Raw genomic sequence first — 72089 nt, forward strand, 5'->3', positions numbered from 1 at the left:
AGGTGAAAAACGAAGGGGGAATTTATTGAAAGGGGGCAAGGTATACCCCTCTTGACCCCCTAGGATTGTTGTTGGGGTTATTAAAGGGTCCCGTGGGGAAAATAAAAAAAAAATTATTTTTCACGGTAGAAGCGTTTCCCGGGCCGCGAACTGGGCCGCAAACTGGTAGCGAAACGGGAATTCGCCATTTTGTGCTTCGTTTTAATTGTTTAGAGACAAAAATTATCGCCGCACATCGGCCACAATGCATGAATATCGTTGAAAAGTCAGCGATATTCATGCATTATCCAGCAAATGCTCTTAGCCATGTTATCCACCTTCCATTGGATAACAGAAAGCTGATTGGCTCTCCGGTGTCTGTCAACATTCTAAATAGTCCGGAGCGGCCGCCATCTTATCTCTCGGTAGGATCGAGAGAGAAGAAGAGGTGAAAAACGAAGGGGGAATTTATTGAAAGGGGGCAAGGTATACCCCTCTTGACCCCCTAGGAATTTTGTTGGGGTTATTAAAGGGTCCCGTGGGGAAAATAAAAAAAATTGATTTTTCACGGTAGAAGCGCTTCACGGGCCGCGAACTGGGCCGCAAACTGGTAGCGAAACGGGAATTCGCCATTTTGTGCTTCGTTTTAATTGTTTAGAGACAAAAATTATCGCCGCACATCGGCCACAATGCATGAATATCGCTGAAAAGTCAGCGATATTCATGCATTATCCAGCAAATGCTCTTAGCCATGTTATCCACCTTCCATTGGATAACATGGCTAAAAACCGCTCTGTGCGTGAGCTTTTTTTTTTTTTTTTTTTGCTGCGTGACGTTTGTTAACGTTCGATTCGATGGAAATCAGGAAGTGTTGAACACCATTTTGTCACTGCGAGTAAATATTTTGTTATAAATGAATCCTTATTGATAAACATTGTCTGCGCCATCTTGCGTTTTTGTCCAATGCCACAATTTTGTCGTGCACGGCAGCCATTTTAGATGCCTTGACCAGGGCCACTCTCTGCACGCCGTCGATTCTCAGCATGGCTCCCCACCCTCGCACGCATCTCCCCCACGCAATGGTCACCCCCGCTCTCTCTCTCATGCATGGGCCATATACTTCCCCCATCTGCGCTGCTCTTCTCTGAGAATCACACCCTGTGCCCGTTCGACACCTCCCTTTCACCCTATTCACTACCGCACCCTCTGACACTTCTCTTCCTCTGTGTCCGATTGTCCAGGCCGGACCTAGGCTATCACCTAGCCCTGCGGATGTAGTTTATGGCTCCAGCTGTAGAGTATCCAGACATGCCAACCCTCCCGATTCAGGTGTGAGACTACTGATTTCAGTGCTAGTCTTTCGCTTCCCGATTCCTGCAAGGAAAAACCCGGGGGCATATTTCCAACAACTAGCGGTAATTTTTGTCTCTAATTTGTTTAGAGACAATAATTATCGCCGCACTTCGGCGAATTTTATCGCACATAAACCTTGCTATTAGCAAGGTTTATCGCAAATGCGATAAAAAACGGCCGCAATGCATGAATATCGCTGAAAAGTCAGCGATATTCATGCATTAGTCAGTAAATGCTCTTAGCCATGTTATCCACTTCCCATTGAACAAGCGCATGGTCTTTTAAAGATTTGTGAAGTACTCGGGGCGGCGGTGTGTGTGTGTCCTCTTTCAGGAGCGGGCGGGGGGGCACTGGCAGCAATTTGCAGGCCAGGCAGTGTTCAACACGTGCATCACCTTTTCTCTGCCTGCTATTGCGCTCCATGCTTCGGAAAGGTAAGAAAAAGAACGTGCATTTGAGTTTGAAATGTCCGATCTTGTAGCAGTACACTTGCAAAGCCCACACATGACAATAACCCGATTCAAGGCCCCATTCACCCGATTTTAAAAAAAAATATAGTACTCCAAGACAGTTACATTTTAAAACTTTATTAATATTTAAATATAATGAACGCAACAAAAACTGTAAATATATTTAACCATTTTTTGAAATTAACCAGAACTATAACGATAACAACAACAACAACAATAATATAACTTTTATGCCTAAATTACGCAAACATTTAGCTAATCTGCTAAAGGGGGGAGTCGCCATTTCTTTACAATAATCAATAATGAAAAATCCACATCAATAGGGTTGCCCGTTTTCTCGATGCAGCACTATAGTGCAATATACACAGCACCTGGGGTGTCAAGAGTGAACAGGTCTTTCTTTGTTCCTTAAGATGTTATCTCCGAGAATGCTGATGCATTGGTGTCTGTACACTTCTTTGTCAATTCTGTCAAGATGATAACTGCTTTATAAACAGACGATATCTTTGTTTCGTCATTAGTGTTAAGTGTGTCTGAAACTACAGTGCCCTTCTGTTTTTTTTTCTTCAGGCTCTACAGAGTTTTGTGTGTTGTTCTTTTGAGCGACAATTATTCCAGAGGTTTCAGGTTCACTTGTTTTGTTCTGCAGTGAGTTAACAGCTTTAGAGAGTTCATGTTTATTTGCTATGTCCTGCTGTTCGTGAACTGCTTCAGAGACGTCAGCCTCATTTTTTATGTTTCAGTAGATCCTGGAAAATGGCGCCGGTGTAAATGGGACTCGTAACTGCTTGTTCTGTACTGGTTGCCCAACCTTGATATCACGAGATACATATGCAGTTTTGAAGCACATGGCGGAGGCTTGTCTGCTGTAGTGGGGCGCCCCTTTATCGTTTCAGTCGCCATTCCGCCCGCTTTTGCTACACTGTGCCTCATCCGCCATTCAGCTGTTTACCGCCCGCTCTTACGGCTACAGCGTCTCGCTCACCATGTAGTTGAGTTGTTCCCACTCTTGCGGTGCAGCGGTAGGCGGCTGCCACAGGACTCTTAAAATGGCGGCCGGCTCTTCGGATTTGGGCCTGGTCCAGTAAAATGGCCCTGGGACACCTTGGAACTCGGACGCTTGTCTGCCAGGGCTTGGGTTCCATTCTCGAAAGCGTCCCCTCAGCCTTGAAGATTGTACAAAAGTCTTGGGGGCCCTCGACTCCCGCAGGCTTTCGGTGGGGAGCGGCTGCCATGATTGCTTGCGCAATGGCCACGACGGAGCTACGAGATGGTGGTGCTCTCATGGTGACACCAGCTTCAGTGTGAAACATCCAGAAACAAGGTGGGGCTTTCATCGTTTGGGAAAAAAATGTTTTAATCCAATGAAAAGTGTTATTTTTAGGTCACATGACCTAGTCTTACATAATTAGGAAAAGAAAAGTAAAATGAACCAATGAAAAGTTTTATTAACAAGTCACATGACCTGTTATGCTTACGTTACGCGCTGCGCGGCGCGCTCTGGATCGTTTCCGGGAAGCTGCGCCTTGCGCACCGGAGCACTTCCGGGTGCGCTAACGCGTCGCGTCATATGACGCATTACGCGACAATGCAGGTGCAGAATATAGTCAAAATGTCTCCACCAACCAGCGGTCGGAATTCCACCGCTTTCAGCAGTCCAAAAAGTTCGGTCAAATCTTAAGAGCGGGAGCAACTCAACTACATGGTGAGCGAGACGATGTAGTCGCAAGAGCGAGCGGTAAACAGCTGAATGGCGGAAGAGGCACAGAGTACCAAAAGCGGGCGGAATGGCAACTAAAACGGTAAAGGGGCGCCCTACGACAGCGTGTCTTCAGGTGAAACGGATTGTGGGACAAGGTCCAGAATGAAAGATTCTTCAAAAGGGAAAAAATTCCGCCGGACCCCGGGAGCCGGCCGCCTATGCCGGGGGCGATCTCAGGCCTCACCAGGGCAACACGACTTGGGGAGGGGGCAGGAGCCAAGCGCCCCCTCTCAGTCCGCGCCATCTCACCGCCCCTCGGGGGCCTCCGTCAAGCGGTTTAGGGAGGCACCGTATCACATTGTTTTCCAATGCAGTCAGGTCCACAAATGGATCCCACTTACTTTGAATAGTGAAGCTGCAGCAGGTGCAAATAAGGTTTAAACAGTGTTACAAGAACTGCTTAGAATTCTGAAGTATGGCACTCAATAACCAAGACTTATGCCATTTATGTAAGGCAGTGACATGGAAGCAACTCAGGGACAAAAAGCATGAACGAACATTCACGTATGAAAATCTTATTTGGAGAAGGGGTAGAATCCAAACGCCCCCTGCCAGTTCGCGCCACTACACCGTATGTGGAAAATCTGAAGCCATCATTCTACAAACTCTCAACGCTTGTTATCAGTGCATGAGTTTCATGCTCGATCGATTGAGCTAGCCAGATCGGGCAATAAAAAGTATAAAATAGTTATGTAAATAGTTATTTAATAAAATGTTTTATTCTGTTTCTTTGGTGGTGTGTTGTGTATATTTATAATATTTGCATAGGGTTTGCCGTTATTTTGGGCGGTGTGGGTGGCGGAGTCGAGCTGTTTTGCAGCCCTCATGGTGTGGAGCTCAATTCATTTCACTATTTTCGTATTTCTCATGAAGGGTTATTCCTAATGTTTGTATTTTACCGAGGTTAAAAAGAGATCGAATTAGTGGTCTACTGATTTTGCTCGATTACTTTTATTTTTTTACACGATTTTTCACTATCTGCAAAGACTAAACAGAGTATTGCGACTTTGTGCTTGTTTGTAAATAGAGAATGATCCAAAGAGAACCAATTGTAAAACAGTAAATGCTTGGATAATAATCAATCAAATGGAGAGACAAGCAGGTACGACGGATTACAACAGGGGTAAAGGTCTGCGTTAACTACCGTTCACTATCTGCAAAGAGAGAGTACTACTAAGAGAAACGTGGGGAGGGGGGGCAGCGTTCAAAGCACATCAGCGTGCATAAACACGAAAACGTTTTTACCTATCACGTACTTGACATTTGACAGCTTTTGATGTTTGCTATTAAAAAACCATTGAAATTCACAGAAAAAACCATAGGTTATACTCCATATATAGTTAGGAATTTGCATTTACAAAACCTTGAAAATTCAATGAAAAAACCATTGGTTTTAGGCCATATATAGTTAGGGATTTGCATTTAGAAAACCTTATTTTACTCGCATAAAACCATTGAAATTCCATATATAGTTATAAGCGCTAACTATATATCGCGCACCCGCAATCCACTGCTGATGATGTCACATATTACATCATTCATGACATGGTTAGTGACATCACTGATGACATCACTGATGACATCTCAAATGACATCACTGATGACATCACTGATAACATCTCATTTGACATGACTGATCACATCACTGATGATATCATTCATGTGATAATACCATGAACCTCTTCAGACTCTAATATAACCTTAGATACAATCAGTGTAAACAGACAGTCACTCATCCATGGAGTTACTCACACACCTAGTCAGTTATGCCAAAAATCAATCACACCTCCATTTTCTCAACTATACAGTTATACACACCTTACTTATTCAAACATATACTAACACATATTTACTTTACTCTCTTATACAATCTCTGATACATGTTCACAATGATCCATACAGCCACTCACACATTCACTAGCTCTTATGCACATTTATTTATAGATGTCAACTCTCACATGTACTGTGTTTTACATATGTACTTCATTTGACATGTAGCACTGAGATATCCATTCACTCACTAATACACTCATGCACAGTCAACCGCCCATACAGCTGTTTCCACATGCAGTTTTGAATCTATACATATAGTGAATCAACTACTCACACATCTATGTACAGAGTCACACACCTCCCAGCCACCCATACACACACACTCAGTTTCCCATACAAATACTTGGACAACCAATCAACAACCCATACAGTTACTCATATAGCTACTGATCAACATATGCAGCAGTTTGTAGAACAACAGATATAATGATGTACAAATTAAGACAGTTTAGTCACTAACTCATGCCCTCAGTGAGACACATTTAATCATTCACTCATACAGTCAGTCATGCACCTACTAAATCCTTCATCCAGACACTTATATATCCACTCATTCTTCAATATGTAAAACATATTTTAACTTTACAGAAACATACAGTCACTGGATGTTGTAATCAGTGATGTCATCAGTGATGTCATTTGAGATGTCATCAGTGATGTCATCAGTGATGTCACTAACCATGTCATGAATGATGTAATATGTGACATCATCAGCAGTGGATTGCGGGTGCGCGATATATAGTTAGCGCTTATAACTATATATGGAATTTCAATGGTTTTATGCGAGTAAAATAAGGTTTTCTAAATGCAAATCCCTAACTATATATGGCCTAAAACCAATGGTTTTTTCATTGAATTTTCAAGGTTTTGTAAATGCAAATTCCTAACTATATATGGAGTATAACCTATGGTTTTTTCTGTGAATATATATATATATATATATATATATATATATATATATATATATATATATATATATATATATATATATATATATATATATATATATATAGTTACATAAAAACATTTGTTTTATACTATATTATTTTTAATATTTTAAATGTATTAATATGATTACATATATATTTATTTTATTGTTTTATATATTATATAGTCTGAACTTGACCCCGTAGGGTATCAGAACGCTTCACATTAAAGCCAATTAAAGCTGTATATACTTAATTTCTATAGTACATTTCGCCTGAAAACATTTAACACTTATAACCAATGTAAAACCGTAACAGTAACTTCATTCAGCAACATAGACTTATGCACATTCACAGAATGTAAGTTTAGCGGATCCAATATTGCATGTTAGTTTGTTAGCACCATGAGATGTAAGCACATATAAATAATAGGTGAGATGGGACCTTGGTAAGAGATGCTCTTGGGTAGATTTAGTAAGAGTTTATAGGTGAGACTGCGAGTTTTAATGGAAAAGGTTACGAAAGGAATTTGCTCATTAGATAGATCTTGGTTTCTATTTTGAATCTTGCGGCGTTTGATCATCTTTGATGCATGGAAGTAGCGAGTCACAGATTCTTGGTGCCACTCCGGAGAATTCTCTGTCACATGTTTCTTTAACCTGGAACATCGGTGGCTTCAGTAGTAGATCTCTGGCGCTCCTAGAAGAACTGATTCACTGGAAATCAACCATTTCTGAGCTAGATACCTTGGTGTATTGAGGTATAGCGCTTTGTGTGTGATACATGCTATTTTGAGTTGAATTCTGGTTACGTATGGTAGCCAAGTCAGAGCCATCAGGTGAGGTTGAATTTTTTTGAACCTGTTATTAGCCTTGTTGCTGCATTGAGGCAAGCTTTTAGAGGAACTATAGTGATCTTGGAAAGCCATGAAAGTGTAGTTCATCAGTATTTAATCCTCGAGATTACTAATGCCTGGACTGCCATTTTGAGGTCTGCTATTCAATAAATGGTTTCAACGGTGAAAAGGTTCATTTTTACCTGACAAGATGATGTGTGCTTGCATGTTCAGGCTCTTATCAATTGTAATTCCTAGTTATTTGGTTGAATCCACAATGTTTGGGGTGCAGTTAAACGTGGTGATAGAGTTGGTCCATTCTTTTACAGTGGGCAAATATTTGGTGGGGGATATTTGGAGGAATTCAATTTTTTGTGTGTTTAGTTTGAGCTGATTACTAGTTAACCATAGAATTGTTGCCCTTAATGCCTCATTCATTGACTTGCTCTCCTCCAAAGAAGAAATTGTAATGTTAATCTGAGTGTCTTCAGCGTACATGTGGAAAGAGATGTTGGAAAGGCAGAGTATATCTGTTAGTAGTTCCATATATAGGTTAAATAGTGACAGGGAAGGGCTGAGCATTGTAGAACCCCGTCCTGAATGGGGAAGATGCTGATAGGTTTTGAATTACAAGAAATCTCTGTGTTCTGTTCCTCAAGAATAACTTGAACCATTCTAGAACTTTCACTGAAAAGCCCATCCTGTTTTCAAGACGTTCTAGCAACAGCTTGTGTTTGACTGTGTCGAATGCTGATGATAGGTCAAGAAGGATTAAGAGATATGTTTTCTTCTGGTCAAGGAAGAGTACTGTATGGTCTACTATGTGTAGTATTGCCGCTTCAGTACTGTGATTTGGTCTAAATCCAGATTGGCAGACGTCTAGTAGATTACATTTGGATATGTGTTGGCTTAGTTGTTGTTGCACACACTTTTCTATCACTTTTGCCTATAGGGGAATGTTTGATACAGGACAAAAATTGTTAGGGTCTGCAGGAGTCTCTGTTGTTTTTTTAATGATGGGAATGACTTGGCTCAACTTTAGGCATTCTGGAAAAGATCCTTGAGATAGGGAAGCATTGACTATCGATGTCCAGATGGGGATGATAAACTGGTCGATGGCCGACACACATTTTGCTGGGAGTGGATCATTGTAATGGTTGTTTGGTTTTATGGCTGACATGGCTTTGAAGATGTCATTGTGGTCATATAATTTGAAGGTGGACCAATGAGCTTTGTTTTTGGGTACTGACTGATTAATTATTGTTGAATCGACTTGATGCGATACCTCCAATGTAGCACCTGCTGTCCTGAGCTCACTTTCCATGGTATTTGCCTTTGTTGTGAAGAAAGCAGAGAATTCTTCAGAGCTGATGTGATTTAGTTGTTTTATATTGTGGTTTGGCCCATTTTGTTCGATTGATGTTTTACCAATTCAAAGAGTTTCCTAGGTCTGTTTTTAGCGTTGTCCAATTCCGTCGAGAAAAATTCTCTTTTTGATTTGAGAATATTTTTGTTGTAGGCTTTTCTGATTTTACTTAGCCGTTTTGGCTGTGGGGAAGGTGGTAATTCTCCATTTCCATTCTGCTAGTCTCAGCTTACGCCTTTCTTTGTTTAGTGCTCCCCTAAACCACTTTTCTTTTCTTCATTCGGAATTTGTTTTAGTTTTATCGAGCTATGGCGTCCATTTCTCTGACATCTTAGAATTGTAGTGCTCCATAAGCTCGCTAACGTTTGTCATATTTCTTGGAGGGGGAAGATCCTTCCTGCACAGTGATGCTAGCTTCTCATTGTCCACATCCCTTGTGACCCTTATCCATTGCTTGGGTTTAATTGATTGAGTGGGTTTTTTATTTAATATTCTTGGTATTTGGAAAGTTATTAGGGGATGGTCTGACCAGTCGCATGGCATGATTGAGGTTAGGTTCACTGCTTCTTTTTTGGAGATGATCCAGTCTGGATTGGAGCCTTCCTTGTGAGTTTGCAAAGTGCAGGCTTGGGCTAGGTTTTGATCTACTAGGAAATCTTTAATGATGTTGGCCTGGGAGTCGCTAGTGTCATTCTGTGGGGGTTGAAGTCCCCTAGGGATATGTCATTAGAGTGAGGGAAGGAGATTGTTGTGATGATCTCCATTAAGTGTTCGATAAAAGGTCTATTCTTGCCCGGTGGGTGATAAAATGCATCATTCTTGTATACTTTTTTCTCTGTGTTTTGTATGGAAATTGCAAGGTATTCACATGATTCAAGACGCTCAGCCAGTAATGGAGTAACCACAAGGTCAGAGCGATGAATGTATGCAATACCCTCCTGTTAGACCTGGCATCATTGGTGTGGGTCTCCCTTCCATTTTTTGCTGTTGCCTCAAGTGTTTTTGCCGGTTATAGATGCTTTGGGCACTGTGCCACTGCTATTCAGTGCCACATTGCAAGTGCTCCCTATGATAAATTGATGTATGGATTAGTGACTCCATGATTGGCTGGTTTGGTTTACTTGTCAGACCCTAGTACAGTGCGCTGAGTGTGCCCAGGACTTGTAAATCAAATGCTGCTGGTGGGCTTGCAGCACTGGTCTGGTTGTGCCACCCACAGACGCAGCCTGTAAAGTGTGACTCAGATCTGCCATTGCAGAGTCTTTGTGCAGTCTGGTACTGCCATGTTGACTGGGCAGGTTCACCTACTTGCCAGTCCCTAAACCTTCCCTTTTCTGCATATTACTAACCCCTATGGTAGGCCCAAGGGCAGGGTGCATTGTAGGTAAAAGGTAGGACATGCCCTGATGTGTGTAGCATGTCCTGATAGTTAATTACAACCATTTTTGTTTTTCACTATTGCAAGGCTACCTGTTCCCCATAGGCCAGAATGGGCAGTTTGGTCATAGCATTTTATATTCCTAACTGACTCAGGGAACTAGATGAAAATTCGAGGTTAGTATGCCGGAACTCAGAATGATAAAATACATCTTTTAGTGAAGTTTGTTTTGACATTCTGTGTTGAAAATACCTCATTTAGAAAGTAGGTATTTTCTTGCATAACTATCCAAGCCTGCCTCTGCTAGGTTGTGTATTCCTTGTCTGGAGTTTGATTGACAGGGGACAGGGTGAGTTAACACAGGGCTGAATAGAGCTATCTGCATATAGACTGGTGGAAGGAGTTGCACCTGGGACCTGAATAGGGCTGTGCATGCCTTACACAATGCTGGCTCCACCTCCTGTGGAGAGTCTCATGTCCCAGGCCCACACTGTCAAAGGAAAGAAGGCGTTTTGTCAACAAAGTGCTCCAGGGCTGACCAGAACTGGTTTGAACTGGGTACAGACACTCTTTGCCTTCAGAGAACAAAGAGAATAATAGTATAAATATTGGGGCCCAGACCCCAGGACTTTAGATCACTTTTGGGAAACAAGAAGTACCTGTCCTGAGGAGAGGAACCAGAGCGAAACTGAAGGAGGAGACTATCCCTGAACTGAGTGCTCTTTGGGGGAATGGCCTGCAGTCGTTGTCTGACTGCCAAAGAAAGGAGAAATGAACTTTGTGCTACTTTCATCAACTTGTAAAAGATCTCCAAGGGCTTGGAAATTGAGCTGGCCTCCTGCTGAAGTCTCAGGGATAACAGACTTCACCAACCAGCTCCCCTGAATCCCATTGCTGGGAATTTGAAGTGCCTACTGTTGTGCTGGGCCTTCTGAGAGACTGTTTGTCGTAGGGAGCTGGAAGCATGACTCACGGAGAACAAGTGTGATGCTGCTGCAGCCGCTGTCATCGCATTACTGAAGCGCTATCGCATTGCATCACCAAAGCGCATCGCATCACTGGAGAAGAGTTTTGCAGTCTCAGCAGATGCCTTCGCATAACTGGAGTAGCGAGTCGCCGCCACAGCCGCTGTTGTCTCATCACTGAAGAATGGTGTCGCTGCTGTCACATCACATCACCGAAGCACCTCGCATCATCGGAGAAGAGTGTCACAGGGCATGTTGAGTCACCGCAAGGCTGTCGAGTGTGCATGCATCGTCTCGTCGTTGTCGCATCAAGAAGGAGACACCATTTTGTTTCATTGCATTAGATCGTCATCGCATCACGGAGCTGCGGGTCGCATCGCCACAGAAGCGCAGTAAGAAAGCGGCGCATCACTCCCCAACGTGGAGAAGAACCGACGTATCACATTCCCCTACGCAGCAGTAGGGAACCGACGCATCACCGTTCTTGCGCGTAAGGAACCAACACATCACCTTCCCTGCAACACTTTCATTGTATAGTGTTACGCATCCAAAGGTACATTGAGTATAAAGTGTCGCATTTACCATTTAATGAAAACTAAGCTATTTCTACCATTATAAAGAACAATATTGTGGATTTTTGTCGTTTGTGGTCTTGTGTTAGGTCTATAAAATAGTACTTATTTTTATACTACAACTTGTGTGGTGTCCATCTGTAGTGTTGTCACTGGGTTACTGTATGTGTTCACAAATACTTTACACACTGCCTCTGAGATAAGCCTGCCTGCTCGTGCCAAGCTACCAAGGGTGTGAGCAGGGGTTATTTTAGGAGTGTAGCCCCTTACCCTGACTACACGCAAGGGTCCCTGTTTGGTCAACGGTACCTACCTCTGTCAACTAGAGACCCCCAAATTTATCAGCCCCCTAGTCTCACAATGTTATAGTTATAGTTTGGGGCACCAACAGATCCAGACATGGTGAGGATGATTCTGTGTGCCAAGTTTCTGTTAGGATCGCTACATCTATTTTCTGACTCAGGATAAGATTGGCATTGTCAGTCGCATGTTTCACTGCTGAGCGGCAGTTGATTAGTAGTCCTGTGATCGGTTTCTGAGTAACCGGATAGAGGCAAGATTCAGGGTGGATAGCGTAATACTCCTCAGGTTATACATGTTTAGTTTTCTATTACTGGGTTTGCGTTCTCTGAAGGTGTTGATTGGGACTGAGATGATTACATTTTAATTGCTCCTGATGGGTAGATTGGTTGCATTCTGAGTTGGATCGTAGGATTGAAGTAGGGCTTGCGTCTTCACATCTGATAGATAATTAGAGTGTTTGCGTGGCAGATATTGTCTCTTTGATATCGGCATTGGTGTCATCTTTGTTTTGTACTGTAATGAGAGAATTACCTCCTGAATAGTCTTGATTTTGGATAGTGAGTTTTCTGTGAGGCGTGCAATATTCTTCAGATCGAGCATAGCTGTGGTAATGCTATGGAGTGGGTTGTTGGAATGTGGAATCAGAGAGTCTGGAACCCCTGTTGATGCAGGAGGCATGAGGGATGAGCTCAGTTGACTTGAGGTTTGATTGTTTGGTAAGTCACTGTCTGTTATCTCAGTGATAGTTATCTTAGGAGCAGCCTTGTTTCTGCCTCTAGTGTTACTTCTGCCCTGTAAGGGTCCTATTGGGAGATTTATTAGATTAGGTGGAGAGCTCCAGCTGTCCGGGGAGTTAAATGTTAATGGAGCTGTGTGTGATGGTTGCGTGGATGTAGTAGAATAATCCCCTTTCTTTTGTGGTATAGCAGGCTGTCTTGTCTTTTCTCTGTCTACCGCCCAATTTTGTTGACTGACTGCACATTCAAGTTAATGGGCAGGGTTATATTGGATCACTTAGAATCTTGGGTAGCCGAAAGAGGGAAGCTCTCTGTCATAAGCATATTGCGACAACTCTGAGCTTCATTTGTGTCCTTGTAACTTTGCTCACATTAGAACATGGTTCATTTCCTTTTCTTTTGTCAATTATACTCCAAACCGCAGAGATATTTTATTATCCTATTAGTAAGGGCTCTGAAAATCAGGAAATGTCGACCGGTCCTCCATTACCTTCAGCTCTTGAAAACAGAATATATATGCCAAATGGTTTATAAATGTATTTCCTCTGCAGTTTGATTACGAAATCTAGTAGGGAAATGATTACATTCTCATAGTCTGGTGATGTAATTTTTACTGTCTTAGTCTGCACAATGCACTTTATCCCTAACTGTGGGTTAGCTGTGTCTTCACTGAATCAATATGATGTTTATCTACTATGGGCAATCGCCTGGTAGGTCTAATAAATTTTATATATATTGTATACTGCTCTTTTTTATGGATTTTATTGAGACAGAGACAGTCAAGCAAAGTCATAGTTGTTTATTTCCATTGACGTTGTTCTTGCAGTTCTCAAAGCAAACTTTCCAGCATGGTCATACTAATGTTTATTTTCCCAAGCACCTTCCGGTAGCTCATTGTGCCCGAACATTTATTATAATTTACTGTTTTTCATGTATCTAGTTTGTCCTGCCATCTCAGAATGACAGTGTTGAGTAGGCACAATCAATAATCATGTAGTGGGATAGTGCTTAGATGCTACAGCAATATGATGTTTCATTAAGTTGCCATCTGATTTTCAAAACACAGTCACTTATTCATTCACTGGTGAGTATGATGTGGAGGTTATATTTAAGGGTATAACATTTTAGGGGTTCCCTGTGCCCACAAAGAATGTGTTTGGACACAGCGGATGTTTGCGAGAATTTCTGTATCTTCTTTTTGGTTCAGGGATCTCTTTTTGTCCTGTCCTTAGTCTTTGTGGGTTTTCCTGGTGGATTATTTGCCGAATTCCTGATTTGCAGTGCTGATCCTGAGCAAAGAGCGTTATGAGAATGAATAGGGTAGAATGATTCATGTCTTTGAGAGTGTGCTGGTGTGTTATTGAAGGCCTCTGGTCTACGTTGTGTGAAGGATTGTTATGCTGCATGTGAAGTGTTTGGATACGAATTGTTGATTCATGGTTCAATTGATGGTTTTATCACTACAACATAGATGTACTTATCTTACATGTGATTTGTGTCAAAGATGTTTTGTTTTATTATTGATTGGTTTGGTAATTGGATTAGTCATAAGCCAAGATCTCTAGATACTGTTGTTGAATTTGTCTGTAGAAAAGGCAGTGTACTTTGTGAGGTTCTGTATCCACACAGATAGGGACTTTTCTGAAGTAGCAAGTTTCCTTCCTAGCGCTTGTGTGTCTCAGTAGGTTATTGTCATTTGCTTTTTAGTGCACAGGAGTAAGCCCACTAGCTGGACATGGTTTGCAGTTGCACAAGAGTCTGCTTTAGTATAAATTGAGTTTAACAAGTACCACGGAGGTACTAGTCTTGCTTCTATTGTTTGGGAAATTTATTTAGTTCTAATTGGCTGATCTTCTTCTTTGTAGGTTAAGCAGACACGATTTATTTTATTAGTATGATTCATTGAGAAAGGCTGTGCTATTGTTTTCCCTTTCATGCAGATAGCTGTGCTGTGGTTGGTTAGTCAGCCAAGGAATAGTACTGGGATTAGTGAGACATCACCATAGAGTCATGTTGTCATTGGTTGGTTGCTATCAAAGTTGTACTGTGGTTGGTTGACCTTTGTCATAGCCATGCTGCAATTGGTTACTATATGCTAGATTGTTTTCGTTTTTCTTTTATTATTTTGTTAGAAAATAATAGGGTTTGTTTTGAAAAAACCTAAAGCCCCTAGTGTATGTGCTATGGAGGGACAGAAAATACCGACAAGAGAGTTCACCTATGTAAAAGATGTTGATGAATGTTGGGCTTTATAGGTGTGCCTGGATTTACGATTGGCATGAATATACCTCCTGGATCAAGGCTTTGCCATTTACTATAGGGGTACATTTTACATTAGAAAGATAGAGTTCTTGAGACAGAGAATGAATAAAAGAAAGCCATTTGCCTAGACTTACACAGTTTGAGGCTCTGAATATTATTATTGTTATTATACAAAACTTTATTCTGCAGTGCCTCCGCCGTAAAAGCGATGGTACATTAAGAACAGCATCAAATTCATTAAAAAAGCATGTTAATTCATCGTGCAATAATCATTCAAAAGTCACTATAAATCACTTGGTAATCTAAACATTCTCAGTCTTTAAAAAAGCTCAATAGTACTTTGAAACAGCATTAAATAGTTACATAGATTCCTATTGCATAAATACAGTCATAAAATCTTAAAATTTACCTGTGCATTTACTTTAACCATCACTCTTACATAAATCCATCTAAGTCAAATCTGGATTTCCTAGATATTAACATTGCACTTAAAAATTGCATAACAACATAAACTGTACGATCAGTTTGCAATAGTTGCAAGTAGAAAAGGGCAACACGTGCTTGCCTGAAGCCCATTTCTATTAAATAGGGTTTAGGAAATTGTTGTCTAGGATGGGAAAAATATTTGCAGAAAAAGACAAAATGTAAAATATCCTGTGGAGACCTATTGTCGCAGTCACCGGACCCCCTGTCCTCAATGCCTGCTACAAAACCAGGAGGAGAGGCAACTAAGTGATGAAGCACATTAAATCTAAAACGGGTAAATAAAAAACGCTCTTGAGGATTGGTTAAAATTGAGAGGTAAGGCTCCATACGTGGCATTGATTTAACTAGCGCTTGAGCTCTTACCGTAGGCTTTTTCAGTTCATTACCTTCACGCTCAAAGCTGTTGTTCTAAAAATGCACCTTAAATTAACTTTTTATCCACCCTATTCACTTTCTCATAATTATTGAATATATCTTGTCTTCCAAAGGCACTAAATGAATCTTTAATATATTTTAGCCAATGGATTTTAATGCATGATTCATTGAAAGACAATCCACAATTACTGCATGATTAAAAGAAACCTCTTCGTTGTACCATACATTCACCCAGTAGGATATATTTTATTTTGGGTGCTTTGTATTACCCCAGATCTCACTTCCATATGTGGCTTTAGAAATACAAAATGCCTGATATAATTTTAAGATCGCCCGCAGAGTCCAGGTGCCTAGTCTATGTGCATAATTAGCAAAAACTCCAAGGGTTTTATTCATGTCTTTTACCTTTTCCTCCTTCAGACTATTCCAATGTAATTTATCGTCAAATAAAACACCCAAATAGCCAGGACTTTAGCTAAATCAGCAGTGCCTGCCTTATAGGTTTTTGTACTAGTCCCCCAGCACCCTATTTCCATAACAAGTAATTTAGTAACATTGGATGATAAATCCAACTTGTTCGTGAAGGAGACAAATCTATCAATTAAGACTTGCAGTGCTCTGGGTGTTCGAGCTATAAGCACTGCGTTGTCCACATATAACAGGACTGGAACTGCTCTAGTTCCTATTCTCGGGGTGTCCACGTATAATGAAATCAGATGGGATTCAAGCCCATTAATATACAGTGTGAATAAAAAGGAGCAAGAATGCACACTTGACACACACCTCTTGAACACCTCAAATTATCAGTAATCCCTCCCTCCTGAGTAAAACAAACTACAACTGTTGTGTTAGCATATAGTGACATTAAAACATTTATTATTGCATGCTCGACACCTATCTCAGCAAGTAGAGCATAATATTTACTACAGTTCACTCTATCAAAAGCAGCAGTAAGGTCCATAAACCCCAGATAAATGAAAACCTTCTTTGGCGATTGTATATTTTGATATCAACAGGTAAAGATTCAGGCATTGTCCCACTGTTATGTTATGTTATGTTAATAGGAATTTGTCAAGCGCACGGTCACCAAAGGTTTCATTGCTCTAATCGTATAAATGCTAATACGGGGAGCCAGGTTAACAGGGTTGCCCGAAGAGCCATGTTTTTAAGGCCCTTCTAAAGCCCAGTAAGTTGTCACAGTTCCTGATTCAAAGTGGGAATGAGTTCCAGACCCTAGGTGCCAGGTAGAAGAACCTGCATCCACCCTGTCTTTTCACTTTGATGGTAGGAGTAGTAAGAAGATGAAGGTGGGCTGAGTGAAGGTTGCGCTTAGGGACATGCTTGGTGATCAGATTATTAAGAAATTTAGGGCTATTACAGTGCAGCTCTTTAAAGACTATACAGCCTGTCTTAAAGGTGGTGCGATGCGCTATCGGCAGCCAATGAAGTTTTGACAGTAGGGGTCTTGCCGATTGCCATCTCGGCTGTTTGTGAATATTTCTCACCGCCTGATTCTGAATCATTTGGAGGCGGTTAAGCAGGCCCTGGATAAGGCCAGAGTAAAGGGAGTTAGAGAAATGTAGGCTTGACAGCACCAGCGCTATTACCACCTGGACCAAAGCTGAATGGGACAGCAGATGCACAATTTTCCTGTTGACTTACCTAGTCTAAAACCATATTGCGTGTCTGAAATAATCCGGTTGATATCTGTGATGGAGCAAGGACTCGTGAAAAAGAGACTTGCTTGAATACTATCCTCTCCTGTAACTGCTAACCCCGTATTAAAACTTGTTTGTGAAAATTCCATGCATTTACATGACATTTGAGTATAAAATTGAAGCTCGCCTGTGTGTTTCACTAACCAATAAATTGAGAGTGATGCTAAGATGGCCGCTAACTGAAATTCTTTAGTGCGCATGCGTCTACTGCTTCTACGTAGTATGATGTACCTATGCTTGGAGGGAAAGTTTCTGCGCTTGCGCAGTAGCTAACAAAATGGCAGCTTGAAACTCACATGCTTACCCTGCTTGCTAAAAAACGAAACCCAGCTAATCTACTAATGCTAATGCGGGAATAATAATAATAAGTAAATGGGATTAGTGTAGAGATAGGTGGTATACAGTGAAACCATTCATTTTTGATTTTAACATTTGTCTTTTTGACTCTTTCAATAGTGCTTGTTACGGGCTTAAAGTCCTGAACCACAGTCTATTCCCTCTCTTTCTACGCGCAGTGAACCCAAGCTGAAAGACTCAATGTCACCTTGAACATCGGCGAAGGCTACAAACTGTTACTTTCATGGGATTCGGAATGACAGTCCACTGAAAAGCATGAGAACTACTGTTTATTTTCTCTAATATATGACAGTTACATTGTGAATACCGGTGTGAATAAAGATTGATGTATAAAACTTAAGGGGTGGAAATGTAAACAAAGAGCTGAAAGAAAATATTGGGAAATAAGCATGGTGTGATGATCACCTCCCCTTGCCTGTCCAATCAGAGTTAGGAGTTTCATACTTTTGAAACATTAATGGGTGGTACAAGCATACAGAAAGGTATAATTGATGTTGCATTAGTTAGTCGAGAGACCGGAATGCTGTCCTTGAGCACAGAGAAGTCCTAGACTGAGATGCTGAAGAAGACCCGCATTATTGAACCAATTATCTTAAGAAAATTAATTTAGAAGAAGATTGCAGACGAATCCCGAAGAGGAAGAAAGTGTCAGAGAGGGGTGCTACGAAAGCGTTGGTGATAGAGAAGTCGTCTGTCCTGTCCTGATTCCTGTCCTATTTCCTGTCCTGAAGACTTTGTTCCTCAGATCTTTCCTGTGGAACCCTTTCCAATTCCTAGACATGGGAGTTGGTTTCCACACCATACTTGGTTAATATATCTATAACTGTATGTGCGCTTATGTGCTTTTCTCTCTATCTTCTCCCTTTCATGCAGTGTCATTGCAAAGTATAAATACATGTATTTTTGATTGATTATTTGAATCTTCCTTCCTGTGAGAGACAGAGTTTATTCTGTGCTGTGTAAGTGGTTCACATGACTTTAAGCTGAGATAAAGCTTTAAAATACATCCCGACTCTGTGATCATTTCTAATGTGTAAGTGAATCGAAATCTTATGTCATTTCACAATCAACTAGTTCCAACTAATGGTCCATTGACCAGAGGAAAGAACTTTTGATCAGTGAAATATTGGTTAGGGACTAGAGATAACTAATCTTGAGAATTACAAAACATGACCCCAGTGGTTTTGCCAGTATGTTGTGAATGAATTTATGGGCCCAGGTGAGTATGTGGTATGGATTACCTGCTGCTGGTAACCCACTGGATCATCTGTCCATTCTGATAAGCTATTTAAAAGAACCATACCATAACCTTAACAGTGGAATCTATCAGGAATATGGGACGGTAACACTGTGGGTTGTCGCTGTCACCCTTCTTTTAGATGGGGACAAAGATGGCGAATGACCATGACTGGGGAATTGACATCCATGCTGCTGCATTAAGAACCCTGGTCAAAATCAGGCCCATACGTCTATGTTGTTCCTTAACAGGTCAGGGGGATTCTATCTGGACCGGGGGCCTTATTACATGACAGTCCCTTGATTGCAGATTTAACCTTCTCCAAGAGGAAGTTAATTTGCACATTACTTTGGATAGACACCTGATCAGCAATATCTTGTTCTCCTTCACCATGATATAGACCATCTGGAAGTGAGCCTCCCATCGGCCCGGGGTTATATGATGTACCTTACTCGGTTTGTCTGGTTCATAGAAACATGGACTATTGATGACCTTCCAGAAGAGGGAACTGTCCTTTAATTCACTAGCTTGTACTAGCTCATCCCAGGTCTGGTTCTGTAACAATGTGAAGTAGTGTGGCTCACTGGTTAGAGGCGGCAGACCCGAGAGCAGAGGACGGCCCGGGACCAGGGTTCGATTCCCGGCGCGGCAGGTTTCTGGACCAGGGTCAGCGGACTCGATAATTCTCTCGCCTCGGTGCCCACTCTGATCAGCAATCACACTCGGCAACTCTGGGCATCAGCTTGCCTCATCTTCACTAACGGCCCCACCAGACCGCCGGGGATGCCTGGTCTCACCCTGGAGATACCCATTAAGGGACCATCTCTCAGGGAAGCCAGGAAGGGTTTCGCAGCGGTCGAAGCGCCTTGGGACCCTCCGGGTAAGTAGTGCGCTATATAAATGCCTATACATTTACATTTACAATGCCCACTGCTCTTTAAGCGCATTACTATAATTTTTACACGAAAGACCTTTCCTATCTTAATTATGTGGGATCGCTTTCAGAGCTGCTTTTAGATTCTTAGCACCTTAGAGCACCCACTGTCAAGCCATCTTGGGTTATATGAACAGAAAGGAACTGCCGCCGCAGTTACCAAGCCACCCACAGCCTGTGCAATGATGGCAAAGGAACTAGTTACATCATTGTTAGAGGGAGATGGTTCGAGGCAATCTCTTTTTGTCTTAATTTAAAAAGGAAACTATTTAGAACGTTAATGTCCACCTCCAACCACCGCAATTGCCTCCCCTGATCAATTGACATTAAAGCCCCCACCCTCTTGTTATCCTGAGCTACCATCAAGCCCTATGCTTTACATTAGAAAGCTATAGTTCTTGAGACAGACATTAAATAACTGAAAGCCATTGCATAGACTTACACAGTTTGAGGCATTGAATAAGTGGGATCAGATGGCTACAGAGAAGGAGAGGAAGAAAATGATAAATCAGGTAAAAGGTTCTATTAGACAGTGGTGTGAAAGCAAGTAGGACAACCAAGAGATGTATTGGAGAGAGGATATGGTAGAAAGTGTTTGAGTTTGTCCTACAAAATTGATGAGGGATACAGGGAGAAGCAGATACAAGAACAGTGTTCAGAAGAGAAAGATATATTTTTAAATGATCGTTTAATTCTATTCCTTCCCCATTCACTGATGGGATGCCTATGTACAGGTTGCCACAGTACCTGATATGGATGTGGCAGGAGAAGGTACAAGTATACAAATACAGGGATTAACTGCTCTTGCAGTAGTGGATATATCAGCAAGTGCCTCACCTGTAGAGAGAAACAACATATCTGCTCCTGTACCTGCTCAATCTTCTTTAGGGAGATGAATTATTATTGGACTTTTAAAAATTACATTTAGAGACATTTTCAGGGGACAGTTGATCTAAATAGACAGTTTTTGTATAATGCACATAAGAGGAAGAACATACAGAGAAACGATAAAATGTATTTGACAATAGAGGAAAGAGAAATATTGGCTTGGTGACTTTATACACTCATATTAAACATCCAGGTAAGAAAACTAAAGGCTGGAGAGATTTGAAGTAGTACAGCCATAGGTGGAGAAATAAACCTACTACTGAGAAGAAAGTTACAGAGTCAAGAAAGAAAACAAAGGGTTTGTTATTGATTCAGAACTAGAGACCGTTTTAGAATTTCTCTTAAGGGAAGTGCATGGAGTGAATGATGCTCATGTACCTTGGACTAGAGGTAATCTTTATGCATTTACAATAGATTATTTTCCAAACTAGTGGGAGAAATCTGATGAGTGGTACAAGGAGGTTCATAGAATGGTGATGACTTCAGGAATGATTTGGACTGATTTTAGTACATTAATTAAGACTACTGTTCCTAGTGATCTATAGACAAAATGTAAGGCTGCTGTTGTTTGGCTGACTGAAGAACCAGCTAGAGGGGCAACTAGTAATACTCCATCAAAGGTAGTTACTGATAAATATAGAGCAGTGATAGTACTTTTGAAAAAGAATGTGCTAGAAAAGGAGAATTGTATATATCACACTGAAAGGGGTGAGCCCATATAATCCTAGGCGAACCTGGGAATTGCTGTGGGGTGAAATTGTGATCCGGAGTTTGCAAATATTTACATGGCTTATTTTGAAGATAAGTAGATCTAGAATGATGAAAATCTGTACCAAGGAAGCCTCAAACATGGGCATCGCTATAACAATTATCTCATCACAATATGGAAAGGTCTAATGATCTTTCTTTCACAAGGCATTATGATAGACATCATTTTTTAGATTCATGGACACAACAAAGCAATGAAAAGCTTATGGCTAATCTATACACAAAAACCACCAAGAAAAGTAATTTACAATTTTTAGATCTATGGATACAAAACAGCAATGGAAAGCTTATGGTTAATCTACACACAAAACTCACCAAGAAAAATACTTTTGCTACACTTCTTGAGTGCACATCCCCGTTCTCTCAAGGAGAACTTGCCTTATGGACAATTTCTTTGAATAAGCAGAAATTGTACAATAAAGTAAGATTACTTTGAAAATGCAAACACTCTAAGCAACAGACAAATTGAAAGAGATACCCGAAGATGATGAATGAAGAATGCTGCACAATCGTACATTCCATAGATCGGGTTTTTTCCCACATTTGTACTGCCCAAGTATATTTTATGGCTCCATGGAATCTGAGGGGAGGGTAGACCCTGTAGTCAATCTTTCACCAAGAGTTCTCACCTTTTGGGATACCTGTTTCGGGCCCCCCTGAGCCTCACATTTTATGATATGCAATCTATGGTTTGTACGTATGTGCATGGATTCTGAGTGTGATCATTTCACACCCTTGCGGTATAATGTAGAATGGTAAAATACCACTGAGAACAGGGATCAAAAAAGAAAATGGTTGCAAAGAATACCTAGTGACACTGAAGGGCAATAAATAGGGCTGAAACATGTCAACTTCTAATGTTTGAGTTATGATATGCCCTAATAACATCATTTTATAACTGTTTTTAATCTTGCCAAATGTATCCATAATAAAGAATAGATCAGAGGAAACTGCAGGCAATTTTAATTAGAGTTCCCTTCATAGTAAGAGCCACGCTTCCAAATTGCATCTAGCACAGCCACTCACAATAGGTGCTGTGGGTGAGGATCCAATGATGAAGTATGCCACAGGTGGTACCTTTGGATGAGGATCCTTTTATATAATCTAATAGATTCCAGGGTCCCACTATTCACCACCTATATGTTTCTGGGGATGAATAATAGAGGAAAACCCTCTCACATTAATAGGATTTGTATTGATTGGAAAACTAAGGGTGTCCTAGATATTTTGCTTCTCACTCCCCTTAGTGATACAAGTTATTGATAATATAACCACAAGTGATTTAATGATCGTATCCATCCTATACAATTGTTACTGACTGTACATGCCCAAATGTCTAAGGGTGCCTGGAAATTAAGTCAATACACCTAAGATGGAGTAGCCAAACAAGCCTGCATCATTGTAGGAAACCAGCACTTGCTAGTCAATCAGTGGACAAGACGGCCCTGTTCAATTTTGAATGCTCTCCAATGCAGCCAAAACAGAGGTTCAGCATTAAAACATGGTGGTGGGCACAAATGAGCACCGCCCTGGGAGATTTCATCCCCAAGGTAGGAGCAAGAGGTTGACAAATACGTACTGACCCACATGGGTCTTATTTTCTCTGGCTTATTTTCTGTACCTTTCAGTTGCAGGAGGCATTCTTGACAACAGCAACAATAATTTTTTCCAGGAAACCGGCTTAGTAAATAACTTCCTTCCTGTGCTAACTAGTCTTTTCCAAGTGTCACCCAGTGTAGTCTCACTGTAAGTATATGTGAACACACATGTGTGGTATAAACCTGGTTTCTTTCTAAGCACCCATGGCAACATGTGTCATGAAATAAACATTTTATGTAAATACCACCAGGCAGTATGCCCTACTTTTATTCACACTGATCTTGCATGTTTTTCCCACCATTGTATAAAAGCCAATTAGATCACACACAAATAAGAAGCTTTTTCATTATATTTTTTATGTCTTAACATATTTGCTTAATCTGTATACATGTTTGTTCATTTGTCCTGAGCTAAGTTTCCTGTACAGCATAAAACCATGTGTTTTGTACTGAGGAGGTCCAAAGTAGGATGGCCAAAACATGTCGACTTTGCTGAAACATAAGGAGTTTCCCAATATGCAAATTATGTGAAGAATATGGACATTGACTGAGCAACCAAAAGAAACATAGAAGCTCATTGACTGTTTATATGGGCTGACCAAGATGCCCTTTGGAGACGATCATTTGGGTGGACTCACCTAGAAAATCTTTAGAGAGACATCCACATTGAATCAGCACACAAAGAATGCAAGACATCAATATATTTTGATAAGGACTTGAGTGCTTCTTGAGAAGTTTTAGTTTTCCGTTTTTGTACATTGTTGCTTTGTGTATTATCAAGGTGTGACAATCCTACAAAGAATTAAAGAAAATCAAATTTGCATGACTCATACAAAAATATTTGTTTTCTAATATTGGAGGAATCTCTGTTGTTAAGTTGTAACAATACATGCAGATAAATCCGATATAGAATCCCTATCAAAACTATGAGAAAAGGAGAATTGAGCAGCAGATTCTGAGAGCTACACAAGAGTTGAAGCAGGAGATGGTGCATGCTTACTTTGAGAGTCTTATGCAGATTTATAGAAAGCACAACAGTGGTAAAGATCCTGAGAAATAAGGGGCTAGTTGGTTCATATTGGGGTTTATTATGGATTTGAGTCCTGAGCTTAGTTTGCATATTCAGCAGATGTAATGTGTTGGTAAACTAAGAATATTGATGAATTCATGAAGTATGGCAAGTACAGTAGTAATCGATGTGAATCAGAAATTGAGTGAGGAGAAGCTGATGGCTGCACAGGCAGAGCAAATTCAGAGAATTGGCAAGAATCAGATGATGGGTTCTGATTTGGGTTTGTGATGCCTGATAATTCTGGAACAAATGGAGTGTATCTCATGCAGGGTGTCAGAATGGGAATAAGATAGTGCAGTTGCAAGGTCATGGAAAAGGATTGTGAATAACTTTTGAGTTAATCTGCTGAAAAAGAGCACTGCTTGTCTTTTCTGTAGCAAAATCAGACAGTGAAAATGCAAATGCAGACAGAATTCAGATTGAATCTGGAGTAATTTAGTTTCCCAGATGTAGCGTAGTGCAAATCAGATGAAAGCCCAGTTAGTGACCGCAGCCCAACTGACCCCTGTGCAAAATGTGCAAAACCAAGGGCAGTTCCATATGCCTGTAGTTCCAAACCCAATACAAGGTACCAGCAGAATCCATTCATTCTGAGTAATGATTTCCTCAGTTTCCCCAGAGACTAATTCCCAATGATGGTGTCTAAAGGGGACGGAGAATTGCATGTTTGCTGCTGTCCTACAGGTAGACCAGAGTGGCCCATTATGAAGCTTGTGAGGTGAATGGCCACCCTGTAATATTTCTAATAGACACTGGTTCGACCTGCTCTACGTTTAGATCTGTGGAAGTTCCAAACTTACCCCTCTCAGGAAAAAAAGTTCAGGCTTGTAGGTATTAGCAATGTACAGATTGTTGACCACATTACGGTAGAATTTACTGTTAAAATAGGATAAAAGGAGATCAATCCTAAATTCATATTATGTGATTCAAGTCCTGGTAATCTGTTGGGCAGCGACTTGCTTTGCAAGATGAACTGTATGATATATTGCACACTGGATGGTGTTGGAATTTAAACTCAAGATAAAGATTCAGTATTTAAAATGATATCTCTGGACTTTTAGTTGTTGCTAATTCTTACTAAAGATGTTTGCCTCTGAAGTTAAAACATACTGTCAAAGAAGAGGTATGGGATTTCCCAGACAAGGAGATAGGTTTGATAAAAAGTGCAAACGTTGTCAGTATTAATGTCAATCCCAATGCAGTCTTCCCTGGGATTAGGCAATACAAGCATTCCCAATGAAACAGAAGAGGGAATAAAGAACTTTATGGAACCAATGATAGAACAAGGCATTTTGTGATGTGTGTTTGGTAGTTCTTCTAACTCTTCCATAATAGGCATTACAAAACAAGTGACAAATGGATGAAAGTTCAGGATTTAAGCAAAATAAATAAAATAGTGACAATGATGTCCTGTGGTACCAAATCCTGCAATAAAATTGTTCCAGATTCCTGCAGATGCAGAATGGCACACAGTCATTCATTGACATATGCCAATCATTCTTCCCCATTCCTGTGCATGAGGATAGTCAATTTCTTTTTTAATTTCATTTATTAATAAAGTCTTCATTTGGTGTCGATTTCCACAGGGGCATACTGAAAGTCCTTCCATTATTAGCCAGATTTGGAATAAAGATTTACAGAAGTTACAGTTGCCCCACAACTCATTTCTGGTACAATATATTGAGGACCTCCTTGTGGCATCAAAGACAAAAGAGCACTGTAAGTCATTTCTTCTTTGCAGTCTTCTCTGCTGGGCATCTTCTTTCATCCTTCTTCTTCTTAATTTGCAGCAATTTGTCTTCTTGGTTCAGGGCTGCCCCCTAAATACTGTATTTAGGGGGTGGTTTAGGGGTCTCGCGGTCAGTAGCCAATGGGTTACTGACCTTAGGGTGACTACACCCTTGGTGTGCTCCCACCACATGGGGGAGCGAGCACAATCCGTAATCCTGAGGAATGGGCTTCACCTCGCCTCCCCCACCTGAGGGGTAGTGTTGGCAGAGGTGGGCACACCTTCTGAACTGGCATATTTTTCCCGCCGAATAGGAGGGGCGACAGGAAGGGCGCCTGCTCCTGATAGCAGAAGAGGCTGGGTGTCGCATTACAAAGGCTGCAAGGACTTTGAAGCTCCCCTGCCACAGATGGCTCTTCCTGGCCTGGGGAGGTGAGTCCACCTCCTCCCAGGAAAGGCTTTGTTTCTGGGCTCAGGGAGCGCAGGCTCCCATCCCGGGGGTCCAGAAACATGTCTCGTGGTGGCAGGCTGCTGTGTACCAGTCAGGGAACTCACCAGAGGCTGGCCGTTCTTCAGAAGGCATCTCTAAGATGCTCTCTGAGTGCGCTTTTTATTACATCCCATACTGGCATCAGTGTGGGTTTAATATGCTGAGAAGTTTGATAACAAACTTGCCAGTTTTCAGTAAAGCCATTATGGAGCTGTGGAATTCATAATGACAAACTCCAAGCACCATATACTCTTAATGCCATTACTGCACTTACAATGTCTAGGGATTGGTCTAGACACTGTAGGGGTACATGGCTCATGGACCTATACCCTCGCCAATGGCATAATGCACCCAGCTGGAGGGGTGGCTGACCTACGCCAGGGCAGTGGCTTGTAGGCATGGCACACAGGAATGTGTGTAATGTTGACTCTACACTTTGGTCTGCACCAAAACATACAGCCTGCAATGACAGTGTGTGTGTGTAAAGGTACAGGGCCTCTAATGTGGCACAATAAGTGCTGAAACCCTTAGAGGCCTTCCTTGGCCACAGTGCCCTTGGTACCCATGGTACCTTTTACAAGGGACTGACAGGTGGCCAGAGAGGTGCCAATTGGGGGAACAAGGTACCGTTTTCTGACAAGAACCTGATTGGCAGGGACCCGGGCAACATCAAGGCAAAGTGCATCAGTAGTCTGGCAAAAAGTGGGGGGTTCCTGCAACAGAAACCCAGCTTCCTACAGTTATGCAGTGTAACAAATACACTGAGCAGGTGGTGAGAGACTGGCCACCTGAGAATGAAAACGTGAGATCAAATGAGCAGTCTAAAAAATAAAACAGAACAATAAGAATCAAGAGAAAGTTCTACTGAAAATTCAGAAAATGTAAACTCTTTTTTTTCAAAACCTGGCAACGTTATCTTATGGCTAAATCGAAGTATAAGGTTAGAATAACAACCCTTTAAAACCTGGCAGGAGTGCGTTACTCTCATTGAAATGCGAGATAAGTACTGATTACTGCCCCACTTGAAGAGATCCTCATGTTTGATAATTAGTATCATGATGCAAGTCATCTGCAACTACTTCCTTTGCCTAAAATATATTCTGACATGTATTCCTTTCTCATTTGGCATGTTGGGAATGTCAGCAAAGACAGATGCAAAGCTGAAAAGGGCACCCAAAGTGACCAGGGATAAAAAAGACTCTATGAAATATCAATGTCACCTTTGAAGCAGGCCTCTGACTTGGCATTGACTGCAGATCATGGGCAACAGGTCACCTTGATTCCCCCACATTTGGCAAAACAAATTCCATCCTCCAAATGCACAGGTTATGTGTAAAGAGAAGTAAAAAAGGGCCACTACATCTTCCAGTCCTCCAGCCAGCTCCGCTAAGATTCCCGAAAACAAGAGCTCAAAGAAAAATCTCTTAACCTAATAGTGTGTCAGTCATTCAACCTCAATTAATACAGTAACAAATTTCAAAATGTCCATATGTGAACCATTTCACTTACGCATTTCTGCCGAAGGAGTTGCAAAGAAAAACAGCTTGTTTGCTTAAAATGAAAAGAATACATCCGCAAATTGCAATACATACAAAAAATGTCCTAATGCAGTCCAGTCCCATAAAATCCAGCCAAGTTAAAAAAAAATCAAGCTATGCAAGCTAGGCACCTGAGAGGAAGATGGGAAAACTATTGTTTCCTTTTACCTTGCTTATTTATTGACTTAACAGTTTGTATAAATTGATTTTATCTTGTATTTTATTATATAGTGTTTTTTATGTATAAATAAAATCTTTTCTGAAACATAAGAATATGCATTGTATGGTGTTCAGGCAGCCAATTGTTCAAACAGTGCTCCAATAGGGGGATTATTGACATATGTTGTTGCCGCACTCGGGAACAACGAGGACGCTGATCCACACAAAGATATTACGTTGGGAAACCCTTAAATTGAATGATATTGGGATACAGAAAAATTAACATGATTTTACGTGGGACTCACCGTTGAGATACAGAAACCCTTTGTGATCTGGAAGTATCACCACAATCGAAAGAATGACTACTTGAAGTTTATTGCTTTGAGGAAGTTGAAGGACAACACCCCAAACGCGGCGAAACACGTGTTGGCTGTTGAGAGCTGATTCTGAAGCCTACATGAATAAATCTTGAAAAAGAGAACACAAGATATTTACATCTGTTTTACTGTGTGTTATATTATTATTTGTTTGCGGTTGTGACAACTAGGAGACCTTTTTTTGAATTTAACGTGTGCTGGGGAGTTAATTAGATTATTGACATATGTGTGGCAATGAATATTAACATTCTGGCACACTTTTCCTTCTGACAATTTGGGTGTGATTGTATATAATATGAGTGTGAGGCTAGCTAGGGAGAATGGGGAATCTCCAGTGGTGAACAAATGAAGGAGCTTGAAGGTGGAGTGCGGTATTTTGCAAGAGCAATACATCATTAATTGCCCTGTTGACTGTAACAGGGGCTCACTGTCCGTTGACATGATACTATAGGATGCAATATCTGAAGTTCTGTAACATTCTCCTTTTTAGATCAACCAGCTTTATGTGACCAAAAGTACTTAAGGAATGGGTTGATCATGTTTACTGGCCCATAAGAATAAGGATGGTGCCTAATGATCCCAAAATGTGCAAAAAGAACATATTAGATGTTAGTTAGGTTCAAGTGAGCAATGAGAATTTTTATCTGGCTCAAGCTTTTGAAGTAGTGATGTAGGCTCAAACTGGCCACAACACTTTTTTGCATTTCAGCACTGTTTCAGAATGTACCAGAATATATATTTCTTTGCTTGGTGCCAAAATAATACTAATTTATAAAACAAGCAATGTCAAAACTAATTAGTCTGGCCTTTGGCATTGCTCCAGTACTTCAAGTCATTACTAGCTGCTCTCTCGAGTCAGAAGCAATAGCTTGAGGGCTTTACTAAGACTTGCATCCCTCAAGACATTACTAGCCGTACATTTTGAGTAAGAATCTTATGCTTAAAATGTTCTTTTATAAAACTGTAGTGTCTCGAGTCGCTACTATATGTCTCTATGGTTTGGTGGGGGTGTTACTTAGCACATAGATGCATCAATGACTGACTCACTGTTTATATGTTTTTTGAAGACAGCATATGTGCAGGACTGTATGGATGGATGAGTGTGTATATGTGTGTGTTAGTGAGTGAATGACTGTCTCACTAGTGTCTTTATCAGTAACTGCATATGTTTTAATCTAGTATATGTGAGTATTGATGTATATAAGTGAGTATATGTGAGAGTGAGTGATTGAAAGAGTTCTTGTTTAAATAAGTATGTGTTTTTATAAGTGATTGTTTAAGAGAGTAAGTATGTGTAAGTTTCCTTAGAAGTAAGATGGTAGTGTGTGTATAGCTGTATATGCAAATAAATGGATGTTCAATAGTTTATTTGCATGTGTGATTATGTGTGTGAGTAACATTTGTATGACTGTCGGTGTGTAACAGGATGTATAGGTGTTTCACTACATATGATGAGTGAATATATGTATGAGTGACTATATAGAACTGTTGGTGAATGAGTGGATGTGTATATAGATGGTGGTATTACTGAATTGGTTGTTGTAACTGGTATGGGTATCTCTATTTTTTTGAAAATTTTAGTTTCTATTTTGAATATTTGTTTCAAGGGTTACATTACACTGAAAGGAGGTCTGTCACTCTGTCACAAGGATGGTGTCATCAGGGATGTCAGTGATGTCATGAGTGATGTCATTGACCATGTCATGAGTGATATAATATGTGTCGTCATCAGCAGTGCATTGCAGGCGCGCAAGTTATAGTGAGTCCAACTAACTATAACGTGGGAATTTCAATGGTTTTATGTCAGTAAAATTTCCAGCCCAACTATAACTGGTGTCAAACCTATGTTATTTTCAGTGAATTTAATAGGTTTTTTAAATGCTAATTCCTAACTATAACTGGAGTGAAACCTATGGTTTTTTCTGTGAATTTCATAGGTTTTGTAAATGCTAATTCCTAACTATATATAGGGCCTCAAACCTATGTTTTTTTCAGTGAATTTCAAAGGTTTTTTTATAGAAAATTTCTATTGCTATCAAATATAATATTTTTTATAATGAATCCTATATTGTATATTTATGTACTACTATCTTTTTTATGTATATTCTTCAGTTTTGTTTTTTTTTTGCCCTGGCACGCCCCGGTGCGCGTACCGGTGAGCGTCCCGTTTGCGCTATTGCCGCGAACGAAAGCATCATCGTGACGTATCGCGTAGCCGCGTCCGCATGATACGCACAGCGTAAGCGCATCCGGAAGCACCCGAGCGCATACGATCGCGCTACGTAAGCGCCCCGGGGCGCGCCCCAGGGCGCCTAGCGTAAGCGCGTCGGGTCATGTGACCTCAAAATAACACTTTTCATTAGTTCAGAACAGTTTTTTTTTCCAAATGATGAAAGCCCCCACCTTTTTTTCTCATTCTCACTTTGTACTTTGACTGAGGAAGACCTGTTTGCAGACCTATTTGTACTGAGAAATATCTACAGTAGCAGCAGCAGCAGAGCATCTCAACCACCACCACCACCACCACCACCACGAGGACCACCACAACACCACAGTGGTGGAGAAGAAGAAGAGGAGGAGGAGGAGGAGGAGGAGGAGGAGAGGCGGTTCCTGCCTGAAGATAATACCCCCTATAAGCCAAAGGAGCACATTGTCTGGGAGTTTTTTAAAATCCCAAAGGGCCTAAAGAAAGTTAATGCTCCAAAAGTTACATGTCTGATCTGTGGCACTGTACTTTCCAGGGGGAACCCTGTCAAAAAGTATTATTTTGGCAACAATACTATGATTCGCACATGCAACGCCGGCACCCAAACAACTATGCTGTGGCAGAGGTCAGAGAACTGACCAGAAATCCTCCCCAATCTTCTCCCAGCACCTCCCAAAGTAAACACCCCACTCCATCGGGTCCAGAGACAAGGGAGATGGTCCCAAATATCCAACCCCAGTTTGGAGATTTTAAAATAGTTTATACAATTTGCGGGACCACAATTTGCTATGGAGAGCAAAGTATTAAACTGATTAACCGTGCTGGAGACAACCACAAGTGCAATAACAAACCTTAATTTTTTCCTGTTTTTTTTTGCTCCAGTTGAGCCGTTTACAATTCCCTGTTTTTTGTTTGTCCCCATAAAAATCACAAAAAAAATATAAAATTGTTCATAAAAGCAAAAAAAAGTAAAAAATGTTCCAAAAAACAATAAAAAAAATATAAAACAACAAAAAGAATAAAAAAACAGTTCTTTTTAGAACTACCTCCAATTTATAAAAAAATTCGACATTTTTTAAAAACTCTGTCATTCTTTGTTCCCCATGGTACGCTCCCCGGTACGCTCCGCGGTGCGCGTACCGGGCGGTCCCCCCGCGCAAATTGATTTTTTTTTTTTTTGCCCCGCGGGGCCCTTTTATGGCTCCCACATCAAACCTAGGAGGTCAGGGGGGTCTACCCTGCCCCCTTTTGGCCATTTCCCCCTTTGTTTTTGCCACCTCTTGTGTGTCGATCCTACCGAGACACAAGATGGCGGCCGCTCCGGACTGTTTGGAATGTTGACAGACACCCGAGAGCCAATCTGCTTTCCGCTCGCGAACTCTCGTAGCGCGCTGGAGCGCGCCCTGGTGCGCGTACCGGGGTGCGCTTATAGATATATATATTTTTTTTTACCTAAATTACTCAAAATCCACTGGAGCACATATCTTGACACATAGCAAAGGCACATCGGGCTACCAGTCCCTACAATTTTGCCAAGTTTTGTGGAAATCCATTCAGCCGTTCGGGCTAAAAGTGAGTCCAACCGCCCTATGGAAATTAACATGGGGAAAACACGTTTTGGGACTCCCCTTTTATCTCGGCCCCCGCTTAACGAATCCCCCCCAAACTTTCAGGGAAGGAGCAGAGCGCAGCGAGGCAAATTTAAGGAAAATTACAGGAAGATTCCTCAACCGGCGCCAAAGTCATTCCCAATAGAATGTTGCGGATTTCCTATGGAAAACAATCCTAACCGCCAGTTAGGTGTAATAAATATATATATATATATATTCAATGAAAAAACCATAGGTTATAGGCCATATATAGTTAGGAATTAGCATTTACAAAACCTTATTTTACTCGCATAAAACCATTGAAATTCCATATATAGTTAGAAGCGCTAACTATATATCGCGCACCCGCAATCCACTGCTGATGATGTCACATATTACATCATTCATGACATGGTCAGTGACATCACTGATGACATCACTGATGACATCTCAAATGACATCACTGATGACATCACTGATCACAACATCCAGTGATTGTATGTGTCTGTAAAGTTTAAATATGTTTCACATATTGAAGAATGAGTGGATGTATAAGTGTCTGGATGAAGAATTTAGTAGGTGCATGACTGACTGTATGAGTGAGTGATTAAATGTGTCTCACTGAGTACATGGGTTAGTGACTAAACTGTCTTAATTCGTGCATCAGTATGTTTGTTGTTGTGTAAGCTGCTGCATGTGTTGATCAGTAGCTACAAGAGTGGCCATATGGGTTATTGATTGGTTGCCCAAGTATTTGAATGGGAGGCTGAGTGTGTGTGTGGGTGGCTGGGAGGTGCGTGACCCTGTGCATAGATGTGTAAGCAATTGATTCACTAGGAGTATGAGTTCAAGAGTGCATGTGGAAACAGCTATATGGGCGGTTGACTGTGCATGGGTGTGTTGGTGAGTGAATGGATTTCTCATTGCTACATGTGCAAGTAAGTACGTATGTAAAACACAATACATGTGAGAGTTGAGATATATAAATAACTGAACATAAGAGCCAGTGAATGTGTGAGTGGCTGTATCGATCACTGTGAGCTTGTATCAGGGATTATATAAGAGAGTAAATATGTGTTATTATATGTTTGAATAAGTAAGATGTGTATAACTGTATAGTTGAGGAAATGGAGGTGTGATTGATTCTTTGCATGACTGACTAGGTGTGTGAGTAACTCCATGGATGAGTGACAGTCTGTGAGTGTCTGTTTATACTGAGTGTATGTAAGGTTATATTAGAGTCTGAAGAGGTTCATTGTATTATCACATGAGTGATGTGATCAGTGATGACAAATGAGATGTCATCAGTGATGTCATTTGAGTTGTCATCAGTGATGTCATCAGTGATGTCATTTGAGATGTCATCATTGATATCATTTGAGTTGTCATCAGTGATGTCATTTGAGATGTCATCAGTGATGTCATCAGTGATGTCACTGACCATGTCATGAATGATGTAATATGTGACATCATCAGCAGTGGATTGCGGGTGCGCGATATATAGTTAGCGCTTCTAACTATATATGGAATTTCAATGGTTTTATGCGAGTAAAATAAGGTTTTGTAAATGCTAATTCCTAACTATATATGGCCTATAACCTATGGTTTTTTCATTGAATTTTCAAGGTTTTGTAAATGCAAATTCCTAACTATATATCCACTATAACCTATGGTTTTTTCTGTGAATTTCATTGGTTTTTTAATAGCAAATATGAAAAGCTTTAAAATGTCAAGTACGTGATAGATAAAAACATTTTCGTATTTATGCACGCTGATGTGCTTTGAACGCTGCACCCCCCCCCTCCCCTCTTTTGCCTTAGTAGTACTCTCTCTTTGCAGATACTGAAGGGTAGTTAACGCAGGCCTTTACCCCCGTTGTAATCCGTCGTGCCTCCTTGTCTCTCCATTTGATTGATTGTTGTCCAAGCATTTACTGTTTTAGAATTGGTTCTCTTTGGATCATTCTCTATTTACAAACAAGCACAAAGTCGCAATACTCTGTTTAGTCTTTGCAGATAGTGAAAAATCGTGTAAAAAAATAAAAGTAATCGAGCAAAATCAGTAGGCCACTAATTGGATCTCTTTTTGACCTCGCTAAAATAGAAATATTAGGAACAACCCTTCTTGAGAAATACGAAAATAGTGAGATGAACTGAGCTCCACACCATGAGGGCTGCAAGACAGCTCGGCTCCATCACCCATCCCGCACAAAATAACGACAAACCCTATGCAAATATTAAAAATATAGACAACACACCAGCAAAGAAACAGGGTAAAACATTTTATTAAAAAACTATTTACATAACGTTGGTTTATAAGATGATGTCAGTAGTGGACCGATGTGTGAATAGATCGAAAACAGCACAAGGCTCCAAGATCCGGATAGCAAGCTCCTGGATGTTGGGTGCCATAGTTTAGAGTTCTGAATTTCAGCCTTTTTCAATGCCTGTGCTTTGTTGAATCAAAATGGCGGCTTGACACAAAGCTGACTCAAGCGTTGTTACTGATGCTATGCAGACCAAAACTGGTTTTCAGTTTGTACATTTTTCTAGATTTTTCAATCCAAGTTTGGTTGACTTTGTAGAACAATGGCTTCAGATTTTCAACATACGGTGTGGTGGCGCTGACTGGGAGGGGGCGCTTCGCTCCTGCCCCCTCCCCAAGTAAGATTTTCATACGTGAAAGTACGTTAATGGTTTTGGTCCCTGAGATGCTTCGATGTCACTACCATTCTCAAATAGCATAAGTTCTGGATGTTGGGTGCCATAGTTAAGAGTTCTGAGCAGTGCTTGTAACACTGTCTGAAGCTTATTTCCACCTACTGCAGCTTCACTATTCTCAAAGTAAGTGAGTGTCGTTTGTGGACCTGACTGCATTAGAAAACAATGTGATATGTTACCTTCCTAAACAGCTTGACGGAGGCCCCTGAGGGGCGGTGTGATGGCCATGGACTCGGAGAAGACGCTTGGCTCCGACACCCTCCCCAAGTCTTATAGCACTGGTGTAGCCTGAGATCGCCCCCGACATAGGCGGCCGGCTCCCGGGGTCCGGCGGAACTTTTTGCCTTTTGATGACTCTTCAATTCTGGACCTTGTCCCACAATCCGTTTGACCTGAAGACAAGCTGTAGTGGGGCGCCCCTTTATCGTTTTAGTTGCCATTCCGCCCGCTTTTGCTACACTGTGCCTCTTCCGCCATTCAGCTGTTTACCGCCCGCTCTTGCGACTACAGCGTCTCGCTCACCCTGTAGTTGAGATGCGCCCGCTCTTGCGGTGCAGCGATAGGCGGCTGCCACAGGACTCTCAAAATGGCGGCCGGCTCTTCGGTTTTGGGCCTGGTCCACTAAAATGGCCCTGGGACACCTTGGAACTCGGACGCTTGTCTGCTAGGGCTTGGGTCCCATTCTCGAAAAGCGTCCCCTCAGCCGTGAAGATTCTACAAAAGTCTTGGGGGCCTCCGACTCCCGCAGGCTTCTGGTGGGGAGCGGCTGCCATGATTGCTCGTGGAATGGCCACGACGGAGCTACGAGATGGTAGTGGTCTCATGCTGACGCCAGCTTTAGTCTGAAACATCCAGAAACACTGTAGACTACCAATTCGATCAGTTCCGGTAGCGCCCCAACATGACCCGGAAGAGAAGAACTTGCCCTCCCCTCTTTGACTGATGGTTCTTGTTGCCTGTCCCCTCTGTTGTCATTTAACAGAACTTTTTGGACTGCTGAAAGGGGTTGTGTTCTGAACGCTGGTTGGTGGAGACATTTAGACTATATTCTTGACCTACGTTGTCGCGTAATGCGTTTTATGACACGCCGCGTTAGCGCACCCGGAAGTGATCCGAGGCGCGGCGCGCAGCGCGTAACGTAAGCATAACAGGTCATGTGACTTGTTAATAAAACTTTTCATTGGTTCATTTTACTTTTGTTAATTTAATGATGAAAAGCTTGGTCATATGACCTAAAAATTACGCTTTTTATTATTTTCGAACAATATTTTTTTTTCAAACATATGTTATAATATTCCAGGCTAATGTACTTTCCCGGAAAATTTACAACTGTCTTGCAAGTAAAATATATTCCTTTTTCGAGAAAAAGGGCGTTTCTTCCTTCCATGACGGAGCCCTTGAGTAAAAGAGATTCGGCCTGCTGTCTTAGTCGCCGATACGCCTGATTATCAGATTCTTATCGATCACTTTATGTTGCAGACATGAAAAACACAACTGCCCTTGACCATTTATCTTTACTGCGTTCCTACATATTATACCTTTTATCCGTCATGTAATTGGACTGCTTTATTTCACTTGCCTTTTACTGATTCGAAAACAGTCACTAAAAGTAAAAACTTTACAAATGAAAATACTACTACCGTGTTTTGTTTTAAAAACCTTTATTGTGAAAATGTCAGTATACAAATACGGGCCTATAACCACGTGGGCCGGCCACGGAGCAAACTGAAATCGTATATGATGAGGAGACATTTACACTGTAGAAGAACGTAACGAGCGGGCCATTAGGTGACAAGAACAAAGGTGTCTAACAGTTGCGGAATCGGTGGACGTACATTTTGTAATTAAAATATGACAGGGCCACTTACAATAACATTTTCTAGATATACATTTGCGGGCAAAGAGTTACGAGTCCCATTTATACCGGCGCCATTTTGGGCGAGGCCGGGCAGGTCCAAGATATAGTCAAAATGTCTCCACCAACCATCGGCCAGACCAGAACCCCTTTCGGCCCTTTATGCTACAAGATGGTGTCTTCCATTCAGAAAATATTGGTGGCAGCATTTTGAAAGGAAACAGAAACAGCCGTTCTCCTAGTGAGTTTCACATTGTTACATTTAGGAAGAATGTTGAAGAGTAGTATGTGGAAAATCTGAAGCCATTTTTCTACAAACTCTCAATCAGACTTGGATGGAAAAAAAAAACCTGAAGAATGTACAAACTGAAAACCAATTTTTGTCTGTATAGCACCAACAGTAACGCTTGAGTCAGCTTTGTGTCAAGCCGCCATTTTCATTCAATCAATAGCGTCCCCCTGCACACATTCAGGGACCTGGTCGTGTCTTCAGATGAAACGCATTGTAGGAAAAGAAGCAGAAAGGAAAAGGCAAAAAGTTCCGCCGGACCTAGTGAAGCTGCAGCAGGTGCAAATAAGCTTCAGACAGTCTTACAAGCACTGCTCAGAAATCTCAACTGAGGCACTCAACATCCAGGACTTGCCATTCGGATCTTGGTGCCTTGTGCTGGTTCCGACCTATTCACACATCGGTCCACTACTGACATCACCTCATAAGCCAACGGGGCACCCCACGCCGACTTTCGGCGCAGCATTGTAGGATGGCCACACCAGTGCGGCAACTTGCTGGACACAACATCGGGGCCATCCAGATCTCGGCGCGTTCGACTCACTGTACCGCAACAGTGACCGCAACTCAGCTGGACACGCCGTCTTTCGGCGCAGCATTGTAGGATGCCACACCAGTGCGGCAATTTGCTGGACACCACCTCGGTGCCATCCGGATCTCGGCGCGTTCGAGTCACTGTACCGCAACAGTGACCGCAATTCAGCTGGACACGCCGTCTTTCGGCGCAGCATTGTAGGATGGCCACACCAGTGCGGCAATTTGCTGGACACCACCTCGGTGCCATCCGGATCTCGGCGCGTTCGAGTCACTGTACCGCAACAGTGACCGCAATTCAGCTGGACACGCCGTCTTTCGGCGCAGCATTGTAGGATGGCCACACCAGTGCGGCAATTAGCTGGACACCACCTCGGTACCATCCGGATCTCGGCCCGTTGTGCTGCCTTCGGCCTATTCGCACATCGGTCCGCTACTGACGCCGCCTCACGTGCCAACGGATTTTGTACGCTTTTTGTAGCCCTATGCCGCATAACAGGTCATGTGACTTGTTTATAAAACTTTTCATTGGTTCATTTTACTTTTGGTTTCCTAAAGATGGAAGGCTTGGTCATATGACCTAAAAATAACACTTTTCATTGGTTTAGAACATTTTTTTTCCCCAAACGATGAAAGCCCCACCTTGTTTCTGGATCATTCAGACTGAAGCTGGCGTCAGCATGAGAGCACCACCATCTCGTGGCTCCGTCGTGGTCATTCCGCGAGCAATCATGGCAGCCGCTCCCCACCGGAAGCCTGCGGGAGTCGGGGGCCCCCAAGACTATTATACAATCTTCACGGCTGAGGGGACGCTTTTCGAGAATGGAACCCAAGCCCTAGCAGGCAAGCGTCCGAGTTCCAAAGTGTCCCAGGACCATTTCAGTGGACCAGGCCTAAAACCGAGGAGCTGTCCGCCATTTTAAGAGCCATGTGGCAGCCGCCTATCGCTGCACTGCAAGAGTGGGAGCAACTCAACAACATGGTGAGCGAGACGCTGTGGCCGCAAGAGCGAGCGCAACTCAGCTAGATGGCCGCCACCTGGGGAGGCCCGTTCACGCCGGCTCCCCCACGCCCCCCCCCCCCGGGCCGCCGCACGCCAATTTTCGGAGCAGCATTGTAGGATACCAAAACCAGTGCGGCAGTTTACTGGACATCACCTGGGTGCCTGTCGTACAGGTTGTGTCAGCCATGTGACACTGGACACAGACCGCTACTGACGAGGCCTCCCCCCGCACCACCCGGGACGCCCCACGCTGTTTTTCTGTGCTGCATTGTAGGATCCCTAAACCAGTGCGGCACCCAGGCGACATCACCTGGGTGCCGTCCAGAACTCTGCACGTTGTGCTGCCTTGGGACTATTCGCACAACAGACCGCTACTGACGAGGCCTCCCCCCGCCCCACCCGGGACGCCCCACGCCAATTTTCGGAGCAGCATTGTAGGATCCCTAAACCAGTGCGGCACCCAGGCGACATCACCTGGGTGCCGTCCAGAACTCTGCACGTTGTGCTGCCTTGGGACTATTCGCACAAAAGACAGCTTCTGACCATTGTTGCTTTTTGTGTTGAGAAATGTTTAAATGTTTTTAGTTTTTGTTCCGTTCGTTAAAGTTAATAGTTAATAAAGTTTTATAATCTTACTTTGTTGGAGTGTTATCTATTTTTTTAAAAACGGGTGAATGGGGCCTTGAATCGGGTTATTGTCATGTGTGGGCTTTGGAAGTGTGCTGCTGCAGGATCGGACATTTCAAACTCAAATGCACGTTCTTTTTCTTACCTTTCCGAAGCATGGAGCGCAATAGCAGGCAGAGAAAGGGTGATGCACGTGTTGAACACTACCTGACCTGGCAAGTTGCTGGCAGTGCCCCCCCGCCCGCTCCTAAAAGAGGGCACACACACACCGCCGCCCCGAGTACTTCACAAATCTTTAAAAGACCATGCGCTTGTTCATGAGGCTTAAATGGTTTATCACCTCTTCTAGAACCCCTGCATCGACCCTCTGACGTTTCATGGAAAAATTACCATGTAACACAATACCAAGCCCTGTCAGCTGAAACCCCCAAGGAATCGTGGGGCATATTATCAAGGGGGTTTATCTCCGCTTTTTTGGCTTTAAAAACCATGAAAGCGGAGATAAAATTATTTCCCTATTATCAAGCTGTCGCTAACACCAGTTAGTGACAGCTAAAAGGAGATAGCGACCATCTTGGGCCCCGCTTTGCATGTCAGTGATACTTATCACTAATGACATGCAAAGTGGCGTGCCAAGATGTTAGCGACTGGAAACAGTCCCTAACATCGCTACCTTCTATTACCAACTTTTGGAGATATTCGCGCTAAGCGCGAATATCTCCAAAATCTAACACCTGCCCTGAGCAGTTCTTAGCCATGTTATCCAATGGGAGGTGGATAACATGGCTAAGAGCATTAGGTCGATAATACATGAATATCGCTGACTTTTCTGCGATAATAGCAAGGTTTATCTGCGATAAAAATCGCCGATGTGCGGCGATAATTTTTGTCTCTAAACAAGTTAGAGACAAAAATTATCGCTAGTTGTTCGTAATATGCCCCCGGGTTTTTGCTTGCAGAAATCGGGAGGCGGGAGACTAGCACTGAAATCAGTACTCACACGCCTGAATCAGGAGGATTGGCATGTCTGAATTCTCTACAGCTGGGGCCATAAACTACATCCGCAGGGTTAGGTGATAGCCTGGGACCAGCCTGGCATCTAAAATGGCTGCCGTGCACGACAAAATTGTGGCATTCGAAAAAAGGCAAGATGGCGCAGCCGCTGGAAGAGATGTATCAACATATATCAGCCTCCTCAGCCACCCTCAGGAAACATAGGGGATTAGGATACGTCTCCCGCACCCCCTTATACCTAGTACTTTAATTAACGAAGCACAAAATGGCGAATTCCCGTTTCGCTACCAGTTTGCGGCCCAGTTCGCGGCCCGTGAAGCGCTTCTACCGTGAAAAATCATTTTTTTTTTATTTTCCCCACGGGACCCTTTAATAACCCCAACAACATTCCTAGGGGGTCAAGAGGGGGATACCTTGCCCCCTTTCATTAAATTCCCCCTTAGTTTTTCACCTTTTCTTCTCTCTCGATCCTACCGAGAGACAAGATGGCGGCCGCTCCGGACTGTCACGCAGCAAAAAAAAAAAAAAAGCTCACGCACAGCCGCTGGAAGAGATGTATCAACATATATCAGCCTCCTCACCCACCCTCAGGAAACATAGGGGATTAGGATACGTCTCCCGCACCCACTTATAACTAGTAATTTAATTTACGAAGCACAAAATGGCGAATTCCCGTTTCGCTACCAGTTCGCGGCCGCGCTTCTACCGTGAAAAATCATTTTTTTTTTATTTTCCCCACGGGACCCTTTAATAACCCCAACAACATTCCTAGGGGGTCAAGAGGGGTCTACCTTGCCCCCTTTCATTAAATTCCCCCTTCGTTTTCCACCTCTTCTTCTCTCTCGATCCTACCGAGAGACAAGATGGCGTCCGCTCCGGACTGTTTAGAATGTTGACAGACACCGGAGAGCCAATCAGCTTTCTGCGCGCAAAGTTCCGATAAGCGAAAAGTAAGCGGACCGGATCGCTGCCCAGAGCGCTGTTACAGATATATATCTTGGTTTGAACGTTAATTTCTCAAAAACTACTGGAGCACATATATTGAGACCTAGCAAAGGCACATCGGGCTAACAGTCCCTACAATTTTGCCAAGTTTCGTGCAAATCCATTCAGCCGTTCGAGCTAAAAGTGAGTCCAACCGCCCTATGGAAAACTCAATGCAAAAAACGCGTTTTGGGACCCCCCTTTTTTCTCAGCCCCCCCTTGACGAAACCCCACCAAATTTTCAGGGGCTGCTCAGAAACAAAATGTGCCATTTTCCTGAAAATTTCAGCCGATTCCGTCCACAAACGCCAAAGTTATTAGACATAGAATTTTCAAAAGTCCCATAGAGAAAAAATTCTAACTATATATACCTACTGGCGATAGCCAGTAGGTAATATATATATATATATATATATATATATATATATATATAAATTCACTGAAAAAACCATAGGTTATAGACATATATAGTTAGGGATTAGCATTTAAAAAACCTTATTTTATTTGCACAAAACCATTGAAATTCCATATATAGTTAGTTGCACTAACTATATATCGCGGACCCGCAATCCACTGCTAATGATGTCACATATTACATCATTCATGACATGGTCAGTGACATCACTGATGACATCACTGATGACATCTCAAATGACATCACTGATGCCATCACTGATGACATCACTGATGACAACACCCAGTGACTGTATGTTTCTGTAAAGTTAAAATATGTCTTACATATTGAAGAATGAGTGGATGTATAAGTGTCTGGATGAAGGATTTAGTAGGTGCATGACTGACTGTATGAGAGAATGATTAAATGTGTCTCACTGAGTGTATGGGTTAGTGATTAAAGTGTCTTAATTTGGCAATCATTATTTATGTTGTTCTGTAAACTGCTGCATGTTTAAATCAGTAGCTATATCAGTAACTATATGGGTTATTGAATGGTTGCCCAAGTATTTGTATGGGAGACTGAGTATGTGTGTGGGTGGCTGGAAGGTGTATAACTCTGTGCATAGATGTGTGAGCAGTTGATTCCCTAGGTGTATGGGTTCAAAAGTGCATGTAGAAACAGCTGTATGGACAGTTGACTGTGTGCATGAGTATATTGGTGAGTGAATGGATATCTCAGTGCTACATGTCAAAGTAAGTACATATGTAAAACACACTCCATGTGAGAGTTGACATATATAAATAACTGAACATAAGAGCCAGTGAATGTGTGAGTGGCTGTATGAATCATTGTGAACTTGTATCAAGGATTGTATAAGAGAGTAAATATGTGTTACTATATGTTTGAATAAGTAAGGTGTGTATAACTGTATAGTTGAGGAAATTGAGATGTGATTGATTCTTTGCATGACTGACTAGGTGTGTGAGTAACTCCATGGATGTGTGACAGTCTGTGAGTGCCTGTTTACACTGAGTGTATCTAAGGTTATATTAGAGTCTGAAGATGTATTATCACATAAATGATATCATCAGTGATGTAATCAGTAATGTCAAATGAGATGTCAGTGATGTCATCAGTGATGTCATTTGAGATGTCATCAGTGATGTCATCAGTGATGTCATTTGAGATGTCATCAGTGATGTCATCAGTGATGTCACTGACCATGTCATGAATGATGTAATATGTGACATCATTAGCAGTGGATTGCGGGTCCGCGATATATAGTTAGTGCAACTAACTATATATGGAATTTCAATGGTTTTGTGCAAATAAAATAAGGTTTTTTAAATGCTAATCCCTAACTATATATGTCTATAACCTATGGTTTTTTCAGTGAATTTTCAAGGTTTTGTAAATGCAAATTCCTAACTATATATGGTCTATAACCTATGGTTTTTTCTGTGAATTTCATTGGTTTTTTAAAAGCTAATATCTATAGCTGTAAAATATATTCTTTATTAAGTGACGTATCACGTAGCCCGTGAGACGCCTCATGATGCATCGCATAACCGTGACGTATCGTCTCTGCAGCGCAAACCAAACCCAAAACGTAAGCGCGCCAGAACACGCTTAAAGATATATATATATTTTTTTAACCTTAATTAGACAAAATCCACACGTGCACATATCACAAACGTTAAAAAAACACAATATGTCGGACTCCCGTTACGCTGCCGGTTAGCTGCCCGGTTAACGTACCAGGAAGCACCTTTACCGCGAAAAATCGCAATTTTTTTTTTCTTTTGCCCCGCAGGGAACTTTAATAGCCCCCTCATCAATCCTAGGGGTTCAGGAGGGGTCTGCCTTACCCCTTTCATTCATTTACACCTTTTTTTTTTCCACCTCTTGTCTCTCGATCCTACCGAGAGACAAGATGGCGGCCGCTCTGGACTGTTTACAATGTTGACAGCCAATCAGCTACTCCTCAGGATTTTTTTTTTTTGGGCCTCGCGTGGTTTTATAATATCCCCCTCATCAATCCTATGGGGTCAGAAGGGGTCTACCTTGCCCTCTTTCCTTCATTTCCCCCTTTGTTTTGGTCTCCTCTTGTCTCTTGATCCTACCGAGAGACAAGATGGCGGCCGCTCCGGACTGTTTACAATGTTGACAGCCAATCAGCTACTCCTCAGACTCCCGTTACACTGCCAGTTAGCTTCCTAGTTAGCTGCCCGGTTAGCTGCCCGGTTCGCTTACCAAGACGCGTCTCTACGGCGAAAAAATTGGATTTTTTTTTTTTTTTTTGGGGCCCTGCGTGGCTCTATAATATCCCCCTCATCAATCCTAGGGGGTCAGAAGGGGTCTACCTTGCCCCCTTTCCTTCATTTCCCCCTTTGTTTTGGCCTCCTCTTGTCTCTCGATCCTACCGAGAGACAAGATGGCGGCCGCTCCGGACTGTTTAGAATGTTGACAGACACCGGAGGGCCAATCAGCTTCGCATCGCAAAGTTCCGATACGCGAAAAGTTCGCTAACCGGATCGCTGCCCGGAGCGCTGTTACAGATATATATCTTGATTTAAACGTTAATTTCTCAAAATCCACTGAAGCACATATATTGAGACCTAGCAAAGGCACATCGGGCTAACAGTCCCTACAATTTTGCCAAGTTTCGTGGAAATCCATTCAGCCGTTCGGGCTAAAAGTGAGTCCAACCGCCCTATGGAAATTAACATGGGAAAAACGCGTTTTGGGACCCCCCTTTTTTCTCGGCCCCCCCTTGACGAACCCCCCCCCAAATTTCCAGGAGCTGCTCAGAAACAAAATGTGCCATTTTCCTGAAAATTTCAGCCGATTCCGTCCACAAACGCCAAAGTTATTAGACATAGAATTTTCAGAAATGCCATAGGGAAAAAATCCTAACTATATATACCTACTGGCGACCGCCAGTAGGTAATATATATATATATATATATATATATATATATATATATATTACCTACTGGCGGTCGCCAGTAGGTATATATAGTTAGGATTTTTTCTCTATGGGATTTTTGAAAATTCTATGTCTAATAACTTTGGCGTTTGTGGACGGAATTGGCTGAAATTTTCAGGAAAATTGAACATTTTGTTTCTGAGCAGCCCCTGACAATTTGGGGGGGTTTCAGCAAGGGGGGGCCGAGAAAAAAGGGGGGTCCCAAAACGCATTTTCCCATGTTAATTTCCATAGGGCGGTTGGCCTCACTTTTAGCTCGAACGGCTGAATGGATTTGCACGAAACTTGGCAAAATTGTAGGGACTGTTAGCCCGATGTGCCTTTGCTAGGTCTCAATATATGTGCTCCAGTGGATTTTGAGTAATTTAGGTTCAAAAAAAGATATATATCTGGGCGGAGCCTAACCACACATCTGATCTGATTGGCTGTCAGCACTTCATCCAAGAAGTGTTGGCAGCCATCTTGGGACCAATATACATGATAGCACCTCATTAAAAAGCATTGTAGTTAATAGAGGGTTTTAGGACTTTAGTTACATTATAAATCATTTGTTGATGGTACCATACTCGTTTTAGGAATTGTGGTGGGTTCTAAGGTGATTTTACCATGTGAAAAAACCTTCTGCTGTGATATCATGAATATTGTTTGAAAGAAAACTAATATCTCATGATTTTCCCACAGTGGTTTGGAAGGGGATCTATAAGCTAAACTGAAAGCATATTTTCTGTAAATTCACTTTATCTTTCTCAGTCATGTGAAAATGAAGTCTGACATTCTCAGTAAAACATGTACATCCAACAAGGACAGAGACTGTCAGTTGATTCCTTTGTGCTCTACTGCAGCCTCCTAAAGTGTTCTAAAGAACAACTAGAGCGCTAACAGTCCTACGTATTACAAAGGTATAGCACACCTGGAGCCATCGTGATGGGAATAAAGTGGTAACTCTTAAAACATTTAATTTAAAAAGGAACAAAATGAGGGGGTATATTATGCAATAGAAGGTATTATTAGTGCTGCAGAAAGAAAAATTAGGGCACATTTTGAGTGACTTTTCAAATCCTCTTCTATTTCATTAAAAAATTCTGACATGCAGTCTCCCAAAATGGCCACCAGAGACAAAAGAGCCCAAATGTAGCCCAAATATCACCCAGATGTAGCCCAAGTATAGCCCAATGACAGAATGTCCCAGAGTGTTCTAAAGAACAACTAGAGCGCTAACAGTCCTACTTATTACAAAGGTATGGCACACCTGAAGCCATCTTGATTGGAATAAAGTGGTAACTCTTAAAACATTTAATTTAAAAAGGAACACAATGAGGGGGTATATTTTGCCATATGAATTATGATTAGTGCTGCAGAAAGAAAAATTAGGGCACATTTTGAGTGACTTCTCAAACCCTCTTCAATTTCATTAAAAAATTCTGACATACAGTCTCCCAAGATGGCCACCAGAGACAAAAGAGCCTAAATGTAGCCCAAATATCACCCAGACGTACCCCAAGTATAGCCCAATGACAGAATGTCCCAGAGTGTTCTAAAGAACAACTAGAGCGCTAACAGTCTTACTTATGACAAAAGTATGGCACACCAGAAGCCATCTTGATTGGAATGAAGTGGTAAGTCTGAAAACACTCAATTTAAAAAGGAACAACATGAGGGGGTTAATTTTGCCATAGAAAGTATGATTAGTGCTTCAGAAAGAAAAATTAGGGATCATTTTGAGTGACTTCTCAAATCCTCTTCTATTTCATTAAAAAAATTCTGACATGCAGACTGAAATATGCACTTTGAATACCAGCAGCAGACGTCCCTGGTGAGCAGTAGCTTTACTACAGTGATCTAATGTGCAACTAGAGTGCTAACATTCAGAATTTATGGCAAATGTGTGACACATCTGAATGCCTTCTTGATGGAACCAAAGTAAACAAGCATTGAAAATGCAATAGATCTCGCCCTCGTTTAAGTTAAAGCCATTCTGTTTGTAATGAGGTGGCTTTTTAGCTTTGCTTTTATTAGTGTTTTTTCAACTTTCATGTAAATAACATGCATCTGTATGCATATAAGTATATGTATGCATGCATTTATGTTTGTATTTATATAGATATACAGATGATATATGTTTATATATGTATGTATATATATATATTCACTGAAAAAACCATAGGTTATAGACCATATATAGTTAGGAATTAGCATTTACAAAACCTTGAAAATTCACTGAAAAAACCATAGGTTATAGACCATATATAGTTAGGAATTAGCATTTACAAAACCTTGAAAATTCACTGAAAAAACCATAGGTTATAGACCATATATAGATAGGAATTCGCATTTACAAAATCTTATTTTACTCACACAAAACCATTGAAATTCCATGAATAGTTAGTTGCACTAACTATATATCGCGCACCCGCAATCCACTGCTGATGATGTCACATATTACATCATTCATGACATGGTCAGTGACATCACTGATGACATCACTGATGACATCTCAAATGACATCACTGATGACATCACTGATGACAACATCCAGTGACTGTATGTTTCTGTAAAGTTAAAATATGTCTTACATATTGAAGAATGAGTGGATGTATAAGTGTCTGGATGAAGGATTTAGTAGGTGCATGACTGACTGTATGAGTGAGTGATTAAATGTGTCTCACTGAGTGCATGGGTTAGTGACTAAACTGTCTTAATTTGTGCATCATTATGTCTGTTGTTCTGTAAACTGTTTCATGTGTTGATAAGTAGCTATATGAGTAACTATATGGGTTATTGATTGGTTGCCCAAGTATTTGTATGGGAGACTGAGTGTGTGTGTGAGTGGCTGGGAGGTGTATGACTCTGTGCATAGATGTGTGAGCAGTTGATTCACTAGATGTATGGTTTCAAAAGTGCATGTGGAAACAGCTGTATGGGCGGTTGACTGTGTGCATGAGTGTATTGGCGAGTGAATGGATATCTCAGTGCTACTTGTCAAAGTAAGTACATATGTAAAACACAGTACATGTGAGAGTTGACATATATAAATAACTGTGCATAAGAGCCAGTGAATGTGTGAGTGGCTGTATGGATCATTGTGAACTTGTATCATGGATTGTATAAGAGAGTAAATATGTGTTAGTATATGTTTGAATAAGTAAAGTTTGTATAACTGTATAGTTGAGGAAATGGAGGTGTGATTGATTCTTTGCATGACTGACTAGGTGTGTGAGTAACTCCATGGATGAGTGACAGTCTGTGAGTGTCTGTTTACACTGATTGTATCTAAGGTTATATTAGAGTCTGAAGAGGTTCATCGTATTATCACATGAATGATATCATCAGTGATGTGATCAGTAATGTCAAATGAGATGTCATCAGTGATGTCATCCGTGATGTCATTTGAGATGTCATCAGTGATGTCATTTGAGATGTCATCAGTGATGTCATTTGAGATGTCATCAGTGATGTCATCAGTGATGTCACTGACCATGTCATGAATGATGTAATATGTGACATCATCAGCAGTGGATTGCGGGTGCGCGGTATATAGTTAGTGGAACTATGGAATTTCAATGGTTTTGTGTGAGTAAAATAAGGTTTTGTAAATGCGAATTCCTAACTATATATGGTCTATAACCTATGGTTTTTTCAGTGAATATATATATATATATATATATATATATATATATATATATATATATATATATATATATATATATATATATATATATATATATATATATATATATATATATATATATATATATGTATATATATATATATATATATATATATATATATGATTGCCACAATTCGCTCTGTTGTACGAAACTAGACGGCACTCAAAAAAGTCTCTTATCCCGGTGAAATTTTATTTGGCAGACCCCCTGCCCCCTCGACAAACGCGTTTCACCACTTGGGCTTCGTCAGTGTCAACCACGAGGGGCGACAGATCCTCGGCTGAGGAGTACATTGCGACGCTAAATGACAACTATCTCAACTTGAGATTCACTAGTAATATCAGTGACACATCTGTCTACTATCTTGACCTAGAGGTTTTTGTAAAAGGAAGCTCCTTACAAACCAAACTCTATCGCAAACCCACAGCGGGCAATACCGTATTACATGCGGCGAGCCACCATCCAAGCCACCATCCAAGGAGTATGATAAGAAATATCCCCTTTGGGGAATTACTCCGCCTGAAGAGGAATTTTTCAGATCCAAAAGATTTCGTACAGGCCAGGGATGAAGCTGTGTGCAGGTTTCAAGATAGAGGTTACTCGAAAACAACATTAGCGAGTGCAGTAAGTAGAGATGACCTCCTGGAAAGAAAAGATTTGATAAAAACAAAAATGAAGGAGGCAGAACCAGAAGGAACAACTAGAATGATAACTACTTACAACATGAGATCCAGTGAATTGGTACAAATATTTAATAACAATTGGCATATTCTCAAAACAGATTCCATACTGAAAAATATGCTACCCCCTAGACCTTCTGTAACCTATAGACGGTGCCAATCTCTCAGTGACCATCTGACCAACAGCCACTTTGAGGACTCCCCAAAAACTTCCGTAAAAAAACCTGCATGTGGGCTCTATCCTTGCATGCACTGTAAGGCGTGCAAGTATAGCAAGAAACGTACGAAGTACGAAGGGAGACCTAATGATCCACGTCCCGTAAGAACAAACACAAAATTACTGAACTGTAATTCAGAATATGTGATCTACTTCCTGTAATGCCCGTGCTCCAAGAGATACATCGGTAGTACAATCAACTTGGCAAAAAAACGTATCCTGGAGCACATGCGTGCCATATCCAATAAGGATAAATGTTATCCTGTGGCACGCCACTTTGAAACCCACCACAATAGCAACAGGGATCTGTTTTCATTCTCCCTTATTGATCAGCTAATTAGGAAGGTATGTGGGGGCGATAGAGTTAGAGCACTGAGGGCAATGGAATCCAGGTACATCATTGACCTCCAAAGTATCCAAAGTATGCAACCGAGAGGATTGAACAATGATGAGGAATTATGGGTACATCTGGAATAGTTCTTTTAGAGCGGTGGCGAAACAAGTATCAGATTTGGTCAACAAATAGAATTTGTGTCACGAGAAGTAGGGAGATGATATGGAAATATATATTATCGACTTTCACAATCTACCAACAACAATGATTAATCTGTACCGTCTAACTGTATGAACTGTCATGCCCATACAGGGCGTAATTGCAAAGCAGGGATCTCTGTGCAAAAATAATGATGCCCATACAGGGCAAAATTACACACTCGCATATCTATAATAATGTGGGACATTGGATATGACATCCAACTGAAAAACGATAACCGTAACGTGCAATGTCTTACTATTTAAAACATTGTTACATTATAAATGGTTTTTGAGAGTAAGCACATATGACCGACAAGGCGGAGTGATAACACCATGTCCAGAAATGAATTGTTTCTCTCTTACTGTCCCACTTTAAATGAAACGTGGTATATGCGAGGATATGAAATGTTAAAATATCTTTTGAATATTTTTTTAATGTTGTTTTTAAACTGCACAAGCACTTTATATATACCATTTACCCTACCATGTATAACTTTCATTTACATTGTTTTTAACGAAATGATGCACATGATAAGATGGGCACCAATTTGGCATGATTCAGTCCTCTTTCTATGATGAGGAGGAGGTGGGGATAAAATGACGTTCTTCACTGTAATCTGGTTGACACTGACGAAGCCCAAGTGGTGACACGTGTTTGTCGAGGGGGCAGGGGGTCTGCCAAATAAAATTTCACCTGGATAAGAGACTTTTTTGAGTGCCGTCTACTTTCGTACAACATAGCGAATTGTGGCAATCATTGAATGCGGCTCACCACCGCAAGACTGAGCACCCGGGAAAAGGAGGAGCGACGGCCGTGACTGAACTGTTACGGAATATATATATATATATATATATATATATATATATATATATATATATATATATATATATATATATATATATATATATATATATATTCACTGAAAAAACAAAGGTTAAAGTAATGTTTTAGTGAGCTGAAAATTTCAGAGACATTGTAAGGTTTGAAAGTAACAAAAAAACACTGAAATTGACCAGTTATTATTATTTCAAGTAACTATAACTCATACCCTAAAGTAACTACAACTCGAGCTCTCCATGCAGTCTTGATCAAGCATGTAATTGTAGATATTGCAGTAATGTTATCATTAATGTTATAGATAATTTTCTAAGTGATGTGATATGTGGAGTAATTAGCATCGCAATACAGCAGGTTTCTGACACAGCGGGGAATATTTACAATAACTTGTCAGAGCACGGAGCTGCGCCAAGTTTGGCAGAGCCGCTCACTGACATTTTGAAAACACGGCGATGTGCTGTATTACCAAGAAAGTCCCTATTTATTTATATATACATGTATTATAATTTTGTGGTATGCATAAGGCTTGCAAGACAGCTAAAGGTGTCTTTAGGCCAGACATATCAAACAGGGCCACATTGGGTGTGTAATGTTATGCAAATGCACTTTTGTTTTTTAAACTTTGCTTGTTCATAAAGGGTCAAAGGATGCAACAAAAAGGTCTAGTGTGAGGCCCTTCAAAGCATCAAGAATCATTCCCACCACTGTGAGGAGTCCTTTAGAGCAAGACAACGACTAGTGTAGTTTGCCAACTATTCCATGTCCAGAGCCCCTCCCCAAGTGACTGTTTCAGAGCTTCAGTTCTCAAGAACCTCTGCAAAGCTTCACTGTCCAACCACTTGCCCAGCTCAGACCTGAGGTGCTCCTCCATTCATTAGGTCCTCTGCCAACACCCTTGCAGTCCACACTGGCCCTTCTATTAGGTGTCCATGGAGGACTACAAGTGCTCACAAATTCCATTCTCACCCACAGGTCAACCTGTTGTAGGGTATGAAAGGGTAAGGAACACTCCCATAAGTGATAGCAGTGTAAGGAAATGTGTAATCAGTTTTGCTGTGGAGAAACAGCAGTAAGGAAAGTTGCAATGTGTTGAGTGTTACATTGCATTTAAAATGGACTTGCTCATGAGCATTGTATGTAAATAATAGGTACACCTAGGAATCTGCATCTGTCGCAGTTTCCCACAAGTTTCTGGTGATTTTTGAGTCATTTCTGAAATGTGAGCAGATGTTCTATTTTTCAATTAATACTTTTGTCTGGCTAACATCATTGATTGTCTAAGGTTGTCTAGCTTCTTTAATTGAAATCCCAGTATCAGTTTGTCCAGCTGTTAAATGTGTGCTACTAGTCAATTGCATTAAAGGCTTTATTATAGATGTATTCAAAATGTGCAATTATTGTTAGCTGAGGGCTATCAATATTCTCTTTTCTGCAGAATGTATTGCAAAGTTTCAAACAACTCACTCTGTAACAGAAGCAATAGTGGCAGTTCCTCTATTGGGGAGCAGGGGCGTTGCCCCCCTCTAGTGCCCCCCTTAATAAAATGTAAAATAATTTACAATCTGTGTTTCGGGCCATGGGCAGCCGTTTATTTTCAACGGCGGTTGGGCCTGGTTGCAGTAGGAGAGTAAGGTGTTTGTGGTAAATTAAATTACCGGACTATTTTTCTATACAATTAAATGACAATAAAGGATAGCTCAATAAATGAGAGGCAGAGTCTGTGATATCTGAGTCATACGGGCTTTAATTTATGATTCTCGAGAACCGGGACATCGAGTTCCATCACCACTAAGGTTCAGGAAAGGACATTCAACATTTTATTAACATCACACATTATATATAGTAAAACAGTATAATTGAAATGAATACAGTAGGCGTAACAAGTGAAAAAGAGAGAGATAAGAACACATGGGCGTAAAAGAAGGCATGTACAGGGGTGTACACGAAGGTGTGCACTGGAAACGTCACAGAAATGTCATAGGTGGGTGGAGGCATATAGAAATTCTGCAGGGTCAGCAGAAACCTTTGCCTTGGGTGCGCGCGCAACTGAGCATGATGTGTAACTGGGGAAAGCTGGGGCTTGACTTTAGCTCTAGTAGAAGAGTCTCGGTGTCTGGGATGTCAGAACGACCTATACCTATAGAATATCTGGTATCTTATGTTTGGAGGATGTATTGTCTGAAGTAAAAGGTCTCTCGGGCAGAGGCCGTTCAATACTGGACGCTAGTGCGTGCATACGTGTCTAGGTGCAATGCGCGGGGCCATGGGCCTACCATGGTAACGGGTTCAGTAAATTACTTGCAAGGAGGACAGGAAGGCCGGACCCTTTGCTCTGCAGCCGGGAATATGTTTACCTATTTCACTAGACTGGAATGTGTTTTCGAGGAGGCTGAACAGATAACTGTTAGGCAAAATACTGTCTTGGCAGGCAGGCCAGGCCGGGCCGGGCACCGCTTCGCTGGGCAGGAAGTAAGACAGAGGTCAGGGATGCATACCTAAACTGCAGTTTTCAGAGACAGAAGAGACTCGGAGCCTCAATTAAGGGCCTGGCTCGACTGAGCCAGAAAAACGTGAAGAACGTGTGTTTCGCGTTATTTAAAAGTGCACCATGTAAAGTCGTTGGCACCATAGGCCTAAAAGCCGAATTAACGTGGTTTTCTTGGGGAGCTGAATAACTGACATGTTAACGTTGGACGCAAATGCATGTGCGTCTTCATGGCATGCACAGGAAGAGAATTACACGACATACAAGGAACATGGGTGCATGGATAGGGTGCGAGTGGGGGGACACATTGATTAAAATTTCTATTTCCTCATTCCCTCCTTGGCCCCTACTACACCCTTTAGGATATATCTATTTTCATGAGACCATCTATCTGTTCGTATAGCATCATTTGTTCATCTTTTTTCATTCTGGAACGGGAACTCGGACGGGGAATACAGGCTGTGGCGCACAAGCCGCAAATCGCTGGCCCACATTGCAGACAGAGACAACAACTAAACACTATAAGGAATACTAGTCCTAGGAACGACAGTACTTTCCATCCCCAGGCTGATATCACACTCCAGAGCCAACCGAACCAAGTCCAGGTGCCTGGATTCTGGTGTATCTGGTGAGCAATCTCATGAAGCCTTGTGATCGCTTTATACACGGACGGTGCGTTATTAAGAATGAAAATACAACAACTGGAGCCGATCACTCTACAAGCCCCGCCCCTATCGGCCAAGATGACGTCAAGGACAAGGCGATTTTGAAGAACGACAAGTCTCATAGCAGACTGCTCTTCGGTCAGGTTACCCAAAGCAGAAGTAGTCTCATTCACTACTGCTTCCAAAGTTCGTGTTAACCTACGTATTAATTTACTATTTTGAATGGGGCCTATGAAGAAAAAGAATCCTTTATTGAAATCTGTATATTGCTCCAACGTTGTTTCAGTCTGGTCGACAATCGGGGTCTTGATCTCCCTTCTATGTCTTACATGCACAAGATGTGAATTTCTATGATAATCAGGTGGGGCTAGAAAAACAGGTGGCAGTAGGAACGCAATGTAACACGTTCCATCCCAATCTAATGGCAGACGTACATAAGCTGTCTGACCACATATAAAATAAGAATGGCGGGAAGCTTTGAAAGTAGACTTTCCTTTATCACTGAATCCGACCACAGTATTACAATCACTGTGTCCTAGATGTACTGAGCCATTCTTCCTGACGCACAATTCACCTTTCACTGGTAAAACTGTAATAGACGGCAAGTCCGAATCGGTCTCGGATTGAACGTTCAGAATCATGAGGTTAAGTGTAAAATTACCTAACCCATACACTTCATTTTCTAGATCGGTTCCTGTCCTTTGGGGAAGACCTTCCTTGTCTGGGAAACATGCTTTATACATAACTGTATTCAGATTTCCCCATATCCAATTGCCTTGGGAATGGGAAACGGTGGACTTACTGTCTAAGGAGGACATTAAAGTAAACCATGCTCCGCACAAACCATTATGTGTAAACGGATAAGGAAAGAGGGGCAGAGCTCCCTTGTATTTCTGATAGGGAGGGAGTCGGCCACATACCCAGCAATTTGTGGCATTGCTGGTCTGATGTGTATGGTGTAACATACGAATGAAAGTATTGTTGCGCATAGCTAATCGATAGGACAGCTCGTGAGGGGGCAGGTCACTGAAAGTGTGCTCTACAGTTTCATTAGAGGAAATATGTACATGAGAACCAAGAGGAAAGAAAACATGTAGCATTAAACTTATGCATATAATCGTAAGACTCAGAAAAAACATAAAAATTAAAGTAATGGCGCATCTGCTGTGCAGATTTTTGCAATATTTTTCTCTCTTTTCGATTCGCCTATCTCTCTGACTATTTGGGTCTATCTTATACATGTCAGAAACCTGTCTAACCGCTTCACCCGAGGGGGACTTAAACAATTAAACGCTGTCTGACTTACTAGACCTCAACTTCGTTTTATACTCCTGTTGTGGAGTTTTCTCTAACAGGGGGAGTTTAGAGTCTGTAGCAGACAGTCCTTGGGAAAAGTCTTTGGACACAGTCCATGAAATCTCTTAATGTGGCTGGAATGTAGCCATCCTTTTCTGCCTTCTATCTTCACAGCGGTCCTTGTGGTCAGTAACACCAGCTTAGGCTCCTTCCACCTGGGCTCCAAAGGGCTTGATCGGTCAAAGTTGCGGACCAACACCAGGTCTCCTGGAACGATTTCATGCGGTTTCACCTGGGTGTTGTCCGGGAAGGCAGCGGCAACCTGTGAACGACAAGATAGTAGTGCAGACATCAAGGAAGCCAAGTAATCTGTCAACATGTTACTATCGACATCGGTAATTTTACGAGGCATAGGCGTACCCCACATATTTGGGGTACGACCGAGGACTACTTCATACGGGACAGACCAGTTCTGGAATGAGCTACCATACGCATATAGAAGAGGGCAACCGGCAGGGCTACCATCCAATCTACTCCTTTTTCTGCACAGACCTTCGCTAACCGTGTTTTTAGAGTCTGGTTATGTCTTTCGACAAGACCAGCTGCTTCGGGGTGTCATACGCAGTGGAATTTCCACTGATATCCTAACAGGAGTGATACCTGTTTCATGAGCTCGGACGAGAATGGCTGTCCATTATCAGAGTACACGACACGGGGCAAACCGTATCGCGGGAAAAATTCACGGACCAACTGTTTGGCAGTGGTTAAAGCAGTGTAATCTGGGACTGGGTACGCTTATGTCCATCGGGAAAGGGCACATACAACTACGAGGACATACTTGAATCCTCGGCATCTGTCCATCTGGATATAATCCATCTGGAGGACTTCGAAAGGATGGTCAGGAGGATGAAATCCACCTTGTTCCACGGGGATACCTTTGCCTGGATTGAACTGACAACAGATCATGCAGGTACGTACTTTCTGTTTTGCTGCTGCACGTAAATGCTTATTGAACCAGAGATTCTGAATGCTGTCTAACATGGCTTTCTCTCCTAAGTGTGCCGGACTATGTGCTGTGTTAATGATAACTTGAACCATAGAGTCGGGGAGAAACCATGTGGCTTTTCCCTTCGTCATCCATCCCTGATCTGTCTGGACCCCTCCTTGTTCTGTCCATTTCTTTACTTCATCTGGAGTTGCATGGGTCTGTATGTCGAGTACATCTAGTGTGGGATCCTTAACTGTCATGCAATGTGTTGGTGTTACTTCAGTCTTTGTCATGTCAATCGGAATATCTGTTTGAGTCTGAGCTGTAAGCTTGGCTGTTCGATCTGCCAGGTCGTTACCCTGGGAAATGGTGTCGGTGACTTTAGTATGTGCTTTGCACTTCATGATGGCTATGGCAGTGGGCAAATGGATTGCTTCTAACAGGGCTTGAATGAGGAAACCGTGTTGTATCTTGGCGCCGTGAGAAGTTAAAAAACCTCTTTCTTGCCAGAGAACGCCGAAGTCGTGAACGACTCCGAATGCGTACTGTGAATCTGTGTATATGTTAACTTTCTTATTCTTAGCTAGTATGCAGGCTTGGGTCAGAGCGATGAGCTCTGCTGCTTGAGCAGACAGTGTGTCAATACAATGTGTTTCTATGACTTCAGTTTCAGTGGTCACTGCATATGCGGCCACTAACTCTCCTGTACTTGTTCTCATACATGAACCATCTACATAAAGTGTCAGGTCTGGATCTAGCAATGCAATGTCTGTCAAGTCTTGTCTGGGTTTTGTCACGGTATTAATGACTTCCACACAGTCATGTGGTGTAGGGTCTGCTGTAATTCGAGGGTAACAGTGTAGCAGGGTTTAGTATATTGCAACGTCTGATTTCTATGTGTGGTTGGAACAGTGTCAGTTCATATCCTGTCAGTCGTGCTATGGTTAAGTGCTGAGTCTGGGTTCGGTTTAGGAGAACTTCCACGGAGTGTGGAACTTGTACTGTCAGAGGATGTCCTAACACTATTGAGTCGCTTTGTCTGATAGCTAGAGCTGTTGCTGCAACTGATTTTAGGCACGCAGGCAGAGCCTGGGCTACTGGATCTAATGTACTAGAAAAATAAGCGCAAGGCTTGTGTTTTCCTACCTGATCTTGTGTGAGGACAGATAATGCTGTGCCATCGCGTTCGGTGACAAAAAGTGTAAAAGGTTTGTTGTAACATGGTGTCGCTAAAACAGGTGCTTGACATAGGGCTTTCTTCAGTTCATCAAAAGCTTGTGTATGTTCCTGAGTCCAAGGGAGGACAGTCAAAGTCGCTGCCTCCTGTGTTGTCAACTGTATAAGTGGCTTTGCTAGATATGCATACTGAGGAATCCATTGTCTGCAGTAAGAAGTGAGGCCAATGAAAGCCCGTACTTCCTTTTGTGTCTTGGGTTGTGGCAGATGTGCAATTAACTGAATACGATCAGGTGTCAACTGTCTACCCCTCTTGGACAGCAAGTGTCCAAGGTATACCACTTGCTGGGCACAGAACTGTAGCTTTGAAGGGGACACTTTATGCCCCTTTTCGGCCAGGAAATACAAGACTGTCAGTGATGCGCGTTCACAATCACGTTCGGTTCGTGCTGTGATTAACAGATCATCAACATATTGGAGTAGGGCAGTGTCAGTAGGCATGTGAATACTGTCGAGTTGTCGTTTCAGTGCTTGGCTGTAAATACTAGGACTCTCTGTGAACCCTTGAGGAGCACGTGCAAATTTGAAGCTTAGGCCATCTAAACAGAATCCGAAAAGGTACTGGCTTTCCGGATGAATGGGGACACTAAAGAATGCGTTCTTGAGATCGATAACAGTAAAGAACCCAGCTTCGGAATCAATTGCAGTCAATAGGGAGGAAATATCTGGGACCACTGGGTACTGGGGTATGATGCATTTATTCAATTCTCGAAGGTCGATCACCAGTCTGTAGACCGGTGGTGCATTCGGGTCGGTTCGTTTAAGAATCGGAATGATTGGAGAATTACATATATTTGAGTCAGTTTCTACAACCACTCCTTGTGCAATCAGCTCGTCTATTATTTTCAGTAAGGCTGCTACAGCCTCGGGTGGTAACTTGTATTGTCGGATTCGTGGCAGTACAACACCTTGTTTGAGAGTAACACGATATGGTGTAATGTGCATACAACCTACATCAGTTGGACCTTGTGCCCATAAATGCTGTGGTACATTCTGTAATCTTGGATCAAAATCTCTCAACACATAATGTCCTTTAAAATCACGTAAAAACAATCTCACTCCTTCCGGAGAACAACAAATCACTGCTCCTAATGCTTTCAACGTTTTTATACCAAGCAACTTTTCTGGACATGATTTCGTAAGTAACAAGTCAGTAGTACGAGACAATGGACCAACTTCTAGGGAAACTGGCTTTGACACTTCGTTAACAATAGGCTTTCCTGAAAATCCAAGGGAAACATTCTGTGAGCCTGAGAGGGGTGCCCCTGGAACCTCGTCATGACTGATGGTAGTTCTGCTCGCCCCTGTGTCAATCAAAAATGTTCTGTCCTTCCCTAATACTTGACTATGTACATAGGGACCCTCTTGATCTACAGGAACCTCGATAAGGGGCAAGCCAACCTCCCTCTCTAGGCTGTTTCATGAGTACTGCTGGTAATCAGGGTAATCTGACTGTGCATACTGGTACATTTGCTGTGTGACATGTTGCGTGGCAGCGATGTGTTGGGGCTGGGGTACTGCTACGGTCTGTTGTGCATTCTGTGGAGGTTGCGTGTTCTGCATAGTATTCTGTGGAACATGTTCTGGTCTAGGTGGACGCGGTCTTTCTTTCGTCCTACCTGTAGCGATATTGTATTTTAGAACGGTACATTCGTTTATATAGTGACCTGGCTGCTTACAGTAATTGCAATTCCCTTTAACAGGAGCTGCAGGATGACTAGTCTGGGTTGTACCCTTCTTTTGACCATCTGCTGGGACAGACTGGGCAACTAGTACTTTCATTTTCGTGTCTTTCATACGTCTCTGTTCATGTTCGTGTTCCTCTCTGATTCGATTCTGGTGGTACTGTAACATTTGAAACATCTGGGAAGGGGTATTCGCTTGCCATGTACTTTCAACTTTCAGTACTCTGTTTTTAACCTGTGGTAAGGAATTCTCGACTAGTTTGGTCACAAAAAGATGTGGATATGATTCACTACTTGTTTTCAGGCCGCTATTAATAATGAAACATTTCTCGAATCTAGAATAAAAATCACTAGTGTCTTCATCTTGTTTCTGTTTGCAGGCTGAGATCGCATCCCAGTCTTCCTTTTTAACTGTCAATAACCTCGGTAAGACCTGTACTAATAATCCTGGTAATGCTTTAGCTTTCTCCCCAAGACCTGTACCTGGGATTCGCCCGTCTTCTTCGGTCTCTAATTCTGCCCAAATAATCTTTTTATCTCCCACCTCCCATTCTTTTTCTTTAAGTTTTTCGTAAATGCCGGCTGGTAACAATACCTTTAACATTTTAATAATATCGGGATACGTATAATCCCCCATGAGTAGCATGTCTTTTAATTCACGGTGGAATCCTGCTGGATCTTTATCATGACAGGGCACTAATTTCTTCATTTCCAATAATTCCATTTTGGTCAAGGGGGTGTATACGAATACTCGTTCTAGCTCACCTCCTGTGGTCCTGACGGGATGAACTTCTCGTAAGGGATTCTGTCTGTCTATGTAAAAGGGTTTCCTTACTGGGGGTGGAACAGGAACGAAATGCGGAGTCAAGAAAGTTCTGTATTTGTGTCGTTGTTCTGGAATGATATTAATTAAATCGGTACCTAGGCCTCTCCATCTCTTTAGGAGTAATTCTTCCAATATATTATATAGGGGACCTGGATCAGAATGCTGACTTTCATACAGTGTAATGAGGTGTTGGATCATGTACATACCAGCTAATCGCTGTTCGTCTGGGGAAAGACTCAAAAACGTTTGCGCTACTGCGTCATCTTTATATACACTAGTATTGCCAGCCCATTGGACTGTTGACCGGGCAAGTTCTTGTTCATGCATGGTACTAAGTTCACTGTAACCTATTCGTTCTTTCAGTATTTTATCGGTGGCTTGGAATAGATGCTCAAGAGAACATTGTTCTGGTATGGGAGAGAGAAAACGTTTCTGGTTTTCTAGACGTATGGGTCTGTCAAAGGGTCTCGCCCTTCCTACGTACGCTATCCTGCCTTGTGTTTCTGTTTCTATATCATCGTCCTCTGAGATGTCATCATCTGCTTTCTCGGCTTCTCTCGCTGCTTTTTCCCTTGCGTGTATGTCTAGAATTTCTTTACGAATCTTCCTGTACATAGATTCTATACAACCTTGTTTACTATGTTTTCCATCAGCTATGTTGTCACTCCATTTAATCAAGAGTTTCATTTCTTCTTTGTCTTTACCTGGCTGGTCTTGTTCCCTAATCAAACAATTTATCAAAAACTGTAAGATCATACCTTGAGTCTCCACCTTTCTGTGTGCCATGGCCTCGTGAATACTTTCTGGTTTTTCCCCCGTTCTAATAAAATGATATATATTGTCTAAATGATTTCTCATATCTGGTAAAAGAGTCAGATAGTTTGTAACACGTCGTAGACGTATTGAATATAATATCATCTCGTCTTCGCCCGGTACTAGATCATATCTGCAATCAGTGAGGTACTGTTTAAGGGCTGCGTAAGTAACTACTTTTGGTGTACGCTGTAATGCTGCTTCTCTAAGTGTGGTTCGTTTTATTTGAGGCGGGGTGACAGGAGCACCTCCTACTGCTCCTCCTGAAGCGAGATTGTCGACTATCACTGGCTGGGCTGTCGTTGGAGGCAGTGTAGGCGGTAAAGTAGGTGCAGGTAATACAGGTGGGCCCTGAGTTGCAGGCGCATTAAAAGGATTGCTAGGACCAGTGACCGGAACGGTGGCAGATGAGACAGTGGGGGGTGTTGTGTCATCAACGGGAATGTGAACAGGATTGGGAGGATGAGCATTTGGAGGAGAATTTCTGTTTGCATATTCTGGGACAGTGTCATCTAAATAAGAAGAAAGGAAAATTTCCGCTGCGGTCTGTTTATGACGTAATTTAGTCGGGACCAATGGTGGCGGCAAGTTACGGGGTACTTCCGGGGTCGCCCTGGGCAGGCCCTCGGCGAGAACAGGATACATGCCTGTGATAAGGGCATTTCTTTGTCTGTCTAATTGTTCTGCTCTAACTCGTTCACCTTCTTCTAGTAGCTCTCTTTCATTAGCTTTTTCAGATTCTTCTCTACTTTTTTCTGCTTTCCTGATTTCTTTCTCTGTTCTTCTATGCGCTTCTTTGCGCCACAATTCTATAGCGTCTTTCTGGGATTGTCTGGCTTTCTTTTTCCATAGTGCTTCTTCTACTCTCATGATGCATTCAGCATCCCATGTCCCTGAGACAGGCCATCTATACTTCTCTTCCAGATCCTTTGTGTAATCAACCCACAAGTCTAAGTACAATATGGCATCTAAGCCATATTTATGGTACATAAAATGTCCTGGGGTGTCCCTAGGCGGGACGGGAACTGCTTCTTCGAGTATCCCTTTCCTAGTTCCTATCTGACGTAATTTCGAGAACAGCGGCATTCTTGAACTAACTTGAACGTGAACACAATAAACACAGTAATGAATAGCAGACAATCATTCATACCACGACATTAAACACATTTAAAACATTTCAGACTGATACTTCCTGATACATAGAAAAACATAAACTCTGAAATCTCGAGAAACAATAAACAATACTAGAATACTGAATCACTAGATGCACTGCTAAAACAGTACAGACATACCGGTCCCATAAAGAGACACGTCATACCGTATTCACTTAAGTGAACACGTCTGGACCGGGTCTGTGTACCCAGACCCGTCTTGACCGGGCACAAGTTAATGAACCCGTCTAGATGCGTTCCCAACAACGGTACTCACCGGGAAGCAAAACTGAAGGCCTCGGAAACTGGACTGGACTGGACTGGACTGCTACGGCGTCTGGCTGCTACTACGCATGCGCTTCGGAACAGGTGGGCTTCCAGATTCCTCGGACCTTGCTCTCTCGGCTTGGGGCTCTGGTCGGAACTCTCCGCATTCCTCACCGCCTCGTCTGGATGCCGGACCGCAGTCTCCGTCTCCTCCGTGAGCCTGAGGGAGATAGCAGGAAAACCCGCAGGTGTGCACAGGAATCCGTCACAGCTGTAGAAGGGGTCAGGGGCCTGCGTTACATCTCCGGCGAGTGGGGAAGGGGAGGGGTCCCTGTTCGGGCTCCAGATTTATGTGGTAAATAAAATTACCGGACTATTTTTCTATACAATTAAATGACAATAAAGGATAGCTCAATAAATGAGAGGCAGAGTCCGTGGTATCTGAGTCATACGGGCTTTAATTTATGATTCTCGAGAACCGGGACATCGAGTTCCATCACCACTAAGGTTCAGGAAAGGACATTCAACATTTTATTAACATCACACATTATATATAGTAAAACAGTATAATTGAAATGAATACAGTAGGCGTAACAAGTGAAAAAGAGAGAGATAAGAACACATGGGCGTAAAAGAAGGCGTGTACAGGGGTGTACACGAAGGTGTGCACTGGAAACGTCACAGAAATGTCATAGGTGGGTGGAGGCATATAGAAATTCTGCAGGGTCAGCAGAAACCTTTGCCTTGGGTGCGCGCGCAACTGAGCATGACGTGTAACTGGGGAAAGCTGGGGCTTGACTTTAGCTCTAGTAGAAGAGTCTCGGTGTCTGGGATGTCAGAACGACCTATACCTATAGCATATCTGGTATCTTATGTTTGGAGGATGTATTGTCTGAAGTAAAAGGTCTCTCGGGCAGAGGCCGTTCAATACTGGACGCTAGTGCGTGCATACGTGTCTAGGTGCAATGCGCGGGGCCATGGGCCTACCATGGTAACGGGTTCAGTAAATTACTTGCAAGGAGGACAGGAAGGCCGGACCCTTTGCTCTGCAGCCGGGAATATGTTTACCTATTTCACTAGACTGGAATGTGTTTTCGAGGAGGCTGAACAGATAACTGTTAGGCAAAATACTGTCTTGGCAGGCAGGCCAGGCCGAGCCGGGCACCGCTTCGCTGGGCAGGAAGTAAGACAGAGGTCAGGGATGCATACCTAAACTGCAGTTTTCAGAGACAGAAGAGACTCGGAGCCTCAATTAAGGGCCTGGCTCGACTGAGCCAGAAAAACATGAAGAACGTGTGTTTCGCGTTATTTAAAAGTGCACCATGTAAAGTCGTTGGCACCATAGGCCTAAAAGCCGAATTAACGTGGTTTTCTTGGGGAGCTGAATAGCTGACATGTTAACGTTGGACGCAAATGCATGTGCGTCTTCATGGCATGCACGGGAAGAGAATTACACGACATACAAGGAACATGGGTGCATGGATAGGGTGCGAGTGGGGGGACACATTGATTAAAATTTCTATTTCCTCATGTTCACAAGGCATACGGGTATGGGGTTTAACATGTGACATTACCTCAGCACTAATATGTATCTATAGTAGCCATGAATGGGAATTGCACTCACAAGTGTGCATGTCAGATTTGCCTGCTGCCTATCGGTGACCAGCCTGACAAGCACACAGGAGTCTGGAAGCCTCTCACCCTGCGCAATCAGAGAGCTGGACGGTCACAGATGAAGCCCCCCTAGACTCTTAATGAATGCTGAGTTCACCTGACCAAGCCAATCCTGGCCTACCTTGTACCTTTTCACATCGGTCTTTGACCCCCCCAACCCCACAGTAAGTCATGCACACGTGAGAGGATTAAAAAAATGAACTCCATCATGGTAATTTTTACCTACCATCTATTTGCCAACACTCAAATTAGGGAACTTCTTTAGCATTGTATGACTGAACTTGGCTTTAATGTATAATTTTGTTTGGTTGGCACCGCTAATTAGGTGGTATTTTTCTTTTCAGCATTTGCTTTTCTTTTCCAAAGAACGAGAGGTCCTGGACAGAACCAAGCCTCCATTGCTGGTCTTGCTGAAATGCAAGCTGTGTCCATGGTATGTCAGCTGTCTTGCACCTCCTCAATCCCGGGTTTTAAGGTATGCAAACTGATGCCATCTTAGGTTTTTTGGGGGGGAGTGTTTTATATAGCACAAACTTAACCCAAGGCATCAGAGCACTTCACATGAGCACCAGTTGCATTGCAGACAGACACATTCATTTTGTTAGGCAAAGGGGGTAATGTGCCTAGAATTACCGGATGGTGATTGTCCCTTCTGAGCCTGGAACCTTATTCACCAGCTTCGAGGTCGACTGCTCTAGTTTTACATTTTAGTTACGGGCTATGTATGTGGTGATCATATGGCAGGTACATTGTGCAAAGGGACTATGTTGGAGGTATATTATTGAAATGCAAAATTTGAATGCACACAGAAACATGGGTTAAGTTTGCACTAAATCTTACACATTGATATTTTATTCTTGACAGATTTTTTTAGTATAGGTAAGCAACCATGAATACAGTAGAATAGCTACTTGCAAAACCATTCCTCGAACTTAGTCGTGAGAACCACTAATTGTAAAACAATTAGGGCCTGAACAGGCAGACCTAAAACTACAAAAAAACGCCCAAGACAGGGGGAAGACACATAAACGTACATGCTCAAACTCCTGGTACACAAAAGTTGAAAAGCATACAGGGAGTACTTATACAAATTCCCTTTTCTGTTTCCCTTGATTGCTTCTTGGTGGTGACATTTCTTGGATAAAAAAGGGAGTAACAGCCTTGAAGCATTTGTCAGATAAACAAAGGAAGCATGCACACTTATTAATTCATATGGAAAAAATGGCAAGACTGGGAATGTTGGGAGACACAACCATTGAAACCCACATAAGTGATGCATACCGAAAAGCAATAAAGAAACACAATGACGCTGTATATATATATATAATTATATATATAATTGATTATATTAGTTTCTGTGGATCTTTTGAACTGGTGTTACAAGGCCACAATGAATCTGAAAGTTCCTCAAGTCCTGATATATTCAGAGGCCTTGTAGATTTAATTACAATTAAAGACTGTGAAATGGAAGCACATTTAGCAAGTGCTACAGTCTTCAAGGGCACCACTGAACCATACACAATGTACTTCTTGATTGCATGCAGGAGAGTATAAGAAGCTGCATTGTCCAACAATTCAAAATCACAGACTTTGTAGCTATTTGGTTTCCGTACTCGGACGGAGCTTCTGGCACGGCTGATGAAATAGAACCCCCGCAGAGGATTTGTCATTTAAATATGAAGAACAACAAGATATCATCCAGCGCTATCGATATATACGATTCTGCAGCACTGGGCCTAATGCATACGAGATACTAACTTAAGGCAGCCGTCGCCTTTGAATTGCAGACCCTGAAAATTAACGGGAATGCTATGACACATCATTAAATAAAAATCGTGAGGATCGTATTCAGGTCCTTCGATATCACAGCATTGAAAAAACCAGAAGGTTTGCTGAGACTCTTAGACTACATATAGCCCAGCTGTACAGAAAGCCTTTTTTATTGCCTATTATATGTGTGCTTGTATATTGTGTTTCATGTATGTGCGAAAGACGGTCACCTGATGAAGGCAGATTGCCGAAACGCACGTAGTCAAAAACCACTGCTTTGCCTACTTTAAAAGAATATTGACCGGTTTTATTGTGATTTGTTTAGGTTATGTGTTGTGTATATATAAATATTTGTTTTCCTGTACATGATTTCTGAACTATTAATATTTGGATGATGAACTAAAAACCAAAAAAACAAAAAAATGTCTATAAAAGTAATTTAAAACAAAACATCAAGCCGAAATAAAAATGTTTTTTATATATGATAAAACTTTGATCTCATAGATATAATGTGTAGTCGCAACTTTTGGGTTTAATAGCAAAAGGAGAGATTTGGCAGCTATTAATTGAGTGTTTTGCTATAGTTTTTCATTTTTCCAATGACACTATTTCCCTACGTATAGCAAACTAAGTATTTGTAGGGGTCCCCTGTTTTCCAAAGGCTATTCAGGATGATGACACCACTGATGTGGCCACTAAAACACAGTCCATATTAATCTTTCAGTATATTGACAATGACCGTAAAGTGGTGGAGAGATTTTTCGGATTCACACATTTGAGAGACTCAATTGCAAAACATGGCTAGTCTCCATGAACTCTGTTTAATGCTTCCAGAGCACACTCAAAAACTAATTGAGCAGAGCTATGATGGTGCTTCAGTTATGAGTGTGATTTGCTGTGCCTGAACTTTTGCCGAAGTGTTAGCCGCTGCATTGAAGCAGCGGGGACTACATAGTCCACAACCCCTTGCCACACATCAGGCATCATGCGCTTTAAAGCACCTCCTTCACCCGCTGCCTCAGGGACTGCTGTGCCTGAACTTTTGCTGAGAAGGTAGCCGCTGCAATAAAGCTGCTGGGACTGCATAGTGCACAAGCCCTCGCCACACATCAAGCACCATGCCTATAAAGCACCTCTCTCACCCCACTGTCTTAGGGGCTGATGTGCCTGAACGTTTGCCAAGGAAGTAGCCGCTGCATTTAAGCCACTTGGACTACATTGTCCACAACCCCTTGCCACACATCACATACTGTACAGTGCCTCCATCGCCCTGCTACATGGGATGTGCATGGGCTGAACCCAGGCAAAGCCTATGCCAAGGGTGGGCCTGTCCTGAGCCTGTCTGCACCATGAAGATGCAGGGCAGGGACATCCCACGTGGCCCCCACCAAAGGAATTGTCTGGCTGGAAAGAAACGTCTGCTGGAGTTCTAATTGCATCTTTACACTTTCCTTGAGCTGGAATCCAGTCTTGTAAATAAAGCCCCTGGTCGACTTTGATCTGTCTAGTTTTTGACTCTAAGCCCACAATTCTAGCACAAAGGCGGCAAAGCTCCTGTATCTGCAACTATAAATGGGATGTACCACCGGCACGGAAGGACTGCCAAGGGAATGCACTCAATGTTTAATGTTTCAGAGATCTTTTCGGGTCTGTCAGAGCATTGCAAGATTCACTTGAACACACCCACGTAAGCTTATTATTTAATCCAATTTGAACTTGAATCACTTCCTTCGCCTAATCTGGGGCTCCACTGGCTGATCAAATGTTTAAGGGCATAGTGGATTTTGTTGCTAGGCTCACCCGACTGAGTCTCTTATCTGTTACTGGGTGTTACCCTCGAATTTGGGTGCATATTTTCAAGAACAGCGTTAAAAATGATCGCCAGTTTTACATTGGCGATAATGGGCTTGATAATATGCCCTTGTGAATTCCCATAGAAGCCCAGGTTCTGGTGTCAACCTGGGCTTCTATTAGAATTCTCCAGGGCATAATAGCAAGCCCATTATCGCAGTTTTAGCGGCAGTTTTCTGCCGCTAAACCGGCGATAATTGTAACAACGTTCTTGATAATATGTCCCATGGGTTCTTTTTCCTCCCGTGGACACCTTGTTCTTGACTCTACCATGGTATCAAAAATTCCCCGTTGGAGTGACTCCCTCCTGCCCTTGTTTATACGGCGACATATAGTGCTGTGAGTAATGTTGTGGCATTTTAGTTTTTCTGTGAGCGTGTTTCTTAATTGGTTATTAAGATTGTGTGACGCTGGGCTATACTCGTGAAATTAGTGAACTGTTGTTTATTGATCTATTGGACAGCCTTGAGTAACATCTTATGCCCAAACTTAACTACATTGCTCCCAGCTGCCTTTGGTCTTTCCTGATAAGTGCCCTTTTCTATCTTTAGCATTGCTCATGATAACCTTTCCCCCGCTAGGTCACAGGATGAATGCAGCGTGCTCTTTTTAGCTGAGGAAATATTTTCAAACTCCATAGCAGTTCACACAAGTGAGTGGCATGACTGGTTAAAACATGGGGAAGAGAAAAGCAGGCACTGGCACTAAAATATCTCCTCAGGGCACTATAAAGGTGTCTAGTATTGATGCGTTTTTGTCCAGCACAGTTTCTGTGGCCTCAAAGGAGATCAAGTTAGCCAAGAGAAGGCTTTCACTTACTCGGGGGGATCTCCAGTTGACAGATCCCCGATTTTTTAACATATCGACTAAGAGCCAGAATAAAGTTATTTTGCCCACGAGTTAGGTATTATTACTCACTCCACTCCACAGCATCACTGCACTACACATACTTCCTCACTATATAGTGCTCCCACATAATGTTGCAAGTCGTAGCACGCCACAATCCGCAGTGGATTGAGATGGCCCCTATGATGAAGCATGTCCCCATGGGGAAACCCTGGCGAGTGAGGGGACTCAAGAAAGGACATCTTTTCTTTCCTGTTGATATTCTGACTCAGATTGAGCAAAAATCCTTTCCCTGTATTTGCTAGGTCCCTTATCCAACATCTCATATTTTGTAGGTCGCATATTGTATTCAGTCATTGCTCTTTCTGAAACAACTACATGATGATAAAACATGCTTTTATGTTAGCCTATTCTTAACAGCTCCTGTATGCTCTAGACCCGTGTTACTCAAGGGCCGACAGGGTCCCGGCAGACCTTCCATGGCAGCCTGCAGGTCTCTGTCCTTTTGCATGAAACCACAACACAGCTGCTCCATTTGTTGCAGACTCCTGGGCTCTCAGTAAACACAAAAGAGGGCCACCAGAGCAAACCCGATAGCAGCTTCACTGCTTATGCTCCAGCGGCTCTATTTTGTGTTGACTCATAGTCTCAGTGATGTCACGCACCAGGTAACCGGCTCTGGGAGGAAGCAAAAGGCCTTTAAAAGTCAGCTGTTAAGCATTCACAGCTGACTTTTATTGGGCTGTTCCAAGAGATTCTTGCTGCCTTTGCCAACAATGTTGTCACCCGCAGCCTAATCTCATCCGAACTCTTAGCCCACTGAGGACTACAGCAGGGGGCCTCTCCTGGATCAGGCCAGTATGTTTCCTTTCTAGCTGCAGGCAGACCTGCTCCTATACCAACCTGCCTTCCTCGCAGGTCCTCCTTCAGGTCAGTGATGGACTGTGTTTTTGGCTGTTTGTGGGCCTGTTTTACGGTCTGCTGGGCCAGATTTTACTGTTAAATTTCCTGATATTAAAACTGGCATTGTTTTCATCAAGCTCAAATCAATGCAGTCTGCCATAACATGAGAAAAACGTACACAGCATGTTGTTATAAGATAGAAAATGTCCCAGTTTCCTAACATGGGTCTCTTTTTCATTTTCTAATTTACTAAAAGCGCGAACTCTTATTTGGGTACTGGGGCCTAATTTGTGTCCCAGTTTGACCAGCTGCAGTTTCTTCACTTGGGCAGGAGAGTGCTGCCCCCCTACGAGCCTTGCAGGAAAAATTAAATGGCAATGAAAAGATTTCATTGCCTTTTTGTTTTTGCAACGTCTTCACTCACCACACTGCAGCATCCAGCATTTACTGAGCCCACACACATGCAGTCGTGTCAGAAGGAGATGACAGACGTAGTGGCTGGCTGGATACTCCACAGTGTGCGTGCCACTCTGGCCTGCTTTCTTGAGACGGCCAAAGTGACATGTGCACTTTGAAGCTCTCCTCCTAGCTGTCTTAGACTGTTGGGTGGAAACCAACCACAGGCCTACAGGGTCTGAAGAAGCGTACAGCCGGCTCGTTCCATCCAATCCTGGCACTGCTCTCTAAGCATGAGAGCAGCAGCAGGATTGGTTAAGGGAGCTGGCTAGGACCATGCTGCAGTAAAAGAGAAGATCAGGACCGGAATGAGGAGTGCAGCCAGGTAAGTGAACTTTTTTTCTTTTCCTCCTGCCTGCTATTTACATCCCTACCGCCCCCCAGACCCCATAGTTGGCAACTCCCACTGACTTTGACTCTGTCCATCACACCTTCATTTAACTGCACGCCTCTTTTTATAGTTTTATTGGTCTTTTTATAGGCCTCCCTGTCCCTGTTCACAGGTGACAAGCATTCCTCTTGTTTCTGTATGTGTGTTTGCAGGTGAATACTGTATTCATCTAGTAATGATTTGAAAAGGTGTTTTTTTTTTTTTTACTTTAGTAGACCCATCCCCTCTGACCCGGCTCCCACCCGCCTATTGGTGAGGCCCTCGGCCACATACCATATTGTACTTTTGGCCCCCAGGAATAAGTTTGTAAGTACCCATGCTCTAGACAATCAATGTACCCTGATTAAACTGCTTTTTCTTCTTGGTTAAACAAGTATGGCCTGAAATTTTAAATTGTAAGAGCGAAAGCTGAGCCAAATGCACTGCATCACAGCAGAATAAAGATGAATTCAATTGAATGAATTGAATTGAGTGGGATTGTTGGGGGAGTACAAAAAAGAATTTGAGATGTCTATCCTAATTCCTATTATGTGCACTTGTATGATCAACAGCTTAATCTTATTATGCAACAAGCAGTAGGAAAAATCTCAGAGGCCTAATTTTTCTTTTTGGATGTAGCAGGAATGGCAAATTTTTTCTTGCGTTCATCAAAAAATGCCAAAATACTTCAGGACATTGTGGCCAGAAGACTTCCAAAGGGATCTGCAGCTTGTTGGAAATCTCACATACGCACAGTCAAACTCATATACAAATTTAGGGTTGATCTTGAGAAAAGTTTTGACACCATTGAAGCCAGTAGTGACTTTAAATGCAAAAGTTGAAAGGAGGCTTGTTGCTCTGTAAGAACACTACAAGACAGGGAGTGCCAATTTTTTCAGTTGTTGTTCCATGAAATAATGCCTTGTGTTGATATACTATATAACCAGCAACAACATTGAGAAATAGATTCTTTATTTGTACAAAAGCTACAATTCAGTTTATCCTGCTGATCGAGACCAAGGGACGACGTGGGATTTCCTCGAGGCTGTTGGCGCAGGCTGCCTCGTGTGTTCATTGAGAGGGGGAGAGCTCCTTGGGTACTTTTGACGCTGAGGGACTGCGAGGTCCAGCAGGCTCTCTGTCACCCAGCTGCTGCCTCTTCCCTCGGTGTTCCCGCTCCCTCGCCTGTAGTAATTTAATCTCGCTCCTAATCCCGCGAAGCGGGACGCGCGCGGGACATAGCCCGGGGCCAAGCCTGCGGCCCTCAGAGGACCGAGGAGGCCGGGTCGGGGCACCCCTCTTGGATGGTCTCTTAGGACTACAGATATGACCTAAAGTTTGCCGTAGCCCTTTAGTCTTGTTAAGACCTTCTTGATATCCAGTGGTCTCACACAAGGTGCGTGCAGCTGGGTTATTAACTAGTCGCACCATGACCTCTAAAGGGTCAGCCAAACAATCTGCCTCGCAAGGAGGGTCATTCAAGGGGACACTGGGCCTATATCTAACTAGGGTAACATCAGCTTTTGAGTCAATAGAACATAGCCTACCTAAAGACTCCTCAGGCAGCAAACGATCACCCCCAATCCTAATTGACTTGCCAAACTTGTTACTACAGAGGGAATTAAACGCAATTTGCAAAACCAGGTATATCCCCATTGAACAACGATTTGAACTATCCAGTCCCACAACATACCCTACGGGTACTGGAAGCCCCCAGATTAGGAACTTGCATCAACTTAATAAAAGTCCATTGGATGCCCCAATTGTAATTACAGATAAAATTACCACCCAGGGGTTAGCACATCCTTATGTTCCTTCCCAGAGTATAAAACGTAAAGGCACGAAATATAAGTGGAAACCATCAAAATATCGAAAAACAACTCTAAATCCCTCTTTGGTTACTGTCACCACCACCCCCGAGATACCCAAAGCGGGTCGAACATTGGAAACCCCTATATCCCTTTTACCATATATTTTACTGGACCACATTGAAAAATTGGTAAAAACTCTATTATCCCCACTCATTGAAAGGTTAGAGAGCATTGGGGAAAAGCTCTTATCACTAGACAATAATACTAACCCAATTAAACCAAACAAGCAATCTCAGATAACTGCTGCCACAAAAACGTCTGACACGACAACACACAGTAATATTGCCCAGAATAACCCTCTTGATCCCGTACTGTCAGTTATTAA

The sequence above is a fragment of the Lissotriton vulgaris genome, chromosome 8 (assembly GCF_964263255.1).
Source record: "Lissotriton vulgaris chromosome 8, aLisVul1.2, whole genome shotgun sequence".
Taxonomy (NCBI): Eukaryota; Metazoa; Chordata; class Amphibia; order Caudata; family Salamandridae; genus Lissotriton; species Lissotriton vulgaris.